A 72,089-nucleotide genomic window follows, 5' to 3' on the forward strand; every position below is an offset into this window, starting at 1 on the left:
GGCAGGATTTAATCCAAGTCTGTTTCATACTGAAATCAATGTTCTTGCCACTGTTTCAAGTATTCGATGCTCTGATCTGTCTCTATATTTGACTGGTTTTCACTCTGCGAGATCTCAGTGACAGAGTGCTCATGCATAAGCTCTGTAAAATTTATGGAGTTGTCGATCTCTCCTATCCTTTACTGGCCTTCGTGATGTCCGACCATTCTGACTTCATCTTTGAGATGACACCACGCCACTAATGTCATCATGAGTCAGTTTGCTGACTCATGATGATGTTAGATAACACCAATTAGTTACTCTTCTCTTCAGCACATCAAGGAAGCAACACTTGCATTATTCAATTCCACATCCATTTGAGAGCAAAATGAAGGACGACTAAGTCCCCAAGTAGTCTGGCATCATGGCATCTTTTTTGAACAAAAAAGGAATGTATATGAACCATGGGCAGAAGAAACCTTTAAAGAGCACACAGAACATCCGAACAAAATGGGAAATGTAATTACAGAAGGTTCAAACTAAAAACTGTATCTGTGGGAGTTATATTTGAGTTTCAGATCGTTAATATAGAGCTTTAAAATAAGGGATGCCTAATTTTGAACAGAGACATTACAACATAGACTTACAGGCAGTACTAAGCTCTGCATCTTCAGAAAAATTAATATGGTCACATTCATTCATTCATTTAATTCATACAACAAATATCCATTGAGTATCCATTACGTGTGAGACACTATTCCAAGTAAATTTAGCCCTCATGGAGTTCACATTCCAGTGGGAAAATCAGAACATAAATTAGATAGTATGTTAGATGCTGATACATGCTAAGGAAAGAATAAAAGCAGGGCAAGAGTTGAGGAAACCATTGCAATGTTAGAAACAGTGACAAAGAAAGGATTCACAAAGATGGTGACATTTGAGCAAAATGTAGATGAGAGAATGAATCATAAGAATAACATCATGAAGAAAACGTTTCAAGTAGAGGAACAGCAAGTGCAAACAGTCAGCAGTAGGCAAAGACCCCTTCAGGCAAAATGTAGAAATGTCTCATGACTAAAAATACATTCCCAAAATAGTAACTAACCTCAAAGAAACACTCACACACATATTCTATATAATTTATTTTTAGACTAAGCAATATTAATACAACATACACACACAAATTGTCCTACACACAAATACTCATCTTGCAAAACGTATTTGAGTTTCATCCAGTATATAATGAAGAGCTCTATACATATCCAATGGTAAAATTCTGAGTAAAGTGAGATCAAAGAATAATATAAGACATGTGCTAATGGCCTCATTATTATGGCATCATTATTATGGCACTCTGCAATTCAAAGCAGTACCAAGATACATCTTCTGAGGCTTTATAAGTCTTTATTCAAACCTTATACTACAGACATTCCTGTGGGAATTACATTTCCAGAAACATATATTAGATATACAGAGTAACAATGGTACAGAACACCAAAAATAATGCTGGGTAATATGTATTTAAACAATAAAAGTACAGTCAAGTTGGCAGAGGAGAAAAACAATTTGAGTCCAGAAATAAGGAAACAATTCTACACGGATAAGCTGGCCCTGGAAACAACATTTTCCCTAACAGTATTTGATAATCCTTGCATGCCTAGAGCCTGAATTTAACAGTAATGTGAGGACAGCAGACAGGAATAATAGCTTAAGGGCAGATGTGAGACCCCACATAAAGTTAAGATTGCTAAAGTTAAGACAGTTGCGCTTGAACCGAGGAGGTGGAGGTTGCAGTGAGCCAAGATCGCACCACTGCACTCCAGCCTGGGAGAGAGAGGGAGACTGTGTCTCAAAAAAAAAAAAAAAAAAAAAAAAAAAAAGATTGCTGCGGGATTGCGGAATGACATGTCAGGGAGTGAACCAAAAATAACCCACTCCACAGAGATTTGTCTGGGTTAGTCTTGATTATAGATCTAAGCACAAAGAAAGAAAAATAAAAATGATCTTGCTTCTAAGTAATCTAGATTATTCACTAGATTACTCTTATTATCATGAGAACAGCATGGAGGTAACCAAGCGCCCTCATGATTCAATTACCTCCTACCAGGTCTCTCCCACAACACGTGGGGATTATGGAAACTACAGCTCAAGATGGGATTTTCGTGGGAGCACAGCCAAACCATATCACAGACCTATGATGATTATAGTTAGTGGACATATACAAATTATAAATTAAGCATATTTAATACTTTTACAGAAATAAATGTTGGGATTGAACGTTTAAGGAAGTGACTGTTAAAATTGAATTTGAAAAAGAACCGACTAGAGAAATTTAAAAATAAAAATACAATAATTAAAATTAAAATGAACAAATCAGTTGAACAGTAGTTTAAAAGCTAGAGGTAGAATTTCTGAATCGGAAAGTTTCTGAAGAAATTGCTCAGAATGTGTATAGTAACCATCACCCTCTCGCTGACTAACCCAGAGCTACTTCCAGTCCTGCAAGCTCCATTCACGGTAAGTGCCCTATACAGGTGCACCAGTTCCTTTTTACCTTTAATACCATAGTTTTATGTACCTTTTCTATGTTTGGATAAGCAAATACTTGCCATTGTATAACAGTTGCCTACTGTATTGAGTACAGTAACATGCTGTACACTTTGGAGCCCAGGAGCAATAAAATAGCCTATGTGTGTAGTAGGCTATACCACCTAGGTTTGTGTAAGCAAACTCTGTGATGTTTGCACAAAGACAAAATTGACGAGCAATGCATTTCTCAGAAGGTTTCCTGGTAGTTAAGTTTCCTGGTAGTTTATACATGACTGTATAAAGATTGTCAGGTGAATATTTTAAACAAAATCTATCTATATGCTAATTACAAGAGACATATTTAAAATCTAAAAACACAAAATTTGAAAGTAAAACGATAGTTTAAAATGGAAAATAACGTTGGTTTAGCTACACTGCTATCAAAAAATGGTCTGTAAGTCAAAAAGATTAAGAGGCTCAATTCATGGGCAATACATAATAGTGTAAATTTGTATGCCCTTAGTAAATTAATTTTTAAATCTATAAAGCAAAAAGTGACATAACAACAAGAAGAAAGGCATAAATCCACCACAATAGTGAAAATTTTCTCCCAGTCCTGTCAGTTTTAATAAACTATGCAAAATAATCAGTAAGAATAATGAGATTTAAAAACTTGATAATATAGTTCTCATGGACGTATATAAAATAATGAAACATCGGGTAATAGATAGTATGTTTATACAACAAAATAATAACACACACCCAAGAAAAGTAAATTAATTATACCTAGATGTATCAAAAGGGTACATCTGAAGAAGGAAAAAGCACAACACAGTCATCCCCCAGTATCTATGGAGATTGGTTCCAGGACCCCCGGTACACCAAAATCCGTGGATCCTCAAGTCTCACATAAAATGGCATAATATTTACATATAATCTATGCACATCTTCCTGGATAGTTTAAATCTTCTCTAGATTAATTACAATACTAACACAAGGCCCACACACCACTTCATTTGCATGGATTCAATGTAGTACTTAATGCATGGCAAATTCAGATTTTGCTTCTTGGAACTTTGTGAAATATTTTTTTCTGAATACTTTTTATGTACAGTTGGTTGAATCCGCAGAGGTAGAACCCACGAATATGGAGGGCTGACTATAGAGTTTTTAAAAACCAAATCTCAGAAGAATAGACATAATGTGAAATCGTGCATATAAAATTCAAAAATGGGCATACTAAACAACATATTTAGAGACAGAATACATGTGGTAAAATAAAAGAGAAAATGAACAGTATGTTTAGCACAAAATCCAGGAGAGTGGCTCATTCTGGGTGCGAGGAACAGGCACATTCAAAAAAGAGCTTGCAGAGCTTCAAAGGATCTGGTACAGTTCTGGTTTTTAAAATAGATAATTGATGCCTAAATGTTCACTCTTTTTTATTATAATTTTTGTTGCTATTTAAACTGTGGTTGTACATGTTATAGATGCTTTTATGTCTGATATACCTCACATTGAGACATTGAGAAACACATGTACAAACACACACAGAGTCTAATGGAAAAGCTGTACTGAACAGAGTAAGTGACTTTCTGGAGCCTACCTACTGAGCCGTAGTCAAGTCTCACATCCAAATCACAAATTTTCCTGCTTGAGCACAAATCAGCCTCATCCTACAGAGGACAACTCTTACCACATGAGACCTACCTAAAATGGAGTCTTTTCTGCAACAGTTTTGATGATAAAAATGTCATGATCAAGAACCTAATAATTTTTAATTATTATTTTTAATTATTATGGATACCTAAGTTGTACATAATTATGGGGATACATGTGATAATTTGATACAAGCATGCCATGTATAATGATCAAGTCAAGATAGCTGGGATACCCATCACCTCAAGCATCTATCATTTCTTTGTGTTAGGAACATTTCAATTCCTAACAGAGTCTTACTTACAGTTGGTTGAATCCCTCAGTAACTGAATAATATATATTTAATATTTTAATATTGTATATGTTTGAATAACTCAGTTATTTTGAAATATACAATAAATTATTATTAACTAAATGACACAAATATTTCTCAGATTTGGATGGAACAAATGTGATGACTTTTACAAGCAATACTGACAACAGGCCTGACTTTGCCCTTGTGCTACATACAACGTGTAGCTAGACAGAAAAAAACAGAAATAGAAACTCTATTGGAAAACCAGATTATGAAAATGTAGGCAACTTCAAGAGTTCTAGAAAAGACTTCACACACAGAAAAAAACATAAGTTGGGGGACATTTGAAGAGCATTAGAACTAAGACTTATCTTAGTGACTGAAGGCAGAATCCATTAACAAGCTTTAAGCACAAACAGTAACTTGCAGGGTATCGGGGAGGAGGCAATCATTATTATGTGTAAAGTTGTTTCAGTTTTAAAAACATTTTGATCTTCAAATCTTTGCAAAATTGATATATATTTAGCTTTATTTTACAGAAAGGAAAACTTACATTAAAATATATTAGAAATCCTTTTATAAAAACTATTCAATAAAATGTCTATCCTTCAATATTTATCAGTACAAACACGGGTAAGAGTCAGAGTCACTGAACTTCAATGGGCTGAATTTCAAGAATTAAACATTTAATACCTTATTTTTATTCATACATATTTTGCCCTAATTTCTAAATATAGTTGAGAAATTTACTTTAATTATCTCTGTTCTCCTGTTATTCTCAGCCCCATGCTACTCCATGGTGTGAAATTTATAATGAGAAGGAAAGCTAATAAAACATGTGGGCTCAGAGGCTGAAATCAAATTCAAGATGTTAAACTAGTTTAAAAAAAAACACACAAAGTTTTAGAAGATTTGGGTTGGCTTTAATTTTAGGATGTTTTAAAATAAATTTCTCCTCTTACTAGAATCAAAACATACAACCATATCAAGGTAACAGAGTCAAAGCTGAACCAATAAGTGTTGCAGCTCTGTGAAGGTCAATAAATAAGAAATCTCATTGCCCTTACATGGTACACCATGGCCGATTGGAATTAGACTGGCCTGGAACAATATGCTCTATTATACACATTTTTTCTGTTTTTGAGACAGGGTCTTACTCCATCAACGAAGCTGGAGTGCACTGGTGCAATCATGGCTCACTGCAGCCTCAAACTCCTGGGCTCAGGTGATCCTCCCACCTCAGCCTCCTGGGTAGCTGGGACTACAGGTGCATGCCACCATGCCCAGCTAATTTTTTGTATTTTTGGTAGAGATGGGGTCTCGTCATGTTACCCAGGCTGGTTTTGAACTCCTAGGCTCAAACTATCCACCCACCTCAGCCTCCCAAAGTGCTGGGATTACAGGCGTAAGCCACTGCACCCAGCCTATTATACAAATTCTAAATGAAATTTTTTAGGCTACTTTACCTGAAAAGCATCTTCATGCCAAGTTTATAGTTTCTCATTGGGCATAATCTTTTTCAGTTTCTGTTTATATGCAGATCTTACAAATTCATGAAATTAATGGGCTAGATTCCACCCCCGAGGCATATGATAAAACACTCTCATCTAGAGGAGAGTGGGTTAACATGAATGTATCCTGCCACAGTAAGTAATTCCAAATATGCACATGGGCAGGGTCATTTTTTTAATATTATATTTTCTCTAGTGTACTTCCCTATTTGACATTCAAACTCCCCCATGCCCCAACCACTTTCAGCCAGCTAGGCTACCTCTGTAGGATTGCCCTAGAAGAGAAGCATGTGAAGGCAAATAGGAAAATGGGAAGAACTTGAAACTTAGGCCAAATTTTTGAAAAAGTGAAGATTACAGAGAGTGAGACTTACCTTTGAGTCTACAAAATGTGCACCCAGGGAAGAGTTTGGAGGAAAGTAATGGAAAAGGAGGCAATGGAAACAAAGATATTGGAGAGGTTGGGGGATGGAGAAATTTCTGCAGTAAAGGACTACACGGAAGGACATATTCAAACAACTAGAAGTTGTGTAAAAAAAGGTTGATATATGCTTGCAGCCTCTACTTAGGTGAGTGTGAACATAAATAACTGACATCATCAGTCTTCAGTTGCAACTTCCTTCTGACAACAGCCAGTGCTTCTTCAGGGAGACCACCAGCAGGAGTAATGCCCTCTGTGACCTGAGTCTTCAACCAGTTCCTATTGAACTTATTCCATACAGACAAATGCTTTACTACATGCCAGAACAAGAGGACGTGAATGAGAAAGAAGGCGGGTGGTACGAGACACACAGTATCTGGTGAAGGAGCAGGTAAAGAAAGTACCATTAGATACTTAGCTGGTATTGACAGGGTGTAGAAAAAGTAAGTTCCATTCTCCCTCAACAAAAACTCCTGCGACCACTGCATCTCCTTTCCAGCCAAGCTGTGCCAAGGAAAATACAAAGTTGTGGCAACACTTATCATGCTTATGAGAAAAAGATATTCTCATACATCACCTCATTCATCTTTACAAAGTCTGCGAGATAGGCAGGTCAAGTTCTATTGTTATCCCCAATTTACAGATGAGTAAAACTCAGGCTCTGTGATTATGTAATTTACCCAAGAGCACCGAGGCAGAAGAAGGTAGCTGAATCAGGACACATCTGGTACCAGAAGTGCTTTCATTCTCCGTGGTTCTATCATTTGTTCACTACTGCTTTGGCCCTACACAAAGGTAAAATAGACGGTCACCTATGGCTTAAGAGGCACTGACAGGCTCACCCTCCCAAACTGTTTCTCCCCAGACCTTCATCAATTCCAGAATACCTGCCTTAGAGACATCCCTCTAAATTCAGGCAAGGTCTTCAGTTGTTCCTTGGCAAAATGATACCACCCATCAACCCATTCATTCAACACAGCCTCCATGAACTGAGACTTCCATGGGACAGCACTACAGCTAGAGAAGTTTGAATGAGAGAATGGGCAATGTGCCTACTAGGAAGTAGGGGCTCAACAAATGTAATTTTTTCTTCACTGAAAAAAAATCCAGAAACCCCCCATAACATGTTTTTGACCCCATAATATAATTTATTAGCTTTCCAAAGAATACACAAATAAACAAATAAAATAGCTATGAAGAATGTAATTTTTGTAAGTCTAACAGTAAGACCAAATTTCAGAAAAACTTTGTAAATCTCAATAAATCTGAGTCATTCTGAAAATAATGAGTATCTGAAACCAATATCATAAAGGAAAACAGTTTGGTAACTTCAACTCTCCTATCAGCGGTAAAATACTAAAAATTACTTTCATTGAAATCACTAAAGTTATCATGTCCCCTAGCTTTGTGGCAAATAAGCATAAAGAATAATACACCCTGGGAATATGTAAAAACCTAGATTAATATTGAATGAACAGCAAAGGATAAACAGGACTTTCTGCCCTGCTCTCACTAAAAACAAACACAAACAGTAAGCTGAGAAGGAGACATGAATCAAACCAATGAATGCACGCATTGCTTATTGTAGTACCAACAGGGCTTTTAAAATGTCAAAAGAAAAGTATACTTTAATAAAAATACATAAAAAGTGAGCTGAAAAATTAATGTAGCACACTGTGCAAATAATCCCCTACATGAATAGAGAATTGAGACTAACTTCATGCATCAGTAAACTTCAGGTGACAAATCATTGTGACAATTTCTCTCCCTCCTTCAAATATCATTAGAGGTCTTTGGGGGATAGTTGATACATAATGGGGGTCAAAAATTTTAACTTGCACAACTTGGATATGCAGAGAAAATGTCGTTTTGTTTGTTTAGAGTTTTTCTCATGAGTCCTCCTTCTCTGGTTAAAGGGAACATTCTTAATGGATATCTAACCCAGTTTAAGACTAGTCTGACTTAATAATTTAAATAGTCCTTTCAGTCTTTCTTGTTGGAGAGAGAATCTCAGTCTCTCAGATTTCCTCTGCCTCCTCCTACTTATCTCTGAAAGAAGGCAACTGAGTGTATGAGTGGGGAGAAGAGTGTGAATGAATAGACACTGTAACCTTGAGCATGGTGTTCTAATCTCCTAGGTGATGTTGTCTTGTTCATCTGGCTGCTACATTTGTGGCCAAAGTCTGCAGTTGGTCTCTTTCTCTCTCTCAACTTGGTCATAGCCCAGTGTCCTCCCTGAACAATTTGGTCTCACTTTCTTGCCTGCTGGCTCCAAAACCCTGAAATCCCCTGCTAGCCTCTGCTATTTAGACCTCAGCAGACACCAAAGCAGCCTCTGAGACTCTGCACCCAAACTCCTTGGGACCTGAGAGTGGCTCAGGAATGCTAACCCTAGGGTCCTCTGACTCCCTAAAAGCTCTGCACTGTGAAGAGAATGAAAGTATGTTTGGTACAGGAAAATTTAGGGAGGTTCTCTCTTTGCAGAGCCCCAAAAGTGTGTCAGGGACTAGAGCCTCCTCCTTTTGCCTCCCTCACAATGCACATCCTGAGTCTACCCTCCCCAGTCCAGAGAGAGGAAATGCAGGCACTCATCCCATCAATGTGCTTCTTTTCTCTCTCTGGCCCCTTCCCGTCATCATTTCTAATGGCTAGAAAAGAGGTGGGCCTTGTTTTTACTTCTATATGCTGTCTCTCTCAGACACATGGCTTTGCTGTCATGGATGGAAGGGTAACTTCTCTGCTGTGGGATCCTCTGGGTTTAATATCTGGTATGTTAGAGGAGGGAGTGGAAAGGATTTGGAAAATCATCTCTCAAGATCATAGTCTGGTTTATAATGCTTTTATTTTGCTTTAATCCTGTTTTTTTATGTCAGATGTTATATATCACTGCATCTTTCCTTCGTCATTCTTTGTAATAAATTCTCCTCCTCCTTCAGGCAGATGGCTGTCCCAGGTTAACTGGGGCAAACGTCATGGAGCCTAAAAGGTAAAAAGGCACATTAGTAATTTCAAAAATTGTACCACTCATCCCCTTATTCATATATATGCCAGGCGGTTCCCAAAGTAATCATTACATATTAACTTGGTATAGAGGATGATATGTTTTGCTCTGTGTCCCCACCCAGATCTCACCTTGAATTGTAATAATCCCCACACGTCAAGGGTGGGACCAGGTGGAGATAATGAATCATGGGGGCAGTTTCCACCAGGCTGTTTTCTTGATAGTGAGTGAGTTCTCACAAGATCTGATGGTTTTATAAGGGTCTTTCCCCTTCACTCCACATTCATTCTGTCTCCTGCCGCCCTGTGAAGGGATACCTTCTGCCATGATTGTAAGTTTCCTGATGTCTCCCCAGCCATGCAGAACTGTGAGTCAATTAAACCTCTTTCCTTTATAAATTACCCAGTCTTGGATATTTCTTCATAGCAGCATGACAATGGATTAATAGAGATGGGTATGCAAAGCTCTCATTTCATATAAACATTCCATGACATAGGATTTCTCAGAACATGAGTTTCTTTTTGTTGTTGTTTGTTTCTAACATATGAAGTCTAGGGTAGATTATTTTGGTGATCATTATTTCTCCGGTATTACCATAAAGAAAAACAAGTTCCCAACTTCATGGCAAATGTGATAACTGTGTGGTAACAAATATTAACAGGTTTTACAGATGATTGGAGTAAATGGAAATGTTGGTAAATAAAATGTTGGTATGGAAAGGGTATGTATCAGGGACAACATAGCTGCTTTTGAAAGGTATAAATGGTTTAGAAGTGGAAGCCACATTTGCTCCATATGACTGCAAGTAGCAAAATTAAGATCAAAGGAAGAGTTAACAGAAAAAAACAGCTTTCTAAATATCAAAGCCAACTAAATGTGGAATTGGTTGATGCCTTGAGAGCCAGTGTTTATACTATAACTGGGGTTATTCAAGCTGGGCCAGGTGACCACATAGTAAGGATATCATGTTGATTATTTAAGGATGTTAAGCTCGTTTCCAACACCCAGGGCTTCTGTGCTTCTTAGAGTCTTTAAAGCTGAGACCACAGAAGATAAAAGATAAAGAGCCAAAAAAACATGAATACTGCTGGCAGGAAAATTGGCCATGGCCATTCTTTGATGATAATCACTGAGTCATTGACTAGGAAAAAGTCAAAATTAGCTATTTATGACAGAATAGAGTCTGAATCACAGCTTATGACAAAATTGGTGAAAGCAAAGCCATAGAAGGAAAACCATCAGGTTTCAGCAAAAAAGTATTACAAAGAATTAAAGAAAGTGAAAACCACTGATTTCCTGATTTGGTGGAACATGAGAGAAAAGCATCATTGACAAGAGTTCTGAAAATAGGGAAAAAAAAGGTGTAAGGTATAAAGCTATAATGGTGGTGGTGGTGTTAAATTTAAGATGATGCCCACTTTTGAAGATTTACACTATTTTAGTGAGTCCCAAGCAATCTCAGATTACACCTTTATTGATTCTTTCTTTTTCTTCTTTAGAGTTCTGCCAGGAGTGATAACAGTAGACAGGAGAGACAGATCGCTGATAACTGTTAACAGGTCATTAGCTGATAACTGTTAACAGGTCATTAGCTAATAACAGTAGACAGGCGTTGGAAGGAAGTGTGAAAGGAGAGGACGATTTAAAGGATGTAAATAGGATGCTGCATCGCTGGTCATCTTGTCACAATGTCATGATCTACAAGCCACATTTGTCAGGTCAGTAGGATTGGCTAGTGCTGGATGACGCAGGGATGTCTCTGAGTGGAAGTCAGAAAATAGGAATGAAGGCAACATGCATTAAGCAAGTACTAAGTGCCAGCCACTGTGAGAAGCATTTTGCCTACTGTCAACTCTTTAGTTCTTCACTTCTACCCTAATAGGAAAGTATAACTATCCTCTTTTCATAATTAATGAAAATGAAACTGAAGGTCAGAGAGACTCTTCTAGGTCACACCATTAGTAATTGGTTTCTGGTATTTTAAATCCCAAAGCTCATGGTCTTTCCTTTATCTCACATTAGCAAAATGTGCTCAAGCCTGAGCAGATAGAGATAAGTGACAAGTGATGCCAGAGACAGGGATCAGGTGGTAAAAATAAATCAAGCTGGAATGGATTAAAAACAATGAGGCAGATGGGGGGAGATATATGAGGGAGACTGGAGGTGTCTAAGATTCACAGCCAAACAGTTCATTTGAACTAAGCCAGAAACTCAGAAGCCAGAAAGATCAAACATGGAAGAAGGTGAGGGAGTAAAAAAGCGAAGATTTTCTCAAAAAAGAACTCCAGATAAAAGCTCTGACACATTTGGGTGCTACTTCTACAGCCATATCTTTAATTCTTCATTCTTCTTTATTAGGGCTTTTCATCTCCTAAACACAGGGTAAGAAGCCTTTGACTTCCTCACATCAGTCTTCATTCTTACTTCATCAGCACTGTTGCCCATGATTATGAGCTATCCAAGTTCAAGCTACATCAAGAGGCAAGAACTGAAATAAAAAGACTCATAGATTTTTAGAAAGGGAACACCATCCTGTTTCTTGTTCTCAAATAACTCAGGATTCATTTCTCCATAGAATCCATGATCTTCCTCACAGTGAGTGAGCCACAACTCATTGGCATCATCTGAACAAAAATAAAGAAGGGAAATACACAAAGTGATCAAGAAAGGATTACCATCTGTTTGCATCAGGGTTCTCCACAAAGAATGATAGAATAGAGAGAACAAGAGAGATAAGAAGGTATCTATTAGTGGAATTGGCTCACTCATTATGGATGCTGAGAAGTCCCATAACAGGCCATCTGTAAGCTGGAGAACCAGGGAAGCTGATAGCATGTCTCAGTCCAAGTTAAAGGCCTCCAGTCAAGGAAGCCAATGGTGAACTTCAGTCTGAGGCTGAAGGCCTGAGAACCCAGGCACCACTGGTGCAAGTCCAGGAATTCAAAGACTGGAGAACCTGGAGTTCTGATGTTCAGGAGCAGGAGAAGGGTGAGAGGGGTTAAATGTGCCTTTCCTCTGCTTTTTTGTTCTGTCATGGCCCCCAGCCAGTTGTATAGTGCCCACTCATGATGAGGGTGGATCTTCCACCGGATGAAGCAGGTATGTCTTCATCCTCACTGACTGACACAACAATCTCCTCTTGAAACACCCTCACATACACACCTTGGGCAGACCAATTGTTCTAATCAAAGGCAAAACCTCCTGGCTTTTCCTTTCAGTAGAAGAGGGGCAGGCTCAGTGCCCAGTGAAGCATTGAGAATAAATAGTGCTTTACCAGCTGACTATTACTTAATCCAGTCGAGTTGACACCTACAATCAACCATCGTACCATCTTACAGGCTGCAGCACTGCATGATCAAATTTAGTAATTTTTATCAACTGTAAGCTCTATTTGCATTTGGACAAAGGCCCTAGTTTAATCATTTTCCAACTGAAAGCATGAAAGAAAAGTCTTAAAACTAAACAAGTCAAAGGATTTGCTATGTAAGATGCTCTCAAAGAATATGGTAATTGCCACAAATATAATGTCCTATAATTATGTTCTCAGAAATAGGTCTATTCAAAGAAGTCATTCATACATGTGATTATGCATGACAGCTAAGTGGAGTAGGCATTAGCAAGGCTGTCAATGTGCAAATGCTATTTCTACTAGGCCATATAATTTATCAAATGGAATTAAACATCTCAAAGGAATCAACTTATCTTATTTCCCTAATGCATAGCAAACATCAGTGTATCCATACATTTGATATAGTTTCTTCCTTTATTGCAGTACATTGCTCCTAATAATTAGACCCATTTTTTTGGGGGGGATTTTGTTTTTAAGGGTGAAATTTTTCATGGTTACTATATCCTGTTATAATACAGGTAAAACTCATTGAAAAGATTTGTATTACTTGGAGGAGGAGTAATACCCACTAGAAACTGCTTTGATTCTCCAGGGAATTAAAATATGGTGTATCCTCAGACATGCAATGAACACTTTCCTTGCACTTTCTCAAGGTCAAACTAACTCCTATGCAAACATCTAAGGGCAGCGACATGTATAAATACACATACACACACATTTCCTCTCTCTCTCTCAGAGGAAATCCAGATCATCTTTCACTAGGTATCTACTATACCTTAATAGCCTATGACTGAGATATAAAATTACCATTGTATAAGACCTTTTACAGCCATCATTCTAAGCATCATGATAATGGCCCTGTGGCATATTCATGCAGATTTTACCTCTGCTGGCTTTTTAAAAATGACTCTGTCAAAGCATAACATGTGGCTTCCATAACCGAATGTTATTTACATTAGAATGGAAAGGGGCTGTGTAACCATCACAATGCTTGAAGTTCATGATTTCTGCACTACCGACTAAAGAATAATTTTTCTCTGTTTCCAGGAAAACCATTTCCTGGTTTGCCCTGCATTTGATTAGCAATCTCACTCAGGGTGAGCAGAGCCAAGGAGCATTCAGTGTGCCCAACCCCTTTCAGCCCTCAAAAGCAAGAGGAAGAAAGAAGCCTGGAGCTTGGTCTTGGCGATATCTACATCCCACTCCCACAGAGACGCAGGGACCTCTTGGTAAGTGCTTGCCTGCCACGGAAGAGCTTTAAGGCATGAAAATGGGGATCGCTGCATAGCTGAAGGAATAGAATAGAATCTTTGAAGTAGTATGGAATGATATAGTGACTATTTCTAAATGAACATAAAAGAAAATTTCATATAAGGCCATAGATGCCGCCCTCCAAGAATTCCAGGCTAAACTTAAGGAGCCCACAGGCCCACACAAGAGGAAAACTGATTTTTTAAAAACCTGAAGAATCTTCAAAAAGCAACTCTCTCAGAGCGATAGGGGGCCCTGTACCTTCTAGGAGGAATCCAATTCACCCAGAATTTGGATATTACTCAAAGATAGTGTGAAAGGAAAGTAAATCTTGGGGCCCCAAAATCACTAAGCTAAAGGGAAAAGTCAAGCTGGGAAAACCTGCCTCCTATTCTATTCAAAGTCACCCCTCTGCTCACTGAGATAAATGCGTATCTGACTGCCTCCTTTGGAGAGGCTAATCAGAAACTCAAAGGAAAGCAACCATTTGTCTCTTATCCATCTATGACCTGGAAGCCTCCTCCTACTTCGAGTTGTCCCACCTTTCCAGATTGAACCGATGTTCATCTTACATATATTGATTGATGTCTCATGTCTCCCTAAAATGTATGAAACCAAACTGTGCTCTGACCACCTTGGGCACATGTCATCAGGACCTCCTGAGGCTGTGTCAGGGGTGCGCATGTTCAACCTTGGCAAAATTAACTTTCTAAATTAACTTGACCTCTCTCAGGTATTCAGGGTTCACAAGAGGAACTGCAACTTCCAAATATCCATTAGTATGCCATAGCAAATCAAAAAGATTTATTTGTTTCAGGACTTGGTTGGAGCAGCCTCCTTGCATCATCCATTATGCCTGCCTCTGTCTCCATCTTAGTTTCACTTGACAAGTGTTTATGGAACACCCTCTGTGTCCCTGTGTCAGTGCTAGGCATTATGAGAACACCTCAGATGAATAAAACTTGGTTCTGGCTTCAAAGAGCAAGAGGCCTAGTAAGACAGACAATCCAGGAAAGAAGCAATCTAATCCAGTCTAGCAATAGAGAGGTATGTTTTTGTAACTGCTTATAGTGCAATGAGTAGTAGCTTGATTGCACGGGAAAGGCAATCAACTTGAAGGAGTTAAGGAGATCAGATTCTGTGTTTCATCATATCTCAATGTCTGATGTGCTACTTAGGGAAAATCACTAATGTCTCTGATTCTGTTTCTTTTTCTCTACAATGAAAATGATCATGCCTACCTTTCCCCTTCCCAGTGTTGTCTTTGGGATCGAATGAAACGATGAAATGTATTGAAAGAGGCTTTAGAGTCTCTAATGATGGTTAATTTTATGTGTCAACTTGACTAGGTTATGGAATATCCACAGAAACATTATTTCTGGGCGTGTGTATAAGCATGTTTTCAGAAGAGATTAGCATTTGAATTGTGGACTCAGTAAAGAAGATTGCCCTACCCAGTGTCAGTGGGCATCATCCAATCCCTGAGGGCAGGAGTAGAACAAAAGGCAGAGGAAGAAGGAATTTGACTGTTTTTTTTTTCCTGCTTTGCTGCTTAAACTGGAACATCATATCTCATCTCTTCCCTTCAGACTTGAATTTACACAATCAGTTCCTCTAGTTTTCAGGCCTTTTGACTCCAACTGAATTACACCACCAGCTTTTCTATGTCTCCAGCTTGCAGATGGCAATCATGGGATTTCTAAGCCTCCGTAATCACATGAGTCAATTCCTCATACTAAATCATCTACCTAGATGGAGAGATAGGTAGATGATAGACTAGATAGACAGATGACAGAATAGATATAGATGATATAGATACAGATATATAGAGAGTCATTAGTTGCTTAACACCAGGGATACATTCTGAGAAATGTGAACATCATGGAGAGTACTTCTACAAACCTAAATGGCATAGCCTATCACTCAGCTAGGCTATATGGTCTAGCCTATTGCTCCAAACTTACAAATTTGTACAGCATATGCCTATACTGAATATTGTTGGCAATTATAACATAATATTAAGTACTTGTATATCTAAATCTGCCTAAAGATAGAAAAGATACAGTAAAAATATAATATTAAAGATTAAAAAATGATATGCTTTCACTTACCATGAAGGGATCTTACAGGACTGAAGTGGCTCTGAGTGAATCAGTGAGTTGTGAGTGAATATGAAGGCCTTGGATATTACAGTACACTTTTATATGATTGTGGGGCAGTAAGCATGTTTACACCAGCATCACCACAAACAAGTAAGTAACGCATTGCACTACCACATTATGACAGTGACAATATCACCAAGTGATAGGAATTTTCCAGCTCTATTATAATCTTATAGGACCACTGTCATAGATGCAGAATATTGTTGGCCAAAACGTTGTTGTGCAGTGCATGACTATAGATATAGATATATAGATATAGTTGTAGCTGTAGATATAGATAAATAGGTCTCCTATTGGTTCTTTTTCTCTGTAGAATACAATGACTGACTAATACAATGGTGTTTCATAGGTCTGATAGCTAACAATAATACTGGTGAGCTACGGGAGGTCCCCAAACTCCTGTGGGAACTTGACCTAGGCTGGTGTTCCAGCTCTTGACACTATTGTGAGAAAGAATTCAAAAACAAGTCAGAAAAAAGTGAAAGTGTGGATATTTATTGCAAACTGCAAGTATACACTCAAGAAAAGGGAGTGTGGGTGTACTCAAGAAAGTGAGTTGCATCCAATAGAGTCTGAGGCTTCTACCTTTATGGGTTTCTTTAACCAAGGGGTAGAATATTCATGAAGATTTCTGGAAAAAGGTGAAGATTTCTTGGAACTGAGGTGTCACCCATTTTTACACCAAATATGGATGTTTCTGGAACTGTTATGGCACTGGTGGATGTGTGATTTAGTATGTTAATAAACAGATATTAAGTCCTAGGTAAGACCTAGGTCAAATCCAGCACCATATTGAGTCCAGTTGGTCATAGTCAGCTTGGTCTATATCTTGTTTTTCAGGGTCTTATCAGCCCTTAGCTTATGCAGCTGTTTCAACAGTTTCCTTTCTGTTAGTCACATGAAACTGCTGCCTGGAATTCTCTATTCTCCTACAACCACCCTGTATTATTCCTGTCTCAATAGGAGCTAACATTAATTAAGCAGTCTGTGCCAAGCACTGTGTTAAGTAATGTAAACCTTTTTTAAATCCTCATGCTATTAATGTCTCACTTTGGGTAGATAGGAAAACTTATCTACTCAGGAACATGCCTCAGATGACACACTCAATCCTCACCACTCTGTGACAATGTTAATTCTCCAACATTTACAATCTCAGTGACTTTAAACTAGTCCTTTAACCCTTTGGATCCAAATTTTCTCATGGGTAAAACAAATATGATCTCAAACAAATTTCTTAGGCCAAATACTATTAAATGCTGCAGTAGAAATAAATGCTGTTTGGGGAGCACAAAGGAGGAAAAATCATTAATACATAATAGTCAGGAGTTTGGGGAGCACAAAGGAGGAAAAATCATTAATACATAGTAGTCAGGAGTTTGTCATTGTGATATGCAACCCAAGTATTACCCAACTTTTTGGTGTGCTTGCTTTGTCAGCTCATCCTTCTATGTTTTTATTAACACTGTTAGTCCTACTGGCACCTATTCCCTAGACTCATAAATGTTTGTCAAATTTTTTGAATGGATAAATGAATCTTATCTGATAACCTGGGATAATTTTGGTCTTCTTTTTTCTTCTGATTACTTCTTAACATTCCCAGACTTTTGGACAAAGTTGCTGTGGCTTGAATGTGTCCCCAAAAAGCATGTGTTTGTAACTTCATCCCCAAAGCAACAGTGTTGAAAGGTGGGGCCCAATGGGAGGTGCTTAGGTCATGGAGGCTCCACCCTCATTAATGGATTAATGCTGATTATAAAAGGGCTTGAGGCTATGAGTTCAATCTCCTGCTTGCTCTCACTCTCCTGCTCTTTCACCTTCCACGCTGAGACGATGCCTTATGAAGGTCCTTGCCAGATGCTAGCACCATGCTCTTGGACCACCCAGCCTCCAGTACTGTGAGCCAAATAAGTTTCTGTTCATTGTATATTACCCAGTCTCAGGAATTCTGTTATAGCAGCACAAAACAGACTAAGACACAAGCAAAATCCCCTGTTATATATACTCATAACTTCTCTTGTACATTATTGTGATTGCCTGTAGAAGTCTGTTTTCTCCAGCAGATTTTAAGCTCACATCTGTTTTATTTACCACTGTGTCTCCAATGCCTATCTCATAGCAGGTTATCATTAAATATTTAAAAAACAATAAATGACTGCATATATTTTCTAAAGCCTGTCTTTTTAATGACCTAGGTTTTGGCCATCCGAAAATAAATTTTACAACTGAAACCCTTACTGACCTGATATTGCTGCTCTGTTTAAGATAAAACAGCGTGCTTGAATTCAATATTTGTAAATATCAAAAGATGACATATGCACTATCCTTGCTAAATAAAATTCATGTGAGGCCATGATTTTGGACTAAACTCCTGCACTAGGCCCCAACAGACCAGGCCAAAGAAGAATGAGTGATGAAACTGAACTTTGAAACAGGCTAGTTTTCCAGAAAAGAAGAGATTCACAGCAACCAATCAGAAGGGGCCCAGTTTACCTAAGCCAGCACACTATGAAAGCTCCCTCTGTATTAACCATGTAAGGAAAGTAGTTTTGAAGGGACCAATCTGCTTTTTGTTCCCTGTTTCTGCTTTCTTTAGTACTTTTCTGCCTTTAAAGCCAACCTCTTATGCTCAGTGCAGTGGAACACCCATTCTGTTTTATAGAAAGAAATGTTGCCTGATCTCAAATCACAAATAAAAGCCAATTAGATCTTTGAACTAAATTTGTTTGTAAGTTTGCTTTTCAACATGGTTTTAAGACATGTTTTCATAAAAAAATAGAGATGTACACACAAGCATAAAACTGAGATAAGGATGGTGTCTTTGTTTTGTATTGCTATAAAGGCTGGTAATTTCTTAAGGAAAATGTTTATTTGGCTCACAGTTTTGATGGCTGGAACATTCACAGTTAGGAATCTGAATCTGGTGAGGATCTCAGGCAGCTTCCACTTATGGTAAAAGGTGAAGGAGAGCCAGCTGTCCAGAGATCACACAGAAAAGAAGCAAGAGAGATAAGAGATACGGGGGAGAGGTGCCAGGCTTTCTTTAATAACAGTTTTCTTGGGAACTACTAGAGAGAGAATTCACTCACGCCCTCACTCCAGGGAAGTCATTAATCTATTTATGAGGGATCCACCCTCATGACCCAAACAACTCCCATTTGGCCCCACCTCCAACACTGGAGATCAAATTTCAACATACAATTTGGTGGGGACAAACAAATCATATTCAAACTATAGCAGATGGTTTCTAAAAACTGCCTCAAAGTTGCATCCTAACGATGAATCATATTTAGTCCAACCATCTACAGATTCTATTTCAATATCTTGGTCCTAAATACTCTGAGAAACACTACTAGAATCTAAAATATGAAAGAGAATAAATGAAATAGTTTTGCTTTCTAATGCAGGAGACAGAAAGAGACATTTCAGAAAGATTTCTAAATGTTTTCATCTTTTAAGTTTACCTTTGAGTTAAGCAGAATGAATCTGAACATACTTCAGGTAATTCCCAAGCTTGATGCTTTTCAAGCCAAATAGCATTAAACGTTTGAATCATAAAACCAGCTTCCCTTTATCTCATTCCTTGCCCACTGTATCATTCAAGGTTCAACTAGGAAAACAAAAAAACATTACCAGGTATTTAAAATACAAGAAATGCAATGCAGGAATTGCTGACACAGTTGGAATTGCTAGAAGTCAAGGAGGAGTTAGGAGGCAACCCCAAGGATTTGCAACTGCAAGGAACCACGGACACCTCTGGGCCAAAGGGAAGAGGGAGTATTACTGGACCCTCATGGCCAGGGCACTTGATGGAAGCTAGAACAAGGCAGGAGACTCAGCCAACACCAAAGAAGCCACCTGAGCCAGAGACAGATTATGAAACACACTCTACTTTTTTGTCCTCCTATCTTAATCTAAGGAGCACAGATTCCAGGAGTCAGCTCCCCCGCCACAGAGAGAAGACGTAGAGAAAAGGAAGGAACCAGCATGAGAGCAAACAGTCCCAGCACCTATCAGCACTTACCTTATAGATTCAGGAAACTGTATAGATAAGCAGATCATCACTAGGCTGATGATATAGTTTCCTGAGTCAATAAGGCAAATATCTGATCATTTTGATAGCTGATTCTCATTAAGGATTAATAAATTGACATTCTGATTTAAAATATTTTGTTGTTGGTAAGAAATCTCTTCTAAAGCTGTTGTTCTTAAGCTCTATTATTTTTATATTTATTTCATATTTAAAGTTTCTGTTTCAAAAGATAACAGTAACCTGTACATTTTTGTGAAAGACATGTCTTTTTTAAAAAAATCCATTCAGTGTTAAGGATTATTCACAATAATAGGTAAAAGCTAAAGAACTTGATATTTCTTGCCAGTTTGCTCATTCAAAGTGGGAAGTGTGAGTAAAGCTAAGATCTAAGGAAAAAAAATAAACAAAGAAGATGCATAATAATATTCAAAGGACTAGAATGCTGCTAAATTTTCTGACAAATTTTTTGTGCCAAGTAATAATCATTTTGGAAAACAAAAACCTTTCTTAAGGCATGCCTAAAATCACTGTTGTCAAAAAAGTCTCACAGGAATTTAAATCACTTGTTTATTCAGAAAACACATATTGGAATGTATAACATGCACCAGGTCAGCCCAGCTCACATTAAATATTCATTTTGATTGACTACTTCAGTCACTCTATTATAAATCCCTGACTTGTTCATGGCCATATTTCTTTGGTCTATGACCTCATGAGATCATATAAGTAAAATAACTGCCAAGTGTAGCCATCATTGTTTGAATAGAGTCTTCTCGACTTCTGGTAAATCAGGATACAAGGACTTGTTTCTAAAGGGTGTGTGAGTCAATTTTCTGTAATTTTAGTGCTTTGCCCTTTCCCACTACAGCTGATATTTCCAATCTCAAGGTTCGTTTTCTTTTTAAATCACGGGAGTTTAGATTGTCATTAAAATCACCAGGAAGCCAGTTTAGACACTACCACTTTTAATTCTGCAGAAGCAGGCTGCCTTGTGAGGTGTGTGGAATCAGAGTCTTAAACCACTAATGCCCATTAAGAATCCTCTGGCAATTTTCTCGTGATTGGGAATGGCCATAGAACTGGGGAAATTACATTCTTACTCCCTCTACCACTTCTGCAATTTTAAATGTGCTAGATCTTTTCTGCTTTTCCTACTTTAAAAAGGTAAATTAAGTAGTTCAGTTGTTCTGCCTGTATTTCTAACTAGGAGGACAGAGTTAGAAAGGAAAGAGTCTCATCAATTCAAATAGCCCTTAGACATTGCCTGTCCCTAACTCGCCAAGCCAAGGAGCAATGCGTAACTCCTTAGGAATATTTAACCCACTTCCCTCAGAAATTTTGAATACCTAATGAGGTCAGGGACAAATCAGCTTATTTCTAACATGTCCAAAGATGCCCCCAATAATGCAGTTTTACTATTTAATGTACCTCTAAACAGAACCAAAGACGATAAATGGATGCCACAGAATGGGAAAATAGTCAAGGTCAATGAAACGTCAACCTAGAGACAAGTTTTAAAATGCCAATCAGCCCAGGTGAGGAAGAGAAAATAGAATTGGGAGGAAAAATAAAATTTTTTACCTAGAAGTTAATATAGATGTGAAGTATTTATTTCTACTATCAGCTTCAGAACAATCACTAAAAATTTAAATGAAACTGCTGCCATTTTCCTACTTTTGAAAAAGAACAAATGCGGGCTTACTTTATGGTTGCTGTTTGATATCTTCATTGTGATATCAAGCAACGCTAAATTGCTTGAAACTAAGTAGTTTTAGAAAAGTCAAAAAGCAGGGTATAAAATTGAGAAAATCTCAGTTCTCGTACTTTTGTTTATATTTTATGCTACCTGAAATGTCATTTACCAGCATTGCCCTAACTTTTCAATTAGAAATAGCCCAAATTGCATCACCTTATATTTTTTTCTTATTTTAAACGTCAAATCTTTTCAATATTTTCTGACTTCGCTATACATAATATAACATAACTATAGCCCTATACACATGCCATTTTTAAATATTGTGATAATGCCATCTGCCGTGGTTTGAATGTGTACCTTCCAAAATTCAGGTGTTGCCAAGGTGATGCTATTAAGAAGTGCGGCTTTCAAGAGGGGATTAGGTCATGAGGGCTTCTCCATCATTAGTGGTGTTAAGGCTCTTTTAGAAGAGGCTTTGTGCAGCCTTTGGTTAGGTGGCTAGCTTGCTCTTCCACTCTTCTGCCATGTGAGGGCCCAGAGTTCTCTCTTGCCTTTCTTTCCACCACGTGAGGACGCAGCCAGAAGCCCTAACCTGCTAGCACCTAAGTCTTAGATTTCTCAGCCCCTAGAACTGTGAGAAATGAATTTCTGGTCTTTATAAACAGAATATCTCAGTTATTCTGTTATAGCTGTGCAAAATGGAATAAGACACCATACTTTATATAAACCAAGCCATAGCAGAATGCAAAGTTATCTTTAATTGGTTGAAAGCTAAATGTGTATTTACTAAAGCTTCCACTTTTGCTGAGGATATAAAGCCACAAGACAACCTTATTTCTATACTAGAACCTGAACAAACTAAATCATCTATAAGATTATAACTTTTCTTAAGCCTATTAGATAGATGAGGTTGCAAGACCACAAAGGAAACCAAATTGCAGAGTGAAAAAGGGCTCCTGCTTCAAGCCAAGGAGTAACAGGTCTAGAATTACCCTCCCACCTGAAACAATTAAAATTACAGAATACAAATTTAAAAATACAAATAAAATTACAAAATACAAAATTTCCTAGGCAAAATATATGAAATACTGTTTTTTAAACATCGGACAACAGGCAATGCAGGAGAGAGATCCAGGGGAGAAGGGAAACAGAGTGAGCCCTACAATTGCTGCAGCTACTGCCTGGAGACAGTTTCCAGGTCACAGTGCAGAGAGATGGAACCTGAGTGGAGCCCAGAATTCTCCTTGAGTTGGGAGTTCAGGTAGGTGAGGTGGCTGGAGATTCTGGGGCAGAATCCAGATAGGAGGGAACTGTCCACAGAGAGAGTTCCAGAGATCTGCAGAATCTGGACCCTCCCAGTCTTTAGCTGAATACTAATCAGTGCATTCGTGTGAGAAAAGAACTGAAGGCTGAAAAAGAAGCTCCTAAAAGGATTAGAGGAACCAATCCCCAGAGTTTATACTTTGTGTCAGGAATACCTGTGTTCCCACCAGCCAGTGTGGGATACTGGGTACAACTCTCAGCAGGATACTGCCTTGGTGGCATGACAAAATTACCCCTAAACTAAAGGCTACTCTGTTCTAGCCTAACAGAACTAGAAAGCTTAGAAAGCACCAAATTGTTTCCAGGTTAACTTAACTGCACCCAGAATACACTTTAAGACTATGTATAGGAATAATAAACTAATTAATAAAATATCCAGCAGAAAAAAATACTTAAATAAATAATGGCTAAAATTTTCTTATATTTGATTAAAAATGTATAGACCCAAGACAAAAAAAAAGAAGAAAACATTAGTTGTTGTGATAGGCTGTTATCGTTGGTATCCTGTGATTGTCCTCTCCTGTTTAAGGGATGACAAACTCTTTTGGATGTTTTTCACAAACTTAATAAATAAAACTGAGCCCTGATGCCACATCAACAAAACACTGTTACTGAAATCACTACTATTTCTTAAGTGGCCAACCAATTTATGCTTACTCCCCACCTCATCTCACTACATGTGCACACATGCACACACACACACACACACACACAACACTAACCTAAACTCTCTAGCACATATAATGATAAAAATCCCTTTGTCCTGAACTTCCTGCTGGCCAGTCTAGGCAGAGTGTATGCAAAAGCCAATACCTCTGGGTGCACCTGGATTAATGGCAATTTGACTAGCTTGGATCTGGATAGAAGCCTGGCTGTGACTATCCTCCAAGTAGGTCTGGTCATCATACCAGATGTCTTAGTCATACTCATTCTCATCCACTGTTGCCTAAGACAAACAAAACAGATTTGGTTCAAGTATCTATTGTATTGGCATAGAGATAAGCAATCAGTGGAAACAAAGATAATCTAGAAAATAGATCACACGTATCAATTGGTTTTTGACAAATGTAGCCAGGCATTTCAGTGGGAAAATGACCGTCTTTTCAATGAACTAGTGCCACCTATATGCCTCCAAAAAAGAACCTTAACCTTCACCTTATGCCATTACAAAAATCAACTCAAATGTAAACCCTAATATTATAAATCTTCTAGAACTGAACATAATACATCATTGCAATCTTCAGCTGGGTAAACATTTCTTAAGAAAGAAACAATAAAAACCATGAAAGAAAAAAATGATAAATTGAACTTCATTAGTTTCCTTTTTTCTTTTTTTTTTTTTTTTTTTTTTTTTTTGATATAGCATCTCAGTGGGTCACCCAGACTGGAGTGCAGTGGTGCTATCTCAGCTCACTGCAACCTCTGCCACCCAGGTTCAAGTGATCCTCCTGCCTCAACCTCCCAAGAAGCTGGAACCACAGGCATGTACCACCACTCCTGGCTACTCTTTGTGTTTTTTTGTAGAGATTGGGTTTCACCATGTTGACCAGGCTGATTTTGAACTCTTGAGCTCAAGAGATCCATCTACCTCAGCCTCCCAAATTGCTGGGATTACAGGCGTGAGCCACCACACCCAGGCAAACTTCATCAATTTTCTACTTTTCAGAAAATACTAAAGAAAATAGAAAAGCCATAGTGTGGAAGAAAATATACACACAAAAAAAAAAATCTCATAAATGCCTAGGTCCAACATACATGAAGAATGCCTTCAAAACAATAATGAATGAACAATCTAATTTTTACAGTATACAAAAGTTTAACAGCAGTTTACCAAAAAAGAGATATATACAGAAAATAAGCACACAAAAACAATGCCATACTTAGCCATATAGAGAAGTGTCTAAGTGCCACAGTGAATGCCTAAAATTTAAAATACTGACAGTAGCAAGTACTGGGGAGGATGTGGAACAGCAAGGATTTTCAAACATTGCTAGTTAGAATGCAAATAGTATAGCCTCTTTGTAATATAATTTGTCACTTTCTAATAAAATCAAATGTAAAATACAGTGTGACTCAGAAATCCCACTGTCAAATGAAACATAGGTTCACACAAAGACATGTACATGAATGTTTATAGTGACTTTACTCATAGCAGCCAAAAAGTGAGAGCAACCCAAATGTCCATCAACCATTGAGTGGGTAAACCAATTGTGGTATATCAATATGATAGACTACTACTCAGCATTAAGAAAACTACTGATGAAACAACCACGTATGACTCTCCAGAATATTATACTAAGGGAAAGAAGGCAGACGCAAAGGGCTACATGATATATGATTTCATTTACATGTCATTCTGGAAAAGGTCATACTACAAGAACAAAAACATCAGTGGTTCCCTGGACTGAGATTGAGAAAAGTTGATTGACCACAAAGCACACATTGAAAATTTGAAGGTGGGTAGGGGGAGTTATTGTAATATTTTAAATCAAGACTATGGTGGAGGTGACACGACGGTGTACATTGTCCAACTTGTTAACAGTACACATAAACAAGGTGAATTTTACCATATGTCAATTATACTTCAATAACATAACCAATAAAAACCGATATTATGACCATACCCATTAGAACAGCTAAAACTAAAAAGGCAATACCAACTGTTGACAACGATGTGGAGTAATGGGAACTCTGACAAGTTGCTGGTGAGAGTGTAAAACAGACAACCTCTTTTTCACAAATCGGTTGGCAGTTTTCCTTAAAAGTTAAAGATAAACCAACCATATTTACCCAAGATAAATAAAAACATATGTCCACAAGAAGACTTGTACTCAAATATTCATAGCAGCTTTATTCTTGGTAGCTGAAAACTGGAAACAACCTAGGTATCTATCAACACATGCATGGATAAAGTAATTTAGTAAATCTATGCAATAGATTACTATCAAGCAATAAAAAGGGGCAAAAACACAGCTATAACATAACATGAAAAAATCTAAAAAAAATCATTAAGTTGAGTAAAAGAAGTCAGACATCGAGGAATACATACTGTATTTTTTCCATCTATATAACATTCTAGAAAGTGCAAACCAATCTAGAGTGACAAAAATAGATCAGTGTTCTCCTGGGGTCAAGCTTGAAGGGAACGATGGATTGCTAAGGAAGACAGGAATCTTTTGGCCTGATGGAAATGTTCTCTATCGTAATTGCAGCAATAATTTCATGGGTATATACCTCCATAAAAACTCATAGAATTGTAGGTTTTCTTTGTTTGTTTGTTTGTTTGTTTGTTTTTTGAGACGGAGTCTTCGCTCTTTTGCCCAGTCTGGAGTGCAGTGGCGCGATCTCGGCTCACTGCAAGGTCCGCCTTCTGGGTTCACACCATTCTCCTGCCTCAGCCTCCCGAGTAGCTGGGACTACAGGCGCCCACCACCACGCCCAGCTAATTTTTGTATTTTTTTTTAGTAGAGACGGGGTTTCACCTTGTTAGCCAGGATGGTCTCAATCTCCTGACCTCGTGATCCGCCTGCCTCGGCCTCCCAAAGTGCTGGGATTACAGGCGTGAGCCACCACGCCCGGCAGAATTGTAGGTTTTAAGTAGATTTATTTTACATACATTATACCTGGATAGAAATGATTTTTAAGCCTAATTGTAATAGGAGGCTTAAGTTAATGCGATTAACTCAAGGTCTCCCAAAATGTTTCTCAGCTTTGACCTTAATCAGATTTCTCTTTTCCTCAGTAGGAAAGATATTACAGGATCAAATCCCAAAAAGCTGACAGACCAACAGTTACTTATATAAAAGTTTCACTAAGAAAGAGCAGTAGGTCTTTATGAAAGCAGCAGGCACTTTGCAGAGGCAGAAGAACAAAGGCAGCAGCAACATCTAGCAGCATATCCTTTACCATACTAGCAGCCTAGCAACTCTCAATGGCTACAGAAACAACTGAAACAACTCCTGACTCCCTCAGCTCCACATGGCTGAGCCCAGGAGAAGGTCACTGAAGCCGGGACAGTTCTACCCACTCACTCTTGATACTGGGTAGTCTCTCAAACATCCAAACATGCTAGCCTAAAATTGTAGTAAGCTCCTATTTCACTTTGGAAGGGTCTAAATATGAGAACTTGCAAGACAGAAACTTTTAGATTGCTGATATAAAACTTCTAATATACCCAGTAAATCAAGTCAATTCCTACACATTTCCTTGGACATCACAAATTTGCCATATTTCATGCTCAAATTAACTAATTTTTATATTCTAAATGAGAGACTGCAAAAGAAAATTTCACTCAGATGTGTACTAAAAGTTATCTGGCTTTTTTTTTTTTTAACTTATGAACACAAAGAAGGAAATAACAGCCACTGGGATGTACTTGAGAGTGGAGGGTGAGAGGAGGGAGAGGAGCAGAAAAGATGACTACTGGGTACTGGGCTTAATATCTGGGTGAAGAAATACTATGTACAACAAACCCCCATGACACGTGTTTACCTATGTAAGAAACCTTCACGTGTATCCTCAAACCTAAAATAAAAATTTTTAAAATAAAATAAATTTTAAGTTCAGAAGTACCAGTGCATATGGAATCCTATGGAGCCATAAAAAGAATGAGAAAATATATATATGTACCACATTTTTCTTTATCCAGCCTATCACTGATGGACATTTAGGTTGATTCCATGCCTTTGCTAGTGTGAATAATGCTGCAATGAGCATACACATGCATATTTTTTTTAATATTAAGATTTATATTTATCTGTGTATACACCCAGTAATGGGATTGCTGGGTCAAATGGTAGTTCTCTCTTTAGGTCTTTGAGGAATGGTCACACTGCCTTCCATAATGGTTGAACTAATTTATACTCCCATCAACAGTGTAAAAGCATTTCTTTTCCTCTACAACCTTATCAGCATCGGTTGTTTCTGGACTTCTTAATAATAGCCATTCTGACTGGCATGAGATGGTATCTCATTGTGGTTTTGATTTGCATTTATTTAATGATCAGTGGTATTGAGCTTTTTTCACATGCATATCAAAAAATTTCCAACCTTTGTTGTAGTTTTAAGGGTTTCATGTGCAGGTTTGTTATGTGGGTAAATTGCATGTCACTGAGGTTTGGTGTACAAATGATCCTGTTACTTAGGTAGTAAGCACAGTACCCAAAAGGTAGTTTTCCAAACCTTGCCCCCCTCCCTTTCTCCCCCCCTAGTAGTCCCCAGGGTCCATTGTTGCCATCTTTATGTCCATGTGTTTTCAGTGTTTAGCTCCCACTTATAAGTGAGAACATACAGTATTTGGTTTTCTGTCCCTGTGTTACTTTGCTTAAGATAATGGCCTCCAGCTGCATCCATGTTGCTGCAAATGACAAGATTTCATTATTTTTCATGGCTGCATAGTATTCCATGGGGTATATGTACCACATTTTCTTTACCCAGTTCACCATTGATGGGCCTCTAAGCTGATTCCATGTCTTTGCTATTGTGAATAGTGCTGTGATGGACATATGTGTGCATGTATCTTTTTGGTAAAATGATTTTTTTTGTATATATACCCAATGATGGGATTGCTAGGTTGAATGGTAGTTCTGAGTTCTTTGAGAAATCTCCAAATTGCTTTCCACAGTGTCTGAACTAATTTACTTTCCCACCAACAGTGTATAAATGTTCCCTTTTCTCCATGACCTTGCTAACATCTGTTAGTTTTTAACTTTTAAATAATAGCCATTCAGACTAATGTGAGATTATACCTCGTTGTTTTGATTTGCATTTCTCTAATGACTAGTGATGCTGAGCTTTTTACATATATATTTGTTGGCTGCATGTATATCTTCTTTTGTGAAGCATCTGTTCATGTCCTTTGCCAATTTTAAACAGACAACCTGCAGAATGGGAAAAAATATTCACAAACTATGCATCTGCTAAAGCTCTAATATCCAGAATCTATAACAAACATAAAAAATTCAACAGCCAAAATCAAAAAATGTTTAGCCTTGGACCCTATGTTGTTGGGCTGCTCAGGACTAGAAAAAATGCAGGAACTTGGGCATTGCACGCAGTATAGTGGATTAGGACTCTGGTTTTGGTTGCCCTGGGGCTGGTCTCATGCCCTGCGCAGGAGGCTCACACACACACAGACTCCTCGCCATTTTCTCAATTCTTCCCCTCCTCCAAAGGGACTCAGATAAAGCACAGACCGAATGAAACAGTCTTGATTCTGTGGGGTAATTTCCTCTACAAAAACAGACCCATATCCAAACCACTGGGGCTGAAGAAGAGAAAAGAGCAAATTTACCCACTTTTGCTTAGATTGTCCTAATCAATAAGACAAAACACACCTATATAGCTTCAGCTCAGGAGTAAAAAAGAAGAAAAGGAAGGCTGCCAACTCTATGGCACCAAGTATCTCATATATGCTATGTGCTGATATATTAGGGGTGTTGTTCCATTAATACACAACATAAAAAAGAATTAAACCTACTAAGAGGATTTATTCTATATTATCATTTAATTACCAACATGTCTCTATGTTCAATTATACTGCTGTTGTTTCATTAGGCACATGCACTGAGATTTTGTAGTTAAAACTCTCCCAGGTAACACAGTGCTTAGAGGATTTGATTAGCATTTTTATCTTTCTTTACCTCATTGAAAGTAAAATAACCTATCTTCATACTTATATCAAAAATAGTAGTCTCCTTCCTGAGTCTTTTTTGCACAAACACTATTCACCACAATTTATGCAAGTTGCCTCAGGGGAGAGTTTCACCTTGCACAATTCTATTGGAGGATGCTACAGCTTGATATTGAACATAATATGGATTTTCTTGCACCAGTATACATTGTTTAGGAATTAAGAGGTTTGGGGTCAAATTAACCTGATTTCTAGCCTCAGCTTCACCACTAACTGGTTGCACCTCTGGAAAATTACTCAACTTTTGTGTTATTTTTGCATTTATAAAATTGGAACTATTATGAGAAACAATGACCAAACACGTGAAGTGGTTAGCATAGCATCTGAGACATAATAAGTGGTCATTTTTACCACTGGGAGAAGATTGAGCAGGGCTAGTTATGTTCTTTTGAAAGAAAAAGTGTTGCCTGCGGGTGTTTTAATAATTGGTTTTTAACAAATGAAATGACAGTCACTTTGAGAAAAAAGGAAGTATCATCTCACAATTTAAAAAAGTAAAAACCGAACTGGAACAACACCGGGTGATTAATTCAAGTTAGTGATGTCTTTTCAGTGCAGGAAATTTCCAAAAGTAAATGTTTCAGAAGTTTCTATTCAGGCATTCTCTCTTCTTCGGGGTCCTCCCCATATCACCAAGCACAATTAGCATCTGACCACACTATATTCGTGGCACCATTGCATTCTATTACTGTTTGTTACGTGTCTGTTTCCCTAAACTACTTTGGCATCTATCCATAGTGACCTCTGTAGTGTTTGGCACATGGTAAGCACACTTAGTTACAAGTTTTTAGTGTCATCAGAAAGACTTTTGTAAAATGCCAAAACTATGACATCTCTTCAGTGCTTCAGTATTCAATTCCAAAATAATAGGTGAGATATTTATTTTTTCCTCATAAAGTGTTAGTATTTTTTAACCTGCTAAGATACATGCTCTCACTTATTACAAAAATGATTACATCAGACATTCGTACAATTGAGATTTTAAAAACAAATTACCTGTAACAGAAATGCTCAATTTGAAAATCCAATGTTTTTCTCAAATAGTTCTTTAGCAAAATTTTTTGCAGCTAAAACTGTCAGATTTTAGGAGCTCCACACATTAGAATTATTGATTTCTCCCCTCAGATCGCCATGTTAATAAATATTAGATGAGACTGACAACATGAACATTGGACCACAATGTATTCCAGTGAAGAGTGGTAAGGAGTGTGAGTACACACACACACACACACACACATTCAAACTCCAATACATTCCAATATAGCAACCAGGCAATCATGAATTGGATCTTATACAGGAATATCCAGGGCTTTACTGCCAGGTTGTTAGAAGGGTGTTATCACTAATAAATCTTAATTCTTCAAGTGTTTCCAAACACAAGGTATCTCTCTGTGTTTGATCAGAGCCAATTAAGTGATTCATATGATGGAAATGTTCATTGCTAAATCAAGATAATTCATTATTTCTCTAAGGAGATCTATAGGGGGAAAAGACTGTATAGGCTAAAAATAATTAGGTCTTCTTTTCCTTTTATTTTTTAAAAGCTAAATTATTATTCACCCTGTCTTGCCATCAAATTTTTTCAAAATCTTACTTTCTTATTTTTCCTTTTAAGAGATTCTAAACATCCTGTTTTGTGGCATCTTATTAAAAGAAGTGAAATCTATTTTAAAAACATGGAATTTTGTGTTTAAAGACCTAAACCTCTAAAGAAAAAAGCAAGATGGGAAAAGGAGATGCTAGCTGACCCAAATAGATACACATGTTATAGGGCTGCTGTGATTAAAATGATGTGGTGTTGGCATTTGTTCAGGGAGGCAGTGCAGTAGAAGAGAGTACAGTATCCAGAAACAGATCCAATTGCTTTAGTATTCAGTAAAGGTAGTCACAAAACAAGTGGAAAATATCAGCATTTTAATTGATGCTGCGGGAATAACTGGATAGCAATATGAAAAATAATAAAAGTTGAGTCTATTTCTGACACCAAACACCAGGGAAAATTCCAAAGTAATTAGAAATTTAAATGTAAAAAATGAAATTCAACAAATACAAACATTTGTGAATTTCCCTATAACATAGAAGTGAAGAAAACTCTCCTCTCATTTAAAATCTAGATGAAATAAGGAAAATAATTATTAAATTTGACTGCATAAATGCTAAAACATATGCTAACTTCACAGGCAAAATTTAAAAAAAAACACAATTGTATTTTAAAATTTTAATATAAAGAGATAGTCTCTAGAAAAGCCAATGCAAATGATCCCCACATACTTAAAGCTTTCTTTTTTAAGAGATAGGCCTCACTGTGTTGTCCAGTCTCAACTCCCAGGTAGCTGGGAATACAGTTGCACACCACTGCCCAGGTTATGACTCTTAAATATATGAGGCTCATAATTAAGAGAATAACTCACAATAAAAAAATACGAATTGACATTATACTGATATACTATATTTTATTTATCAAACTGATAAAAAATCAGGAGTTTAACAACACATTTACTGGATAAGGCTAAGGGGGCATAGGCTCATAGGCATTACTAAAAAGAATGCAAAATGTTCTAAACCCTATTGAGGGCAATTTGACACTATTGAGAAAAATTACCTGTGTATAATGTTTGTTCCTTCTCTAGGAATCTATCCTGAAGATAAAATGGTAAAACATGAAAAGATGTATAGATGCAGCTATTTATTGCATATTTTGTAGTGACAAAAGCCAGAGACAATCTAAATATGCATCAATAATAGATGAATTAAATTAACCCTGGTGTACTTATGATGGAACACTATACAGCCATAAAAGAAAAATTTAATAATGAAAACTTTCTTATATATGATCTCCAGGATATTTGTTAAGTGAAAACAGCAAGTTGGAGAAGCAATGTGTATATTTACACTATACTACAATTTATCTAAGGAAGGAAGCATATGTATGTATCTGTGTGTGCATATGTGCACACAATGGGAGATTAAGCTATGATTAAAATTATCACTTGTATGAGATGAAAGGTAACATGTAGAGGAGACACAGTTAGAAGTCAGGGGCAGGAAATTTACAAGACAAACCTGAATATTTTGCCATTCCAGAAAGCAAAGAAGTCATCAAAAATTATTGGAATAGTGTCAAAAGGACTCATGAACCAACTTGAAGTGGCTCCCACTGTACAAAGATGAGTCATCTGGAGTACCAATAAGAGTAATTACATAACTGGATTGAAACAAATCAAATACGTTACAAATCCAGGAATTCACAATGATCAATTTTTTTTAATTGATCACCTTTGGAGGATGCTAGAAAACCATCTCATGATTCTGAAAACTGGTAAATAAAAGGAAAGAATCATGCGTATAATTTATCTTTCCAGTAAAAACTGTACCTCAGTGTATTCCAAACAGTGATAAGGTAAAACTCCCTGTGGAAGTATTCCAGTTAGCAAATAATGACGTAATAAAAGCATTCGAATATTAACATTTTGCAAACCCCTAAGTAAATGCTGGATCTGAGAAATGATCCTCAATGGCAGCTAATACAACAGTAGACAACTGGACATTAGTCAACACTTGATGGAAGTTTAGAATAGCACCTATGAAGTAGTCTTGACAAAAATATAGCCCAAAAATGATCACGCCTCTTGATCTCACAACCAGTACATGAAACACAAAGGGAGATGAGGAACGGGCATTTTTAAAAATGCGACTGCAATCAGAAATATCCCAGAAATAAGAAAAGGCACAAGGAAAATTACTTAGTTTTTCCAGCTAGTCAGTTGCAAGTATAGATAGATGATGATGATGATGATGATGATGATGATGATGATGATGATGATAGATAGACAGATAGATAGATAGATAGATAGATAGATAGATGATAGATAGATAGATAGATAAAAGAGTAAGCTATGAAAGAAAAGAATCCATAAGAGACCTACCAACAAAATGTGATATGTGCACTCTGTTTGAATTCTAAAAAAAAAAACCATCGAAATAAAATCTATGAACAAAACAAAACATGTATGACAAAAATATGGACTAGGTATTCAATGATGTCAAGGAATTACTGGGGTTTTTTTCTGTTTTGTTTTGTCTTTTGTTTTGTTATGGACATGGCAGTATGCCATGATCTTTAACAAGAGTTCTTTTCTTTTAGAGACGCATAAGTATTTATGGATGAAATGTTATGAAATCTGAGTTTTGCTTCAAAACAATTCTGGGGGAAGAGATAGTAAGTAAGAACATACAAACAAACACAAGTGTGGCTGCGAGCTAGCAAGTGTTGAGACTGAATATTAGGTACATGCAGGTACATTATACTTTTCTTTCTACAATGTGTGCTTAAAATTATCCATAAAAATGTTTTAAAAAGACCTACAAATCCTGATACACCATTTCTGCCTATTTAATACTAAGCAAGTCACTTACACATTTTGAGCCCCCACTTTCTTATATGTAAAAATAATGTAATATTAACAATTTTATTTATTGGTTTGCCGCTTTTACTTTTGGACCTTGATAATGGTTAATTGAAAAGAGGAAAAGGTTTTGGAAGCAAGAGAGACCCTCTTTTACATATCTGTTATTATTTTGTGGCATTAGGCAAGTACTCAACTTCTCTGAGCCTTTTCTTTTGGGTAAATTGGAGATAATGCCAGCATCTTATCATTGTTAGGAGAACTATGTAAAGTTGGCATTGTATAAATAACACTCTCTCTATTCCATTGAAGCCATTTGGATTCCAAATTGGAAATACTTACTCTCCTGATAGGTTTACTTTCATTATTATTGTACTAATAGTCTTTCTTAAACTATTATTTAAATACATTTTTATGACCAGACTCCAGACCGCCTAAAAAGAGATCATTCTTATCCTCCACCTCATGGAAGGTATATTGCACATAGGTGGAGGTCAATAAATTTTGATGAATTAAATTCCTTAAATAAATTAGATGCTGCCTTTACAGACTGATTAATCTCCTGAGACCACTGACACTGAACTCTGTTGCCATCATTTTTCAATATTTAAGTAATCCCTTAAAATCTCAGATTCTTACCTGAACAAACCATAACGTGGCAGGTAAAAAGTAGGACAGTATTTGTAGCCCACGTTTAAAAACACAGTTAATTGGGTGATATATTGCCATGTGATAAGCTATATGATAACCGTTAGCTCCAGGCTTTTCGGTTCCTATATGCAATCACAAACACATCACAGATTCCTCAGTAAAAAATTAAATCAGGTTCATAATGGTCAGGAAAAATGAGTAGAGTCTCCAAAAGAGAATGGACTCCAGAAGACCCTATTTGAGGCAATAAACAAACCAAGCTCAAATGTAGTTAAAAATATTCTCACTTGAGAGGAAAAACTCAATTCCAGTATTGTGACAACATGGTGACAGCATGGTTTTTACTTCTGAGGGTTATAATGCCCTTTTCTCATAAAACCTGGAGAAAGCCAAAAGCAGTTCAATTAAAGTGTCTGAATGTGTTCATCTGTTATCTATAGCTCAGTGGGACAGCTCAGCTGGGGTCTACAGAGTTTAGCTGTGTACTTTTACTAGAATATTCCCTAAAGCTTCTCTGAAGCTATTAACTGTACAGGTCACTGTAGTAAAACTCACTCCTCAGTGTCTCTCTTGACATTAGCAAGCAAACACTAGAGTGCAGCGCAGCTTAAAGGGAGATTTTCTCTCTAATTAAAAAGAAGTTCATGATCTGTAATTTCAAAGTCCATCAAGCATAATCCTATAAAAATATATGCGTTATGCATGAGGTTATAGAATTTATATCAAAAACTAAATTAAATCAAGCTTATTTTATACCTTCCAAATTGAAACATTTGAAAGGAAATCATTGCAACATCATTAGTTTGCCATAAGGTGATACATTCATATGTTGCAAAACTAGTTCTGCACTCCAACCTCTAAAGTCTCCACACAATTGTGTATGTCAAAATATATTTGATGCTATAACTCACAATTTTATTAACATTCTTAGTTTACATTAAGTATTTTACATATTGTTATATGGATATTCTATTTTATCTCCTAGAAAAGTGAATGCTTAAAAAGAGATATAGACGAATTATAATATATTCCGTTAAGGTTTTTTTCAGATTACATTGTTACATTCTAAAGTAAGTTGAAATATCCCAAGGATTTAAATAAATAAAATTTCCTATTATTTTATGGCTTTAAATAGGAAGGAGAGTTGAGAATACATCTGTGAGAGAGCAAAACATAAACCCACTATGGTCCTAATGTTGCCATATCAAGAAAACTCCCTGTGTGACTGTTTAAGAAAGAGTCTGAGCAAATGCCTACAACTATTTAAGAGAGGCTGCATTCACTGCAACAACAAGAGTTTATTTCTTTTCAGGAAAAAAAAAAAGGTCTATTAAAAGTCATTGTAAGATTTTTCATCTATGAAATAAGAATCATAATTCTCACCATACATATCACAGTAGATTTTTGTGACATTAAAAAATGAGCTAGTGTATTGTAAAACACAAAGGAGCATAAAAATTTAAGTCATAACCAGGAGGATGATCATTTTCTGTTTATAGCCAAAAATAGAGAGATGTCACACTCAGCATGTAACAGAGTATTTAGCACATTAAGTGTCTACCATTTTTTAAGTGAAATATTAATCAATGTTTGGCAGACACACTGTCAAATGCACAAAATTAAAAGCAAAATGAGCCTGAAGCATCTATTAGTGCCAGAATGTAATGAAGTACTCAAATACATACACACACACACAATGGTGAGGGTATGTCAGAAGAACACAGGAGGAAACTAAGAGAGCTCTCCACAGTGAAAACTGAAACAATCTGAGCATCAAAATAGATGAAATAGTACTGAATTATAACCCAAAGTGCAGAGGAAAATAAATTAGTTCACAGCGACATAAATAATTAAATAAAAATAGAGAAATAAATGGAAGAGCATAAACAAATCTCTTTCACAAAGGAATTCTAAATAATATACTGTATATAGGCACTCTACCCTCAAAGAAGAGGAGCACAACTCCCCATCCCTTAAGTATGGGCTGTGACTAGTGACTCTCCTCCAAAGAGTACCAGGGGAAAGAGTAACTGTATAGTGGAGAAACCTGACAAATAACTACCTCAGTCAGGTGATCAAAATCCACATCAATGGTGATAGGCCATACCTGTAGTGTATACCCTTCATATAATGTGATGAGAATGGCATTTTATCTCTTTGGTCTTCCTCCCCAAAACACACAACCCCAGTCTAATCATGAGAAAAAAATCAAATTCCAATTAAGGAACTTCATACAAAAACCTAAACAGCACTCCTCAAAACTGTCTAGGTCATCAAGCACAAGGAAAATCAGAGAAACTGTCACAATCGACAGGATCTTAAGGGACATGACAATGAAATTAAATATGATATCCTAGATGGGATCCTAGAACAGAAAAAGCAAATTAGGTTAAAACCAAGCAAAGCTGAATTAAGTATGAGCTTCAGTTAATAATAATATGTCAGTATTCATTCATTAATTGTGACAAATATACTGTATTTATGCAAGATGTTAGTAATGGGAAACTGGATGTGGAGAAGGAGAGGCAGGGAGTATATGGGAATTCTCTGTACTATGCTCATTTTTTTCCATAAATGTAAAACGTCAATTTAAGAAAAATATTAAAGACCTACCAAACGTGCCTTTTTTTTCTTCCTTGTAGGCGATGCAAGATACAGCAACTCATCCTCCACCATGGAGGAGATATCTCAACATGCTCTTGACCATTGGATCCCCAGAAACCTCACTAAAGTAGAAATTTCCTGAAATGTGGGGTTTATCTCCCATCCTCTGGTTGAAATATGTCTTACTAAGACATGAAAGTACTTTACTACTTCCTGCACATTCTATCCAATCCTCAAATGTCCTCAAAGTTGTGGACCACAATAGTGTTTTGTCAAATACCAAGGTAATCATGACTTTTACAGACTTGCGACAGAGAGCAGGAGAATTGACAGAGGCACAACAAGAGGGAGTAATATTCATTCTGCCAGGTAAAAGTAAACAGTTTCTGATGGTCAGAGGAGAAAGCATTGACCAGGAATTAATCATTTAATTTTTATTTGAAGTATTTTATGAGCCAATTACATCACTTCTTAGACTCTCTTATATTCAAGGTTAACCTTTCACTATACAATGCTGTCATTACTCGAATCTTAAGTAGGAAACTATTGCTCTTAGTACAAATTCAGTAAAGAGTTTATCAAATTCCATCTGCCTTTGTGTAATGATGAATAAAGTATGTATTAGATAAACATTTACAAATAATAATAATAATGAAAAAGTGCACAGCTCTTTACCTGTGGGCAGTGGGGGGAGAAAGCGGTGTGGAGGAGAAAGCTAGTTACAATGATGAACTTCTTTCTAGAGAAAACAATTTGAAAATGGATTCAACATCAAGGAGAATTATATAGAATCTGTTATATAAAACTAGCTTAAGATTTTGAAACATATGACTTCCATGGTATGTTTCTTTTGAGTTGTTTGTACTTTCCTCAAAAGACAATGATATATATATGAGCTGTTAAAAGATAATCGTGGTCAAAAATCTATCACAAACAATTGCAGAAGAAAAAAAGACAGGTAACTAAAGATGATGAGATATTAATGCCAGTGTTGTTAAGGTCAGAGTCATACATCGCTGACAGCAATACGATGGTATAATGCTTTTGGAGAGCCATTTGGCAATACCTATCAACAGGAATAAAAATTTTCATCTCCTATGACTCAGTGATCCCACTTCTGGGAATGTATCCTAAGAAATTACATTAAATGCATAAAAAAACTATAAGTACAAAGCTTTTTATTTCATAACTTTTTAGACTCACCAAAAAAATGACAATAAATGAAAAATTCAAGAATAATTTTAAAAACGAATCAGTAGATTCTCTTTATGCAGTGATTAAAAACAATAATTTAAAAGGCTATGTAGCAACATGGAAATATGCTAGCTTTGTGATATAACGTTAAATGACAACAGAACAATACAAATAGAAAATGCTACTATACCAAGTAAAAATAAATATTTATATATTTATAAATAAATACAAATGTGGACAAGTACTGGAAGGAAATACTTTTTAAAATATATTAATTTGTAGACATTGTGGGAATCTTCAGTTAATTTTACCTTTTAAATCTAGATATTCTTTAGTTTGGAATCAGTGCTATCTGGTAACAGACCCATAATCTTTAAAACATTATTGCTTTTACTTTTACTACTTTTAGGGAGGTCTCTGGAAGCTTACAATCATGGCAGAAGGGTAAGGAGGAGCAGGCACATCACATTGCTATTTATTTATATTTCTGTCACCTCTGAAAGCATTAATAAAAAATTATGCAAGAACTCAAACACAACTTCTAAGGGGAGTTAACTGTTTAATGAGCAAGAGATGACCTGGAACTATAAAAGTTTTCGGGAAGATTTTCTGCTAAACAGATAATGCATATCCATAGCATATCTTTCCCTCCCTTTATCCCAAGATTTGGGTAGACTATCCAAATAAATGAAAAAATATTTCATTTCATAGTCCTCACTCTGCTCCAGATTTCACAAGATTTTACAGATTTGTTCAGATTTGGTATCTTGTTTCAGATTTTGGCAATTTGCTAATATGGACTAATACTAGCATTTTTTTAGAATAGATCTTACAGAGCGGCGAAAATAGAAGGGGCTTGAAGTTAAAGCATGTGGTACACGCTGAGGCAAGAAAATACTTAATAAAAAGAAAAACTAAGTATCATCTACTTCATAATTTTGATTGAGATCAACTTATTGATAGCTGTAGCGCAGTAGTTCTTGCAGTATATTTAAGAATAGCTTCAAGTTTGTGGGTTTTTTTAATACAACTTGTATACCCAGTCTGCATAACCAAGGATTAAGCTTGAGCATGTCTAAACCCTGGCCCAGGAATCCACATTGTATAAAAGTTCCAAAGTGATTCTGATGCAGGTGGTCTTAAGACCATGGCTGGGAAACTTAAGTATAAAAATTAAATGGATAAGTCTGATTCTTCTTCCAAGATAGTCTTCTTCCAGTTTAAAAATAAAAGTATTAGTATATATTGGGATTCTATTATATTCATTTTTGCAAAATGAAAGAGAATGTGAAAAAACAAAAACAGTTTCAACACAGAAAGATCTCCCACCAGATGTTACAATTTGCAAAATATTCCATGTTATTGACTGGTTAAACACATGACTACAAAGAAATACCTGAGACTGGGTAATTTATAAAGAAAAGAGGTTTAATTGCTTCATGGTTCTGCTAGCTCTTCAGGAAGCATAACACTAGCATCTACTTTTGGGGAGGTCTCTGGAAGCTTACAATCACGGTGGAAGGGAAAGGAGGAGCAGGCACATCACATAGCCAGAGAAGCAAGTTAGTGAGGGGGGAGGTGCTACATACTTTTAAACACCAGGTCTCAGGAGAACTCACTCACTATCGTGAGGACAGTACCAAAGCGGATGGTGCTAAACCATTCATGAGAACTCCACACCCATGATCAAGTCACCTCCCACCAGGGCCCACCTCCAATATTGAGGATTACAATTTGACATGAGATTTGGGTGGGGGCACACATGTAAATTGTGTCAACATGTCAAAATCTTCTATAAAAAAGTGGGAATTCACCTGGTAAGCCCTTGAGGTGGTCATGCTACTGCCCAGATTGCTCTGTCCTTGGGTCTCAGGATTCCCAGCTGGACCAAAATGAAGTCAGCAGCCTCTGTCGCAGCTCTCCACCTCATTCTCTCACCTCTGTTCATGCATTTCTGTTCAAAAGTGATTGGCTTGCTGATACCTCAAACTTCATGTGTATCAAAAATAGATCTTCAAACAGAAAAAAAAAAAAAAAAAAAAACCAGAGGCCTAATGGTTTGGGCTAAAGAAAATCTGAGTTAAAGAAATCTATTTTTTAAAAATCCCATAATTATCAAGCAAAACTAACCAAACTAACGGGTGGAAGCCTACGCCATGTATGTCTTTCCCACTCCCCTATTCACCAAGGCTCTTTTGTGTGGGGAATTTTTTATTTGATTATTTATTTTTATGTTTATCGACACATAATGGTTGTGCAAATTTATGAGGTACATGTGATATTTTGACATAAGCATACAATGTGTAATGCTTAATCAGGGTAATGAGACCATCCATCACCTCAAGCATTTATCAGTTCCTTGTGTTAGATACATTCCAATTCTACTTTTCTAGTTATTTTGAGATATACAATAAATTATGGATAACTATAGTCACCCTATTGTTCTACCAAATGCTAGATCTTATTCCTTCTATCTAACTGGATTTTTGTACCCATTGACCATCCTGTCTTTATACCCCTCTCCACACTACCCTTCCCAGCATCTGATAACCATCATTCTGCTCTCTATTGCCATGAGATCATTTTTTAGCACCCACATATGAATGAGAATCTGTAATATTTGTCCTTCTGTGCTTGGTTTATTTCATTTAATATGTCTTCCAATTTCATCCATGTTGTTGCAAAATATATGATTTCATTGTTTTTTATGGCTGCATATTTTTGTATTATATATATACATGTATATCACATTTTCTTTTTTCTTTTTTTAATTTTTAATTTTTTTACCTTGTATTTTGTATCTTTTTATTTCAATAGGTTTTTGGAGAACAGGTGGTGTTTGCTTACATGAACAATTTCTTTAGTGGTGATTTCTGAGATTTTGGTGCACCCATCACCTGAGCAGTGTACACTGTACCCAATGTGTAGTCTTTTATCCCTCACCCCCTCCCACCCTTTCACCCAGTCCCCAAAGTCCATTGTATCATTCTTATGCCTTTGCATCCTCATAGCTTAGCTCCCACTTATGAGTGAGAACATACAATGTTTGGTGTTACGTTCCTGAGTTACTTCACTTAGAATAATGGTCTCCAATGCCATCCAGATTGCTGTGAGTACCATTATTTCATACCCTTTTATGACTGAGTACTATTCTGTAGTGTGTGTGTGTGTGTGTGTGTGTGTGTGTGTGTGTGTACAGCACAATTTATCCACTCGATTGATGGGCATTTGGGCTGCTTCCACATGTTTGCAACTGTGAATTGTGCTGCTATAAACATGCATGTCCAAGTACCTTTTTCATATACTGACTTCTTTTCCTCTGGGTAGATACCAAGTAGTGGGACTGCTGGATCAAATGGTAGTTCTACTCCTAGTTCTTTAAGGAATCTCCACACTGTTTCCTATAGTGATTGTACTAGTTTATATTCCCATCAACAATATAAAAGTGTTCCCTTTTCACCACATCCATGACAACATCTATTATATTTTGATTTTTTTGTTATGGCCACTCTTGCAGGATTAAGATGGTTTTGCATTGTGGTATTGATTTGAGCATTTTTTTCATATGCCTGTTGGCCATTTGTGTATCTTCTTTTGAGAATGGTCTATTCATGTTCTTAGTCAACTTTCTAATGAGATTGTTTGTTTTTTTCTTGATGATTTGAGTTCATTGTAGATTCTGGATATTAGTCGTTTGTTGGATGCATAGATTGCAAAGATTTTCTCCCACTCTGTTGGTTATCTGTTTACTCTGCTGATTGTTTCTTTTGCTGTGCAGCTTTTTAGTTTAATTAAGTCCCATCTATTTATCTTTGTTTTTTTTGCATTTGCTTTTGAGTTCTTGGTCATGAAGTCTTTGTCTAAGCCAGTATCTAGAAGGGTTTTTCCAATGTTATTTTTTAGAATTTTTATGGTTTCAGGTCTTGGGTTTAAGTCTTTGATCCACCTTGAGTTGATTTTTGTATAAGGCAAGAGCTAATGATCCAGTTTCATTCTCCTACATGCGGCTTGCCAATTATCCCAGCACCATTTGTTGAATAGGGTGTCCTTTCCCCACTTTATGTTTTTGTTTGCTTTGTCAAAGATCAGTTGGCTAAAAGTATTTGGCTTTCTTTCTGGGTTCTCTATTCTGTTCCATTGGTCTATGTGCCTATTTTTATACCAAAAACATGCTGTGAATTCAGCTGTAAATCCGTCTGGTCCTGGACTTTTTTTTTGTTGACAATCTTTTTTATTACCATTTCAATCTCACTGCTTGTTATTTGTCTGTTCAGAATTTCTATTTTTTCCTGATTTAATCTAGGAGGGTTGTATATTTCCAGGAATTTGTCCATCTCCTCTAGGTTTTCTAGTTTATGCACATAAAGGTGATCATAGTAGACTTGAATGATATTTTGCATTTCTGTGGAATCAGTTGTAATATCTCCCATTTCATTTCTAATTGAACTTATTTGAATCTTCTCTCTTCTTTTCTTGGTTCATCTTGCTAATGACCTATCAATTTTATTTATCTTTTTTTAAAAAACAGCTTTTTGTTTCATTAATCTTTTGTATTTTTTTGTTTCAATTTCACTCAGTTCTGCTCTGATCTTTGTCGTTTCTTTTCATCTACTAGGTTTGGGTTTGGTTTGTTCTTGTTTCTCTAGTTCCTTGAGGTGTGACTTTTGATTGTCTATTTGTGCTCTTTCAGACTTTTTAATGTAGGCATTTAAGGCTATGAGCTTTCCTCTTAGCACCACCTTTACTGTATCCCAGAGGTTTTTATAAGTTGTATCACTATTATTGTTCAGGTCAAAGAATCTTTTAATTTCTATCTTGATTTTATTGTGGACCCAATGATCATTCAGGAGCAATTTATTTTATTTTCATGTATTCAGATGGTTTTGAGGGTTTCTTTCAGAGTTCCTTATGTGTCAGGAGAGTCTCTTAAAGATAACAGATACTTAGTTGGTGAATTCTTGTCTATTCTGCCATTCCGCATGTTTTTAGGGAGCATTTAGGCCATTTAAATTTAATGTTAGTTTGACATGTGAGGTACTATTCTATTCATTGAACTATTTGTTGCCTGATTACCTTGTTTTATTTTTTATTGTGTTATTATTTTATAAATGCTGTGAGATATATGCTTTAAGGAGATTCTATTTTGGTGAATTTTGAGGATTTGTTTCAAGATTTAGAGCTCCTTTTAGCAGTTCTCGTAGTGCTGACTTGGTAGTGGAAAATTCTCTCAGCATGTGTTTGCCTGAAAAAGACTATCTTTCCTTCATTTATGAAACAGTTCCATTGGATGCAAAATTCTTGGCTGATAATTTTTTTTCTTTTTTTTTTTTTTGAGATGGAGTCTAGCTCTGTTGCCCAGGCTGGAGTGCAGTGGCGCGATCTCTGCTCACTGCAGGCTCCGCTTCCCGGGTTCACACCATTCTCCTGCCTCAGCTTCCTGAGTAGCTGGGACTACAGGTGCCCGCCACCATGCCTGGCTAACTTTTTGTATATTTAGTAGAGACAGGATTTCACCGTGTTAGCCAGGATGGTCTCGATCTCCTGACCTCATGATCCGCCCATCTCAGCCTCCCAAAGTGCTGGGATTAGGGCCACACTTCCTTCTATCTTGTAGGGTTTCTGCTGAGAAATCTGCTGTTAATCTGATAGGTTTTCCTTTATAGGTTACCCAATGCTATTGCCCCGCAGCTCTTAAGGTTCTTTCCTTCGTTTTGACTTTAGATATCCTGATAACTATGTGCCTAGGTGATAATCTTTTTGTGATAAATTGCTCAGGTGTTCTTTGAGCTTTTTGCATTTGGATGTCTAATCTCTAGCAAGGCTGGGAAAGTTTTCCTTGATTATTCCCTCAAATATGTTTTCCAAACTTTTAGCTTCTTCTTCTTCCTCAGGACTACCAATTAATCTTGTCTGGTCATTTAATGTAATCCCAAACTTCTTGGAGGCTTTGTTCCTTTTTTAATCTTTCTTCGTCTTTCTAGAATTGAGTTAATTCAAAAGCCTTGTCTTTAAGCTCTGAAGTTCTTTCTTCTTCTTCAATTCTATTGCTGAAACTTCCCAGTGTATTTTGCATTTCTCTAAGTGTGTCCTTTATTACCAGAAGTTGTGATTTTTTTATTATGCTATTTCACTGAAGATTTTCTCCTTCATATCTTGTGTCATTTTTTTATTTCATTAAGTTGGACTTCACCTTTCTCTGGTGACTCCTTGATTAGCTTAATAATGGACCTTCTGAATTCTTTTTCTGGCAATTCAGAGATTTTGACTTGGTTTGGATCCATTGCTGGTAAGCTGGTATGATCTTTTTGGGGTGTTAAAGAACTTTGTTTTGTCATATTACCAGAATTGTTCTTCTGGTTTCTTATTTGGGTAGGCTTCTCAGAGGGAAGATCTGGGGCTCAAGGCTGCTGTTGAGATTCTTTTTTCTCATGGAGTGTTCCCTTGATGTAATACTCTCCCCCTTTTCCCAGGGATGTGGCTTCCTGTGAGCCAAGTTGTAGTGACTGTTATTTTTCTTCTGGATCTAGCCACCCAGCAGGGCTACCAGGCTCCAGGCTGGTAATGCAGGTTGTCTGCACAGAGTCCTGTGTTATGAACCATCTTCAGGTCTCTCAGCCATGGATACCAGTACCTCCTCTGGTGGAGGTGGCAGGGGATGAAATGGACTCTGTGAGCATCCTAAGTTTTGATTGCTTAATGCACTAGTTTTGTGCAGACTGGCCTCCTACCAGGAGGTGGCACTTTCAAGACAGCATCAGCTGTGGTAGTATAGAGAGGATCAGGCAGTGGGTGGGGCCCTAGAACTCCAGAGAATATGCCCTTTGTCTTCAGCTCTCAGGGTGGGTAGGGAAGGACCATCAGGTTGGGGCAGGGTTATGTGTGTCTGAACTCAGACTCTCCTTGGGTGGGGCTTGCTGCTGCTGCTGTCGGGGGTGGGGGGTGTGGTTCCCAGGCCAATGGAGTTATGTTCCCAGGGGGATTATGGCTGCCTCTGCTGTGTCATGCAGGTCACCAGCAAAGTGGAGTAAGCTGACAGTTACAGGCCTCACCTAGCTCTCATGCAGGCCAAAAAGCCAGTTTCACTCCCACCATTCCCCTAACAGCACTGAGTTTATTTCCAGGCAGCGGGTAAGCAGGGGTGAGAACTTGCCCCAGGCTACAAGCCTCCCAGCTGAGAAAGCAAGCAGGGCATTCAGGTTTCATGGCTCCCTGCCTTCTGTGGCTTGTGTTCATCTGCACTCCCGATTGGCCCTTTCCCCCAGATTCTGTCCAGGAAGTTTCATGTGATCAAAATTGATACAAAGTTCAGCTGGTGGTTTCCTTCTCCCTGTGGTTTTTTCCCAGTTCCTCTGGCAGCCTGCCCCAAGGATCTCTGTGAGACAAAGTCAGAAATGGCTTCTCTGGGACCAAGAGTGTCCACAGGGCTCTTCCTGCTGCTTTTTCTACCTCTGTATTTCACTTGGGTCTCTAACTTTGTCTCACGCCCAGATAAAGTTAAATCCTTCTCCCATGACCTGGACCCTCAGGTTGCCCATGAGGCTGTGTGCTCAGGGGCACTCTCACACTTTGGGAACTCATGGTTTTTAAGCTGTCTCCCAGGGTCTACAGCAGCAACAGCAGCAATCTGCTTTCTTCAAAGGGTCTGTGGATTCTCTCAGCTTTCCTGGTACTTTCCTGTGGTAGTTCACAGGCTGCACTGTCCGTTTGAGTGGGATCTGCAAGTTAGTCCTACCTTCTATCTGCCGTTTTTCCCATATATCGCATTTTCTTTATCCAATCTTCTATTTTCTCTTTTTTTTTTTTTTTTTGAGACGGAGTCTTGCTCTGTCTCCCAGGCTAGAGTGCAGTGGCATGATCTCGGCTCACTGCAAGCTCTGCCTCTCGGGTTCACGCCATCCTCCTGCCTCAGCCTTCAGAGTAGCTGGGACTACAGGCGCCCGCAACCATGCCTGGCTAAATTTTGTATTTTTAGTAGAGATGGGGTTTCACCGTGTTAGCCAGGATGGTCTGGATCTCCTGACCTGGTGATCTGCCTGCCTCAGCCTCCCAAAGTGCTGGGATTACAGGCATGAGCCACTGCGCCCGGCCCCAGTCATCTATTGATGGATACACACTTAGGTTGATTCCATATCTTTGCTATTGTGATAGTACTGTGATAAACAAACAAGTGTAGTTATCTTTTTGATATAATAATATTTTTCCTTTGGATAAACACCCAGTAGTGGGATTGCTGATTTCAATGGTAGTTCTATTTTTAGTTCTTTGTGTATTTCTCTGATGATTCATGATGTTGAGCATTTTTTCATGCGTGTTGGGCATTTGTGTATCTTCTTTTGAAAATTGTTTATATCCTTTGCCCACTATTTAATGAAATTATTTTGTCGCTGATGTTGTTTTGTTTCAATTCCTTGTAAATTCTGGATATCAGTCCAGAATCATGTCAGTCCTATTGGATGCACAGTTTGGAAATATTTTCTCCCATTCTGCAGATGTTTATTCTGTTGATTATTTCTTTTGCTGTACAAAGCTTTTCAATTTAATTAAGTCCCATTTATCTATTTTTGTTTTGTTGCTTGTGCTTTTGAGGTCTGAGTCATGAATTCTTTGCCTAGACCAATGTTCAGAAGAGATTTCTCTATATTTTCCTCTAGTATTTTTATAGTTTCAGGTCTTAGATTTCAGTCGTTGATCTATCTTTAATTGATTTTTCTAAATTGTGAGAGATAGGGGTAAAGTTTCATTGTTCTGCATATGGCTATACAATTCCAGCACCATTTATTGAAAAAGGTGTCCTTTCCCCAATGTATGGCTTTGGCAACTTTGTCATTGATCAGTTGGTTGTAGGTATGTGGTACTATTTCTGGATCCTCTGTTCTGTCCCATTGATCTATGTGTCTATTACTGTACTAGTACCATGCTATTTTGGTTACTATATCCTGGTAGTGTATTTTGAAGTCAGGTAATGTGATGCCTCTGGCTTTGTTCTTTTTGGGTTAGGATTGCTTTGGCTATTCAGGATCTTTTTTGGTTCCATATGAATCTTAGGATTTTTTTTTCTAATTCTGTGAAAAATGACATTAGTATTTTGATAGGAATTGCATTTAATCTATAGATTGTTTTGGTCAGTATGATCATTTTAACAATATTATTCTAATCCATGAGCATGAGATGTTTTTCCATTTGTTTGTGTCACCTACAAATTTTTTTCATCAGTATATTGTAGTTGTCCTTGTAGAGATCTTTAACCTTCTTGGTTAAATAGATTCCTAGGTAATTTTTTTGTAGCTATTATAAATGGGATTGCATTCTTCATTTGGTTCTCAGCTTAATCATTATTGTTGTATAGAAATACTATGGATTTTTGTATGTGGATTTTGTATCCTGAAACTTTACTGAATTCATTCATTAAATCTAAGAGTTCTTCAAAGGAGTCCTTAGGGTTTTCAAAGTATAAGATTATATCATCAGCAGACAGGGATAATTTAACTTCCTCTTTTCCAATGTGGATGCTCTTTATTTCTTTCTCTTGCTAAGATTTCTAGTACTCTATTGAATAAGAGTGGTGAAAGTGGACATCCTTGTCTTGTTCCACTTCTTATGAGACATGCTTTCTCAACTTTTCTGTTTAGTATGGCATTGCCTGTAGATTTGTTGTATATGGCCTTTATTAATTTGAGGTATGTTTCTTCTATGCTTAGTTTGTTGAGAGTTTTTATCATAAAAGAATGTGAAATTTCACCAAATGCTTTTTCTGCATCTATTCAGATGTTCATACATTATTTGTCCTTAATTCTGTTTACATGATGAATCGTATCTATTGATTCTCATAGGCTGAACCATCCTTGCATCCCTAGAATAAAACCTGCTTGATCATGGTGTATTATCTTTTTGATGTACTGTTGGATTCTATTTGCTAGTATTTTGTTGAGGATTTTTGTGTCTATGTTTATTAGAGATATTGATCTGTAGTTTTCTTTTTTGGTTGTGTCCTTTTCTGACTTTGGTATCAGGGTGATACCAGCTTCGTAGAATGGGTTAGGGAGGGCTCCCATCTCCTTGACTTTTTTGGAAAAGTTTCAGTACCAGTTCTTTGTACATTTTGTGGAATTTGTCTGTATATCTATCTGGTTCTTGGCTGTGGTGTATTAGGAGATTTTTTGGATTACTGATTAAATCTCACTACTTGTTGGTCTGTTCAGGATTTCTGTTTCTTCCTGGTTCAATCCTGGGAGGTTGTATGTTTTCAAAAAATTCATTCATTCCCTCTAGGTTTTCTAGTTGTAAAGCTTATAGTTGTTCATAGTACTCTGTGGTGACTTTTTGTATTTCTCTGGTATCTGTTGTATATCATCTTTTTCATTTCATACTGTGTTTATTTGAATATTCTCTCTTCTTTTCTTGATTAGTCTAGCAAGCAGTTTATCAATTTTATCCTTTCAGAGAACCAACTTTATATTGATGCTTTGTTTTGTTTTGGTCTCAATTTCATATAGTCCTGCTCTAATCTTTATTATATATTTTCTTTTGCTATTTTTTTGTTTGTTCTTGTTTATCTAGTTTCATGAAGTATGACACCAGATTTTTAAGTTTTGATCTTTTATTATTTTGATGTAGATATTTAGTGCCACAAACTTCCCTCTTACTGCTGTTTTTGCTGTATCCCAGAGGTTTTGACATGTTGTGTTTCCATTTTCTTTTCTTTCAAAAAATTTAAATTCTGATCTTAATTTCATTGTTGGGCAGTTAGTTGATTTCATGTCTTTGCTATTGTGAATAGTGCGAACATACTTGTGCATGGATCTTTATAAGAGAATGATTTATATTCCTTTGGGTATATACCCAGTAATGAGATTGCTGGGTCCAATGGTATTTCTGCCTCTAGGTCTTTGAGGAATTGCCACACTCTCTTCCACAATGGTCCAGCTAATTTACACTTCCACCAATAGTGTAAAAGCATTCCTTTTTCTCCACAACCTCAACAGCATTTGTTGTTTCTGCACTTTTTAATATAGCCATTCTGACTTGTGTGAGATGGTAACTCATTGTGGTTTTGATTTGCATTTCTCTAATGATCAGTGATGTTGATCTTTTTTTCATGCTTCTTGACCACATAGTGTCTCTTTTAAGAAGTGTCTGTTCGTGTCTTTTGCCCACTTTTTAATGGGTTTGTTTGGTTTTTTCTTCTAAATTTGCTTAAGTTCCTTACAGACTCTGGATATTAGACCTTAGTCAGATGGATAGATTGCAAAAGTTTTCTCCCATTCTGTAGATTGTCTGTTCACTCAGTTGATAGTTTATTTTGCTGTGCAGAAACTCTTTAGTTTAATTAGATCCCATTTGTCAACTTTTGCTTTTGCTACAATTGCTTTTGGCATTTTTGTCATGAAATATTTGCCGATGCCTATGTCCTGAATGGTATTGCCTAGATTTTCTTCCAGGGATTTTATAGTTTTGGGTTTTACATGTAAGCCTTTAATCCATCTTGAGGTAATTTTCATATAAGGTGTGAGGAAGTTCAGTTTTAATTTTCTGCATATGGCTAGCCAGTTTTCCCAGCATCATTTATTGGGAATCTTTTCCCAGTTGCTTGTTTTTGCCAGGTTTGTCAAAGATCAAATGGTTATAGATGTGCAGTCTTATTTCTGAGTTCTCTATTCTGTTCCATTGGTCTATGTGCCTGTTCTTGTACTAGTACCATACTGTTTTGGTTACTGTAGCCCTGTAATATAGTTTGAAGTCAGGTGGTGTGTTGCCTCCAACTTTGTTCTTTTTGCTTAGGATTTTCTTGGCTATACGGGCTCTTTTTTGGTTCCATATGAATTTTAAAATAGTTTTTTCTAATTCTGTGAAGAATGTTAATGATCATTTAATAGGAATAGTATTGAATCTATAAATTATCTTGGGCAGTATGGCCATTTTCACAATATTGATTCTTCCTATCAATGGGCATGGAATGTTTATTTGTTTATGTCCTCTCAAATTTCTTTGAGCAGTGGTTTGTAGTTCTCCTAGAGGTCCTTTACTTCCCTTGTTAGCTGTATTCCTAGGTATTTTATTCTTTTTGTGGCAATTGTGAATGGAAGTCCATTCATGATTTGGCTCTCTGCTTGCCTGCTGTTGGTATATAGAAATGCTAGTGATTTTTGCACGTTGATTTTGTATCCTGCGACTTTACTAAAGTTGCTTATCAGCTTAAGAAGCTTTTGGACTGAGACAATGGGGTTTTCTAGATATAGAATAATGTTATCTGCAAACAAAGATAATTTGACTTCTTCTCTTCTTATTTGAATATGCTTTATATCTTTCTCTTGTCTGATTGCCCTGGCCAGAACTTCCAATACTACGTTGAATAGCAGTGGAGAGAAAGGGTATCCTTGTCTTATATCAATTTTCAAAGCTTCTGGCCATTCAGTATGATGTTGGCTGTGGGTTTGTCATAGATGGCTCTTATCATTTTGATGTATGTTCCTTTGATACCTAGTTTATTGAGAGTTTTAATATGAAGGGATGTTGAATTTTATCAAAGGCCTTTTCTGCATCTATTGAAGTAATCATGTGTTTTTTTCTTTACTTCTGTTTAAGTGATTAATGACATTTATTGATTTGCATATATTGAACCAACCTTGCATCTCAGGGATGAAGCTTACTTGATCATGGTGGATGAGTTATTTAAAGTGCTGCTGGATTTGGTTTGCCAGTATTTTGTTGAGAATTTTTACATTGATGTTCATCAAGAATTTTGGCCTATTGGGAGGCCAAGGCAGGCAGATTGTCTGAGCTCAGGAGTTTGAGACCAGCCTGGGCAACACAGTGAAACCCTGTCTCTACTAAAATACAAAAGAAATTAGCCAGGCAAGGTGGCATGCGCCCGTAGTCCCAGCTACATGGGAGGCTGAGGCAGGAGAATTGCTTGAATCTGGGAGGCAGAGATTTCACTGAGTCCAGATCTCACCACTGCACTTCAGTCTGGGTGATAGAGGAAGACTTCATCTCACAAAAAAAAAAAAAAAAAAAAATTTTGGCCTGAAGTTTTCTTTTTTTGTTGTGTCTCTACCAGGTTTTGATATCAGGATGATGCTGGCCTCATAAAATGAGTTAGGAAGGAGTCCCTCCTTTTCAATTTTTTGGAATAGTTTCAATAGAAATGGCAACAGCTCCTCTTATTACATCTGGTAGAATTCAGCTGTGAATCCGTCAGGTCCTGGTCTTTGTTTGGTTGGTAGGCTATTTATGACTGCTTCAATTTTGGAACTCGTTATTGGTTTATTCAGGGATTCAGTTTCTTCCTGGTTCAGTCTTGGGAGGGTGTATGTGTCTAGGAATTTATCCACTTCTTCTAGATTTTCTAGTTTATGTGCATAGAAGGGTTTATAGTATTTTCTGATAGTTTGTATTTCTGTGGGATCAGTGGTGATATCCCTGTTATCATTTCTGATTTTGTTTATTTGGTCCTTCTCTCTTTTCTTCTTTATTAGTCTAGCAGGTGGTCTATCTATTTTGTTTCACTTTTTTCAGAAAAACAGCTCCTGAGTTTGTTGATTTTTTGAAGTTTTTTTTATGTCTCATCTCCTTCAGTTCAGCTCTGATCTTGGTTATTTCTTGTCTTCTGCTAGCTTCGAGGTTTGTTTGCTCTTGTTTCTCTAGTTCTTTTAGTTGAAATGTTAGATTGTTAACTTGAGATCTTTATGGCTTTTTGATGTAGGCATTTAGTGCTATAAATTTCCCTCTTAACACTGCTTTAGCCGCATCCCAGAAATTCTGGTCTCTTTTTTCTTGTTTGTTTCAAATAACTTCTTGATTTCTGCCTTAATTTAATTATTTACTCATGAGTCATTCAGGAGCACGTTGTTCAATTTCCATGTAGTTTGTGGTTTTGAGTGAATTTCTTAATCTTGAGTTCTAATTTGATTGTAGTGTGTTCTGAGAGACTGGTATGATTTCAGTTCTTTTACTTGCTGAGGAGAGTTTTACTTCTGAATATATGATTAATTTTAGAGTAAGTGTCACGTGGATATGAGAAGAATGTATATTCTGTTGTTTTGGAGTGGAGAGTTCTGTAGATATCAGATCCACTTGATTTAGAGCTGAGTTCAGGTCCTGAATATCTTTGTTTATTTTGTGTCTCAATGATCTGTCTAATATTGTCAGCGGAGTGTTAAAGTCTCCCACTATTATTGTGTAGGAGTCCAACTCTCTCTGTAGGTCTCTAAGAACTTGCTTTATGAATCTGGATGCTCTTGTCTTGGGTATATTTATATTTAGGATAGTTAGCTCTTCTCATTGAATTGAACATTTTACCATTATGTCATTCTTTTCTTTGCCCTTTTTTTTTTAATCTTTGTTGGTTTAAAGTCTGTTTTTCAGAAACTAGGATTGTAACCCCTGCTTTTTTCTGTTTTCCATTTGCTTCTTAAATTTTCCTTCTTTATTTTGAGCCTACGTGTGTCTTTGCACTTGAGACTGGCCTCCTAAAGACAGCATACCAATGGGTCTTGGCTCATTATCCAGCTTGCCATTCTGTGTCCTTTAACTGGGGCATTTAGCCCATTTATTAGGTTGGTGCAAATGTAATTGCAGTTTTTGCCATTACTTTCAATGACAGAAACAGCAATTACTTTTGTACCAATCTAATATATTTAAGGATAGTATTGTTATGCATGAATTTGATCCTGTCATCATGATGCTAGCAGGCTATTTTTCAAATTTGTTTATGTGGTTGCTTCATAGTGTCACTGCTCTGTGTACTTCAGTGTGTTTTTTGTAGTGGCTGGTAACAGTTTTTTCTTTCCATATTTAGTGCTTCCTTCAGGAGCTCTTGCAAGGTAGGTCTAGTGGTGAACAATTCCCTCAGCATTTGCTTGTCTGAAAAGGATCTCATTTCTCCTTTGCTTTTAAAGCTCAGTTTGTCCAGGTGTGAAATTCTGTTGGAAATTCTTTTCTTTAAGAATTTTGAATAGTGGCCCCCAATCTCTTCTGGCTTGTAGGGTTTCTGCTGAGAGGTCCACTATTAGTCTGATGGGTTTCCCTTTGTAAATGGCCTGGCCTTTCTCTCTGGCTGGCCTTAACATTTTTTCTTTTATTTTGACCTTGGAGAATCTGATGATTATGTGTCTTGGGGTTGATCTTCTCATGGGGTATCTTACTGGGGTTCTCTGCATTTCCTGAAATTGAATGTCAGCCTGCCTTGCTAGGTTGGGAAAGTTCTCCTGGACGTTATCCTGAAGTACGTTTTCCAACTTGGTTCTGTTTTCCCTGTCTCTTTCAAGTACTCCAATCTGTCACAGGTTCAGTCTCTTTACATAATCCCAACTTTCTCAAAGGTTTTGTTCATTCCTTTTCTTTCTTTACTTTCTTTTTTGTCTATTCTTGTCTACCTGTCTTATTTCAGAAAGATAATCTTCAAGCTCTGAGATTCCTTCCTCCACTTGATCTATTATGCTATTGATACTTGTGATTGCACTGTGAAGTTCTCATGTTGTGTTTTTCAGCTCCATTAGGTCACTTATGTTCCTCTCTAAACTGGATATTCTGGTTATCAGCTCCTATATTGTTTTATCATGATTCTTAACTTCTTTGCATTGGGTCACAACATGCTCCTTTCGCTCAGTGAAGTTCTTTATTACCCACCTTCTGAAGCCTACTTCTGACAATTCAGAAATCTCAGCCTCAGCCCTGTTCTGTGCCCTTGCTGAAGGGCTGTTGCAGTCATTTGGAGGAGAAGAGGCACTCTGGCTTTTTGAGTTTTCAGTATTTTTGTGTTGATTCTTTCTCATCTTTGTGGGCTTATCTACCTTCGATCTTTGAGATTGCTGACCTTTGAATGGGGCTTTTGTTGGATCTTTTGTTGATGTTGTTGTTGTTGTTTTCTGTTCATTTTTCTTTTAATGATCAGACCACTCTACTGTAGGACTGCTGCAGTTTGCTAGGGGTCAGTTCCAGACTCTAGTTGCCTTGGTTTTTCCCATGCCTAGAGGTATCACCAGTGAAAACTGCAAAACAGCAAAGATGGCAGCCTACTTCTTCCTCTGGAAGCTCTGTCCCAAGGGGTTGCTGGTATGTTGCTGGCCTAAAACATACCTGTAGGAGGTGGCTGGAGAACACTGTTGGGAATTCTTACCCAGTCAGAGGGAATGGGATCAGGGACCCACTTAAAGAAGCAGTCTGGCTGCCTTTCGGTAGAGCAGATGTGTTGTGTTGGGGGGGACATTTCCTCATCCAGACTGTTTGTGTTCTCCAAAGCCAGCAGACTAGAATGGTTGAGCCAACTAAACTGCAGAGATAGCAGCCACCTCTCCCCCTGGGAGTTCCTTCCCTGGGAGAGATCAGAGGTCTCTCCATAGAACCCTTGCTGGAGTGGCTGAAACTCCTTCAGGGAGGTCCCACCCAGTGAGGAAAAATGGATTATGGTCCTGCTAAAGAAGCAGTCTGGCCACAATCTGGCAAGGCAGCTGTGCTGTGTTGTGGGTGACCTTTATTAATCTGGACCATTTATATTATCCCAAGCCAGCAGGCTGGAACAGCTGAGTCTACCAAACAGCAGAGACGGCAGCTACCCCTCCCTCCCCCTGGAAACTCAGAATTGTCTCAGGCAGATTCCAGCTTGTCGTTATTGGCTGGGTGGAATTGCAAGCCAAGGGGTCTTAACTTGTGAGGTGCCATGGAAGTGCGGCCTGCAGAACGATGCTGCTTGGCTCCCTGGATTTAGCCAGCTTCCTAGGGATAGGTACAAATGGATCATCTGCCTTGCCGGGGATCCTGGGACTAGAATATGTAAAACCACTGGATCTCTATGTGTGCCTCAGTGGCTGCTCTGCCAAGACTCCACACAGCTGTGTATCAGACCCAAGGACCTGGTGGCATGGGCTCACAAAGGGATCTCCTGATCTTCGGGTTTCCTGGGCAGGATTGCACAATCACTCACTGCCTCTCTTGGCTAGGGTAGAGTTTCCTTTGGCTCTGTACCACTCCCAGGAGGGCCATCACCCCGCTGCTGTTCTTCATTCTCTGTGAGTCTAGTTGTTTGCCTAGTCAGTCCCAATGTGAGAACCTGCATATTTCATTTGAAGATGCTGAATTCAGTAACCTCTTTTTATTCCTCTCTGTGTGTGCTACAGACTGCAGCTCCTAATCAGTCATCTTGGATCCCCCTCTAGCCTTTCTACTAAAGATGTGAGTGGCTTAGACACTTGCAATTCCAGTGTTAATGTATTTTTTTATTTTTCTGTGTACTTACTTTTACCAGTGAGTTTTATGCCTTCAGATGATTTCTCACTGCTGTGTTAAGAATTCTGAACATTCTATCTGCTAAAGAAAATTTTTAAAAACACAAAACACATGATCGGTTTAGCATTTCCACATTGTGGTCTTCAGACTGTCAGCGCCTATCAATGTCTGGAGCCATGGGAAGCCCTAGTACATGAAGTCTTTAAAAAGGAAAAACAAGAAAAATATTCAAGAATAACTGATGACAAATGGATTGCTAAATATGTGATGTGTTCCAGATTGCCTAAAGAGATCTGTAAATGTTAGGTTGCATTGACACCAAAAACTACAGAAAAACAAAAAGATTGAGAATAGTTAAAAGGAGCAATATACAGTGAACAGAAAAATGAAGAGAGTGATGAACAATTGAGGCGGTAAAAGGAAAGGCTGAATGCAGTCATGGGAACAATAAAAAGTTCTGCTACTGATATAAAAAGTGATGGGGCAAAATGGACATGTCTTAAAAGAGAAAATTATAAACTAGAATGTGACAATCTGGGGACATTCAGAAAAGAGCAAGTGGCATGAACACACCACAGCATCTTGTAAGGACCTCCTGTATTTCAACTGGTATTAGTCAATATTCAATAAGAAACACTATATAAGAAACATAGCACTAGTTCTAGCAATGGAGAAAACTGTATTAAAAAGCCATTCGAAACTTTCTGCAGAGAAACTCTGGAGGAAATATTAAAAAGTAGGCTTAATCTTAGAAGACAATGGAGATCTATGTGCACCTTGAAAAAACTTAAAAGAGGAAAATTTTAAAAGATCCATAAAATACTGATTCAATATTTTATATGACACTGAGAGTCATAAAGGACTTGTTGTTACATTCTTTACAGAGTCTTAGTAAAATATAGTTCTTCAGCATAGCCTTGTCATAAAGCTACACTAGTGAATTTACATAATTTTGAAAACATTATGTATCTGGTTGGTCTCACTAAAAAAGATCAGTCTGTCTAACTCTGTTCCAGAAGTGCTCACTATGTGTTGCAGATGACATTTATAATGAATAGAGTATAGCACACATTTTGAGTAAAAAATATCCTGACTTTTCAATTATAATTTTCCACAATCCTAAAGTGTCAGTCAGAAAATCAAATAAGTAGGTCAAGGATCAGGAAATTTAGAAAATTCAAGAAAAGCCTTTTTTAAGAATAATTTCTTTTGCTGACTCTCAACAACACATTTCAAGCAACTAACCTCTGTGTTTTGTGTTTTTGTTTGTGAAATATTTGGAAAAGTAAGAAAGCATGAAAATGGAGTCATTGGCAATATACTTTCCATCTATAATTTGTCACAAATATTTATAGCATTCATGTGTATTTCTGGCATGCCACTGGAGCATATTATAGATTCTAGTCAAAAAAAAGACTTAAAAGGTAAATAAATTTTCAACATCAAGTTTATTAAATTGCCTCAGTTTATGTTTAATTGCCATAGGCTGAGTGCTATGCAGATGTCTGTAATTAGCAAAGTTGTAAACTATTTGAAAGCCACCAGGAGGTTAAGTGCATGAATGAAAATTTCATGTCCTTCTTGACTCGTGACAATATAACTATCCTGAAAATGTCCGCATTGCCTATTGGACTTTCAGGAATGTCTGAAGTTAAATGGTGAAACCATAGGCAAATATGTTCAAAATTGAAATAGGCTCACCAAATTTTAAATATTTTTTAAAAGATGTGTAGCAATTACTCTAGCCACACGTCTTTCACTGTTATAGAAAAAAATAATTTTTTAACCTAATGGAATTGACTTCTCGATTGCAAAGACTCAAAAATACCCCAATTCTCAGAACTCCTTACAACTGAATAATTCCCCTGACCTTCATATTTGTCATTTCACAATCAATGTGTTGGAATATTCAGTTAAATGGAAAGGCAGACCTCAGTATGTTCCAAATGAACAACAAAATAATGACATGTGTCTACAGAGTGGCTAAGTTTAAAGAGCAGGGCAAATGAGCCAAAGTCCTGCTTGCTGCTTGGTGCATATCACAGGAACAGTCATTCCAGCCTCCTGGAGGAACCAGATGTTGAAGTCCACAGACCCAGGTCTATCCCAGCCTGGTATGTACTGAGCGACCTTGGTCTAGTTACTTACTGTCTTTGTACCTCAAGTTCCTCATGAATAAAATGGGGTATATCACATAGGGTTGCTGTAAGGAACTAATGAGCTATATGTAATACATCACAAAATTTAACCGAGGGACTAGCTCTTGGTCCTCAATAAATATTAATATTAGATGCTAATTTCAACATTTTAACTAAGTCAACCTAGGCTGTAAGTATTTGGGATTCATGTGACTACTGTCACTTAACTGAGCATTAACTGTTAAGCAGAACCTCAACCTACATAAAATGTTAGCCCAATATTTAAAATGCTCTAGCAGAAATATGAATAGTGGTAGTAGTAGAAAAAATGATAGGAATCCATGGATGGATAGCGTGGAGGGGAAGAATGTTTCAAATTGATACAGCTTCCAGATTAGAATTCTGGATTAGACTATTAGGACCTCTATCCTGGGAAGTATTTTGTTTGCTTGTTTTAATCTCCAAAACCTTTCCCCGAACCTAACACCTTAGAAAAAAATGTATATTATTTATTTTTAATTCTCCAAGCATTTGCCAGAGAATTTTGGTAATTATATTAATTTAGCCTTATGTAAGTTTTTCTTTTACATTTTTCATCAGTGCTAAAATAAAATTAGAAAGCAACTTAGGAACATAAAATATATCACTTACGAAGAGATTCTGATGCTACCTTCAGCAATATGTTTTAATCCAATAACATAATTCTGCTTTCTCAACACATTAGTATCTTTGATACTCTGAACAGTGGTTTTATACATACATCTTGCTGAACCTCAGGGCTCAGGGTTCCTCGGGAGTGACTCTAGAGCAACATTGGGGGTGGGAGAAAGGGTGGGTTTCTGGACCTTCCATACATCCCCCCTTTCCTACAGTCAAAGCCTACTTTCTGTATAAAGATTTTCTTAAAATCTCTAGGCCACCTTGATGTCCCTCTTCCCTGATCTTCTGTAGCTTGGAGTGTCCTCACCCCTCCCAGGTCACCCAGTTATTATCCACACCACACTGCCAAGCACAGCGTCAGGCTTCTATTATTTCCTCTCTCATGGGTGCATTTTTTTCTTCCTCCATTAAGATTATACATTCTCAAAACAAAGAGTGTGTCATATAATTCTCTCACAGAATTCGCCCTCTGTGCCCAGAAAACATGAGGTATCAAAAATATTGGCTGATTTAAAGACATTTGCTGTAAATTTTCAGGAAGTTTTCAGTGGGAAAAAGACAGAATTCAGATCTAGCCTTTAAATGTATGCTCCTGAAAACTTCAGCAATAACACATAGGCATGAAATTAACTAGGGGCTTTAATAGGTTTTTGAAAGACAAGAAGGTAGCAAATCTAGATTAAATGCTAGTTTGTCTCTGCAGTGGTGTGCGGTGGGAATTTTCTTAAAAGTTTTAAATAAACACACACAGGTACTTTTTTGCAGACTACAATAGCCAAAAAAATTTAATGAGGCATCCAAGAAGCCTAATAGTTCATGGGGAAATGGCAACGAAGTTGTGATGGTTAATAATGAGTGTCAACTTAATTGGATTGAAGGATACAAAGCATTGATCCTGGGTGTGTCTGTGAGGGTGTTGTCAAAGGAGATTAACATTTGAGTCAGCCGACTGGGAAAGGCAGAAACACCCTTAATGTGGATGGGCACTAATCAGCTGCCAGTGTGGCTAGAACATAAGCAGGCAGAAAAATGTGAAAAGACAGACTGGCCTAGCTTCCCAGCCTACAACTGTCTCCCGTGCTGGATGCTTACTGCCCTTGAACATAGGACTCCAAGTTCTTCAGTTTTGAAACTCAGACTGGCTCTCCCTGCTCCTCAGCCTGCCGACAGCCTATTGTGGGACCTTGTGATCATCTGAGTTAATACTTAATAACTCCCCTTTATATATCTCTCTCTATTCCATTAGTTCTGTCCCTCTAGAGAACCCTGACTAATACAGAAGTCTTGGTCTTCCCTATTGTTTCTATGGTTACCATCATATAAACCTCCTAACAAACCACCCTAAAAGTGAGAAACAATGACAGTGGCTCAAAAATAAACAACACAATAAACAGCTTTTGAGTGGATTATTATGTAATTTAACACAAAAACATCGGGTCTAACAAGAGTTGAACAAGAGATTTCGTTTTTTATTTCCTGTCTAGTCATTCAAGGACACAAAGCAAAGCTCAACAAAAGCAAAATTTTCCTGTCAGGGGTCCCCTAGTCCCTGCGTTTAGGTGAGAATGAGAACCTACCGCCTTCAAATAAAAAGTACATTTGACTCTATCTTCGTGATCAGTTGTTTCCTACAGATATACATGTATAAACATTTGTGCATGCATACACTCATATGAGCAAAGTTATAAATCAGAATTGTGCTTATGTTTTTCTTGAGAGAGATAATCTATGTTAAGAATAAGTAAGCCTACATGCCCTGATGATAATAATAATCTTTTAAATTTATGCTGAGTTTTACAGTACATAAAGTGATTATTTAGATTATTTCATTATGCTCACAGCAACTTTGTAGGTAAGTGGAACATAGTTATTGGTGTAATCATTTTATAAATAAAATATGGTTATTGGTGTAATCATTTTATAAATAAGGATACTGAGGCTTGGAGAAATTGAGTGATCTGCCCATCATCACTGAGAGATTCAAGTAGGCACCCAGCACAACATTAGTGAATGAAAATATAAATGCAAGAAGAAAAGCCAAGCCTTCTGACTATGTGTTTTTCACTCCTGCCACACTAACGTTTTAGCTGCCATTTTTAAATATATTTTGAATCTATGTATCTGATATAAATTCAAAATAAAATTTCCAAAAATATTTTTCTCTGACATTATAACTATAACAAACTACTGATTAGAATCAATAAACAAATAAAACACTAATGAGTTTAACGTATCATCCCTATTGTAGTCTTAACTACTACATATGACATTTATAGGTCATCTCCACATTTGCTTTGATTTATTCATTCAATTCACTCTAAAATATATTTACTTGGATCTTCTATACTCCAGGCTAGGGGTTAGGGGTATAGTGCTGAACAAAACAAAAGCAGCCCCTGCTCTTATGGCACAGATAGTTTGGTTAGGAATGTAGACATTTAATAAACATACAGATGCAGAAATTTTGAGAGTGGAAAAGAACGGTGTAGTCTGAGGTAAGTTAACAAAGATCTAATTTAGATTGGAAGACAGGCAGGCAACTCTGTGGAGGTGACATTTAAGCTGAGGCCTAAACTGTTCATTCATTTCTTCAACAGTTGTTCCCTGTGTCCATATGCTGTCTCGGCCAAGCTGCGATGTACAAGTCATGCAAGTGCCACGATGTACAGTGATAAGCAGGACAGACATGGTCCCTAACCTCAGGGAGCTCACTGTGAAAGGACAACAGGAGAAACAAACTTGATTTGGGACTTGAAAAATTTAATTTAGCCATTGAGCTCAAAATAACTAATACAAGAGTTCCTCCCTGGATATATTATTTTAAAACCTAAATTCGGACTTGAGTAGTTCATCCAGTAAAATTTGGCATATCTTCATCCTTCAATAACCATCTTTCAAAGAAAGAGTTCTAAAATGGCTTTGTCCCATTAAGACTGATCCAGGGCTAGGTATAATCTTGAGAATACTGAGATCAAACTCTGTAATAAGCTAAGATCACAAGAGATGCCAGTATTTTACAATCCCCATCCATTCTTTTTTGTTTATAAATATGACTTAATTTTTTATATTTCTCTAATATAATTTTATCATCCAATGAACTTAATGCTTACCTCAATTGGATCAACTGAAAATAGCTATCTTTTAAATAATCACATTTGTCTAAACAATTGAAGAACATTACCATAAATAAGTTCACAATTGTACATATTGAATCATGACACCAATAAACCTTAAAATATATTGCAAACATAATAATTAATTGGATTTTTTTCCATAATTTATTTATTTTCTTCCTTTGGCCTTTCTTTATTATTTACTCAAAAATAATAAACAAATTTTTCTCTTAGTTAGAGAATCAAAATGTCAAGAGAAGAGATATATGCCTGAAGTTATTTTGACAATTGAAGTGTGAAGCAACTATCATTTATGGCAACGCTAGGCTTTCTTGTCTGACTGTAGAAATTTACCCTGGCTTCTGTTTAATTTTTCAGTCAAGAAGCTTATTCTCCTAGCAAAATACACACATACAACAATGAAGAATAAACAGTTATATGATCCATTGCTTGTAATTAATGAAAATTTTATGACTTTGTATCTCAGTGATTTGTGTATATGGTTTGTCTAGAAGAATTAACATAGGGTTTCCTGCTAATCAACTCTCAGACTCTAAAAAAAAATTACAGTCAGAGCACAAATCATAAATGAAGGTACTAAAGATAACTTGTGTCTAAAAAAATAAATTTATTGAAAATTAAAGAACTAAAAATAATACTGTTAAATTTTCCCTGCCTGGATAGCTTTTTTAATCTTTCAGCACATACAATGAAAACTAACTTGTCTATTTCAGTTCGATTAGAAGCTAATTGTGCCTCTTGGTTCTCAAATGCTATGTTTCAAATATATAATTCAGACTCAAGCATTTGATGACAAAATATTTAACTCAAAACCCCATTTTTCTTTTTATTAATTTTCATAATTATTGATTAGTTTTACAAACGGTAGAAAATGTCATCCAAAAAATATGTTGCCACAATAGGTGGCATCTTATATTTGGTGAAATATGTTACATACTATGACATCTAAAAATAATGTAACATAAATTGAGAGCAGAAGGGGAAAGAAAGTTGAAGTACACAAATTTCTTCATCAGTAACAACTAAAATTCAAAAGATGTCATTGAAGCCTTCAAATGAAATAACAAAAGCATAATTAGTAATCATTATCAAGGAAAGCACTAAGAATTTTAAAAATTAACTAAAATGGCCGGGCGCAGTGGCTCACGCCTGTAATCCCAGCACTTTGGGAGGCCAAGGCAGGCGGATCACGAGGTCAGGAGATGGAGACCGTCCTGGCTAACACGGTGAAACCCTGTCTCTACTAAAAATACAAAAAATTAGCCGGGCGTGGTTGCAGGCGCCCGTAGTCCCAGCTACTGTGGAGGCTGAGGCAGGAGGCAGGAGAATGGCCTGAACCCGGGAGGCGGAGCTTGCAGTGAGCAGAGATCGCGCCACTGCACTCCAGCCTGGGGGAAAGAGCGAGAGATTCCGTCGCAAAAATAAATAAATAAATAAATAATTTTAAAAAATTAACCAAAGTAAGATGATGACAAAAAGGAAAAAGGAAAGAAAATACACTAAGTATATAACTGTTCATAGAAGGGAGCAAAAGATAATGTCTAAGATATTAAAGAATTAAGAAAATTATATAACACACTAGTAATAAAGTTAGCCACTGGAATAAAAATACAAACCTTCTTAAATATCATGATAATTATGCATTAAGAGTAAAGCAAAGAATATGAAGTGTATATGATTTGTGAAAGCGGTAAAGTATAATTAATTTTAAAGAAGTAGGTTCAAATATAGCTGTTATATCAATAAATCTAAATGGGTTAAATTCATCTGTAGAAGAAAGGAAAGAAAATTAAAGAATGGACAAAAATATACAAGGCAATTGTAGAAAGAGAGGGAAGGAACAGAAGGAAGGGCAGAAGAGGAGGGTAGTAAGGCAGGAAGGAAGAGCTTGCAACCTTACTTGAATTTGTTATAAAATGTTAAATGACACAAAGGTCAGTATCATATGTTAAAAGGAAATGTCTGTAGTGAAGATTTTTAAAAAGCTGAGACTGTTAATGCGCTATATATATATATATATATATATATATATATGGCATCAATATTTGCAAAGCAAAACTGCAGGAGTTACAAAGAAAAGCACAAAATCAGCAGGAGAATTGTATTTACCTCTCTTTGTCTTTGACAGATCAAGAAAGAAAAACTAATAATATAGATCTAAAGGACATAAAAAAGTAGAAATAATTAACACAGACAAAATTTTGTTCCTCAAAATAAATACTACTATTTATTTTTACATAAAACCATTACAAAAATCAACATATATTAGGCCACTATGTAAACCATAATTAATTCTAAAACATTCTCTCATCACAATGCCATAAAACTAAAAATTAATAATAAAAGCAAAAATGAAAATATGTTTATTAATTGGGTAACTTTGTACAAGTCATCTGTCATTCAGAAGCTTCCTTGCCTGAACTGCTAAATGGAAATAATATGTAAATCACAGAGTAATCTTGAAAGATTTATGAATTTGAAAGCATTACACAAGTTATAAATTCTTATCCAAAAGAATCCTCTTTCTCCTTACACTTGAGAAGCAGCTTGATTTGGCAGCTTCAAAGATTTGAACACTTGGTCTGTACTTTACACATGTGGCTATTTAAATAATTAAATTAAATTAAAATTTTAGTTCTTCAATGTTAGCTTCATTTAAAGTGGTCCCTGGCCACATTTGGCTAGTGGCTACCATATTGGACACCATAATATTTTCATCATTACAAACAGTTCTATTAGACAGTGCCGGCACAGATGATACTGGGGAAATCAAATATTTAGAAGTTCATGAGAATTATTTAAGTTTTACTTCAACAAATTAACAGAGTGCTTCTAACAAGAGCTTCATATGAGTTTTTTTTTTTACTACTTTACTTCCTAATTATACTAAAAGATCATCCTCTCACTTAATATAATCCAAATACATTAAGGTGCTAATTGAATATGATAAGTAAGCTGTGCATGCTAATTGTCACTAATAAGTTTAATGATGATTGCTTAAGCCTGTAACAGCTACTCACCTACATAGCGATTCAAGTCAACTTGATGTCACTCATTCTTCATTAGTAAAACGTGTTTTATTAACTTGATTCCATTATATGTGAGCCCAGAAGATTTACTCCATCGTTGTCCTTTTAACGTTAAGAGTATTCCAAATGTGATCGCTGAACAAAATGCTGATGCAGCTGAAGGTGATTCTTAAATCTACCTCAGCTTTTTAAATTTTTAATTATCAGTTTATTATGGATACATAATAGTTGTCCGTATTTATGGGGTACATGTGATACTTTGAAACAAGCACACAATGTGTAATGATCAATCAGGGTAATTAGGGAATGCATCACCTCAAGCATTTATCATTTCTTTGTGTTAGAAACATTCCAATTCCACTTTTCTAGTTATTTTGAAATACACAATAAATTATGGTTAACTGTAGTTGCCCTATTGTGCTATCAAACACTAGATCTTATTCCTTCTATCTAACTGTATTTTTGTACTCATTAACCATCCCCTTTTAATCCCCCTCCCTTCTCCATTACCCTTCCCAGGCTCTAGTAATTATCATTCTGTTCTCTATTCCCATGAGTTCAATTGTTTTAGCTTCCACATATGTGTGACAACATGCAATATTTGTCTTTCTGTGCTCGGCTTATTTCACTTAATACACCACCTCAGTTTCCAGTGACTCTTAGAGCATTCCACCATGGTAAGCTTTAAACCAATCAGTACTGTCTTCGTCTATTATATGTCTTCATTAGCTCAGTATATTTTAAGATTCTTTTTTTTTTGATAGTTGTCAGAAATTTATTTATTTAAAGTAACATTGGTTATTGATTAGACATATATCATCATGGTTTAGGGTATGAGATATAGTGTCCAATGCAGTATTATTAGTTTAATATATATCTACTTGTGGCAATAGTGAATAGTTTCAAGAGATGAATACATAATTTAAATGGGAGAATGACATAACTGCACTTTCATTTCAATGTCTGAGTCTGATAACCAAAAAGACTTGCATTTTTAGATAAACATTTTCTATTTCCCAAATCTCAAGACCTGGATACAAAATGTAGAGCTGCAGATTTAGGGCCCGAATGGCTGGAGTAGCAGCAGGTATTACCCGCACATTTGTGAACATTTTACCAAGAGAAAAAAGGGGAAAGTGGAGAGTCTCATGTCTGCATGTGTACTCAATGAACACGTTACTCTGATTAGGTTTGTGGGCCCCATATTTTAAGATTCTTAATGCCACCTACTAGTCTTGTGAACCTGGGTGGTTCATTATCTTCTCTAGGTCTCAGGTCCCCTCCCCCTTCTCTAAATTCAGGAGGGCCAAAGAGAGAGTGGGGATATAATGACAGCCTAATCACAAGTTTATGTTCTCTTTCTCTCCCTGTTGAAGAAACTCTACTTAAAAAATAGTAAGGCTTACTTGAGGAGATTAGAGAGGTCATAAATATATATAAGAATTGAATTTTTTTAAGTGCAGATGGATATCATCATGTACAATGTCGGGAGAAGGATGGGGGACTAGCTGCCTGCCTCCTTGCCGCAGGCCCTGTGTCTGCCTGAGACAGCCCAACCAGCTGAGCATGGGTTCCCCGGCAAAAGAACAGCTTTCTGAAATGCAGATCCAAGAGACGCTGGCTGGTCCTGCAGGTACTGCAGTGCTGAAGAAGAGCCATCTTGGGCTAATTCAATGAAGATAGAAAGAGATTGTGACCCTCTGATTGTCCCCTTCCCCCTCACAGCTGCAGAAGCCCAAGAATTGAGCTGCATTCTCACCCTGACCTCAATAGAGAGATTCTAGCTTCTAGCTTGTCTGCACTTCCAAGGTTGGCTGCCCACCTGCAGAATAAACATCTGTCTTACTTTTCACCTGCTAATTCACATCCAACCCACCTTCTCAGGAACAGAATACCAGATTTAATAGAATACATTTGGGAGAAAGGCCAGCTGAGGGGACTAAGCAATCCAAAAGAGGGAAGTTAGCCAAGCCAACATAGAGAATGTGTGCCCCACTAGGTCAAAGTTAGTGAAATAAACAGAAGAGACTGCTAAGAAAGGCTGCAATAAGAGGATACATGGTTTGAGAACAATGAGATCCTAGAACAAAACAAAATCACGAATATCTGAATATTAAAACATAACAGAAGAATTAGCAAAGAGAAATTGCACTGGCAAAAAAAAAAAGGGAAAAAATCAATTTTGTGTCCTGTAAAATCAAGTGTAGAAGCTATCCTATTACACATGATAAAATAAAGAATTTTAAAGGAAATCATGGGTAGTAAAATGTTTGAAGACATATGAAGAAAACAATTTACAAAAGGGCAACATGAAAGAGATGAAAAGTAATTAAAGGAATAATAGACCATTTCACTCAGTTGAAGAAAGACTTGAACGCAGAACACAGCAGTATCCCCAAGTGTGAGGCAAGTCAAAGGAGAAAAAAGAAATCATATCGTGTGCCTTGGTGGGGTGATGCATGCTTAAAACTGCAGCACTTTGGAGGCCAACGCAGGAGGATCACTTGAGCTCAAGAGCTCCTGGTTAAAGTGAGCTATGATCATGCCACTGCACTCCAGCCTGGGCAAGAGAGAAAGACTGTCTCTAAAAAAAAAAAAAAAAAAAAAGGATTTTAATAAAGAAATATATCCTTGTGAAATCTAAGTTTTAATAGTAAAAAGTATACAACTAGTTCCAAATAAAATGTGGCTTTCAAAGGCAAAGCTAACACTCTAACATCAAATTTTCAACCTCCAAGTCAGAAGACTGTAAAACATACTTGTGGTCTATAAAGAGAAAGAAACCACTATCGAAGAATTCTGAACCTGGCCAAGATAATGTTTGCATACAAAGCAAAACAAAAATATGTTTAGTTATGGCAAGAAATACACCAATAACAAAAAGAAAAAATAGTGCTTGAACATAATATAAATAGGCAAAGTTCATCAAAGAAATGGAAAAAAGAAAAGAAAATTTAAAAAGAAGGAAAGTAAAGATAGAATGAGTAATGAAAGATAAAGTGAAATTTAAGGACAAAATAATATTTTATGTTTTAAAAAGCTACAGTCTCTAAAAAGTATATAATAATACTTTTCATGGCATAAATATAAAGCAAAAAAATATAAAGCAAAATGTATCTTAAAACATAAGGACATTTAAATAAATTATAAGAGGATTTTTATACATCTCTCTGACAGATCATATAAAGGAAAAACTATGTAAAAATATGCAGGATTTGAATAATACAATCCTCAAGGTTCAGCTAATAAATGCACATTTAAAGAGAATTTTTTTTACCTTCCACTAGGGAATAAATATTCTTCCTTCATTACCGGAAGCATTTGCAAAAACATGATGACTTATTGAACCAGACAGAACAATCTTACTTTACCCCACCCCCCTCCAAAAAAAAAAAGGAGAGGGAGGACATTTTTTGGATTTATACAATAAAACCAAAAATCAGCAATGAAAAGGTAACAAAAAAGAAACTAACCCATTCAAAATTGAGAAATACTCTTCTAAATAAACAGGCTCAAAGATAAATGGAATTGAAATCACGGACTATGTAGAAACTAACAAAAAAGAGAACTTCATATCAAAACCCGTGAGAACACTCTAGAATCACAGTCATAGGAAAATACATAACCTCATGTGCTTTTATACTTATAGCTGAAAGGTTGAATATAAATATATTCAGTATAAAACTTAAGAAACCAGAAAAATAATTACAATAAAACAAAAGGAAATAAGAAAAGATAAATATGTTTGACAACATTTTTAATCTCCTTTTTTTTAAATTTCCCTCAACTGTAAAGTAGGAACAAAATAATACCTAATACATAGGGTTATTAAGAAAAGTAAATGATTTTATAGTTGTGGAGACTTTGTGCAGTACTTGACAAACATGTTAAATATATTTGTTAAATAAAATAAAGGTAGGAAGTATAAATCAACAGTACCTGAATATTTAAAAATAAAGCAAATCGACAAATTTCTAACAAACTGGTTAGATCTTTTTTTATGCCACAAGAGTGGAAACACTTTTAAGACCCAGCACAAATGAGAGTAAGTGATTGCAAACTGTATGAACCTGAGAACTAGCAAGCAGTTTAGAGAAAAGCTAGGACAACTAGATACCCAGAGAATCTAGAGACCCTGGATGCCGTAGAACCCCTGGTTCCTGGAAGGGAGAGTTTGGGTGCAGCTGCTCGCTGGCTTGGCCAGAGAGAACCCCTGGATTCATTTACAAGACAATTCCCCTTTTCTTTCCACATCTACCCTACCTTCAATGAGCAAGTAATTCCTAAGTCTCTCAAACTATTTGATATGGTTTGGCTGTGTCCCCACCCAAATCTCATCTTGAATTGTAGCTCTCATAATTCCCACATATTGTGGGAGGGACCTGGTGGGAGACAGTTGAATCATGGGTGTGGTTTTTCCCATTCTGTTCTTGTGGTAGGGAATAAGTCTCATGAGAGCTGATGATTTTATAAGGGGTTTCCCCTTTTGCTTGGTTCTCATTTTCCTTTTGTCTGTCACCATGTAAGACATGTCATTCATCTTGCTCCATGATTGTGGGGCCTCCCCAGCCATGGGGGGCCGTGATTCCATTAAACCTCTTTTTCTTTATAAATTACCCAGTCTCAGGAATGTCTTTATCAACAGCATAAAAACAGAATAATACACTATTCTTGTACATAGAGAAAGATGGAAATTTTGAATGAAGTAAGCATAGCCTTAACACAAAAGCCTGACAGAGATACATTTATATATATATGTTAATTTCACTTAGGGATAGACAATGTTAACAAGCTGAATCCAGCAGTATATCTTAAGAAATAATACACAATGACTATGCAGAATGAGTCAACATTAGTGTATTTATCAACATAATACATTGCATTAAAAATTAAAAACGCTATTATTTAAAAAGATGATGAGAAACAAATTCATCACCCATTTCTCTAAAAAAATTAAATAGCAAAAGAACAAAAGGAAATATACTGTACAAGATACAAATATTTACCAGAAACCATCACAAAAGTTTTTTACACTGTAAAATACTAAGAATATCTCTACTATAATCAGGAATTAGAGACATTTATGTAAGTTCTAGTAGTCAACATTTTTTAAAGCCTACTAATAAAAAAAAGTCTTTATTTGCAAATAATATGCTTGTATACTTAGAAAATCCAAGAGACTGAATACCAAATCAATTAGCTCAGAAAAGGATATTTAATACAAAAATGAGGAGGGGTAGTCTTACTCACTGTATCAAAAAATATGATACAGCTAAAGATAAGCATCATCAAAATAACCTATATTTTTTAAACCATAAAATTTTACCAAAGAATGGAACATACAACCTAAATAATGAGACAAAATAAAAATAATAATTCTTCCCAAATTAGTATATAAATTTAATGCAATTTTAAACAAAATTTTATGAATTTTTTTAACTGGACAAAATAAATCTAATATTACTTTGGAAAAATAAAGGCATAAGGAGTGTCAAGAAACCTTTGATAATAAAGAGCAGTGACAGGGGATATAGCCTACGTATTACTAAAACTTACTATGAAGCTATAACGTGGTAAAATATAGGAACAGGCAAACACAGCAGTGAAACAAGTTCAAAAGTCAAGAAATAGATCCAAGTGTATGAACGAAACTCATTTATGACAAAGTTGGTAAGTCAATTCATTGGAAGGAAAGTATTCAATAAACATTACTGAAAAAAATGTATATAATACCATAATGAACTCCAGATGGTTTAAATAAATAAAGGTAAAAACAAAAAATACTAGAAGAGAGTATTGGAGAACAGTTTCATAACATGTTGATGATGATGACTATCCAAAACAATACAGGAAATACATAGCTATAAAGAAAAAGATTGGCAAATTTGATTACATAAATTATTACAAACCTTCAATATTGAGGGAGAAACCCTGAATGAAATCAAAAGATAACAATATTAGTTATAATAGGGTAAATAGGGTAAAATTATATATAATATATTACATATATTATATTAATTATATGGTATTAGCATTATAATAATTATATATTATATATTAATGTATTATCTAATGTATTAATGTATTATCTAATTTATTAATTATGAATATATTATGCTATTTATTAATATATTTTTATATATTATATAATATATTAACATATTATGCTATTTATTAATCTACTATTAATAATATATGTACTATATAATTATAAATATATGATTTATATATGTATACTTTAAAGAAATCACTTAATTTTTTAGATAAACAAGCAATTCACTGAATAAAAAATATTTAAAACTATGTATAGAAAAGGTGTTCAATCTCACTAAAAATCAGAGAACAACAGGATAACTTTCAGATATCATTTGGCAAAATTTAAGATGACTGATACCATCCAGAGTATAAAAACATAGTTTAAGAATTATTGCCTACATTGTTGATAAAAGGAATGATAGAAGATAATAAATACTAAAGCACAGTTAACTTTTGAACAATGCAGGTCTTAGAGGCAGGGACTTCTTAGCAGTTGAAAATCCATGTATAACTTTTTACATAAATTTAAGTGGTACACGTGCAATTTTGTTACATGGCTCTATTGCATAGCTGTGAAGTCTGAGTTTTCAGTTTATCATCAGCCCAGTAATGTACATTGTACCCATTAAGTGATTTCTCATCTTCCACTTTCCTCCCACACCCCACCCTTTTGAGTCTCCAACATCATTCCACACTCTATGTCCCTGTGTACACATTACTTGGTTCCCGCTTATAAGTGAGGACGATGGTATTGTCTTTCTGCGTCTGAATTGTTTCTGTTAAGATAATGGCCTCCAGCTTCATCCATGTGGCTGCAAAATACATGATTTCATTTATTTTTATGGCGGAATAGTATTCCATTGTGTATATATACCCCGTTTTCTTTTTTTTTCTTTTCTTTTTTTTTCAGACAGAGTCTCACTCTGTCGCCCAGGCTGAAGTGCAGTGGGGCAATCTGGGCTCACTGCAACCTCTACCTCCCAGGTTCAAGTGATTCTCATGCCTCAGCCACCAAGTAGTTGGGATTATAGGTGTGCTCAGCCACATCCAGATAATTTTTGTTTGTTTGTTTGTTTGTTTTTAGTAGAAACAGAGTTTTGCCATGTTGGCAAGGCTG

The sequence above is a fragment of the Pongo abelii genome, chromosome 7, assembly GCF_028885655.2.
Source record: "Pongo abelii isolate AG06213 chromosome 7, NHGRI_mPonAbe1-v2.0_pri, whole genome shotgun sequence".
Lineage (NCBI taxonomy): Eukaryota > Metazoa > Chordata > Mammalia > Primates > Hominidae > Pongo > Pongo abelii.